Source organism: Leptodactylus fuscus, chromosome 6 (assembly GCF_031893055.1).
Source record: "Leptodactylus fuscus isolate aLepFus1 chromosome 6, aLepFus1.hap2, whole genome shotgun sequence".
In the NCBI taxonomy this organism is placed as follows: Eukaryota; Metazoa; Chordata; class Amphibia; order Anura; family Leptodactylidae; genus Leptodactylus; species Leptodactylus fuscus.
Genome location: NC_134270.1, coordinates 124,981,286 through 125,053,374, shown reverse-complemented (window position 1 = coordinate 125,053,374; position 72,089 = coordinate 124,981,286). Strand labels below are relative to the sequence as shown.

The 72,089-nt window shown below is 43.1% G+C and overlaps 1 protein-coding gene across 1 annotated transcript; it reads left to right on the top strand.

The window, feature by feature from the left end:
• Positions 1 to 20,855: 20,855 nt before the first annotated feature.
• Positions 20,856 to 71,280, top strand: RAPGEFL1 (Rap guanine nucleotide exchange factor like 1). Its single transcript, XM_075278285.1, has 15 exons — positions 20,856 to 22,965; positions 33,731 to 33,809; positions 36,605 to 36,755; positions 38,803 to 38,900; positions 42,512 to 42,627; positions 44,087 to 44,254; positions 47,230 to 47,327; positions 48,799 to 48,921; positions 61,541 to 61,719; positions 62,724 to 62,814; positions 64,384 to 64,434; positions 66,311 to 66,398; positions 66,706 to 66,770; positions 67,059 to 67,113; positions 69,033 to 71,280. Exons 1-15 carry the CDS (start codon positions 22,575 to 22,577, stop codon positions 69,155 to 69,157), a joined length of 1,878 nt encoding a protein of 625 aa, XP_075134386.1. The 5' UTR covers positions 20,856 to 22,574; the 3' UTR covers positions 69,158 to 71,280.
• The last annotated feature ends 809 nt before the right edge of the window (positions 71,281 to 72,089 follow it).

Here is a 72,089-nt window from a genome sequence, read left to right as displayed (position 1 = left end):
AATTGTGAGGAAGCATGAGCAATCTCAAGGATACAAGTCCATCTCCAAAGACCAGAATGTTCCTGTGTCTACCGTGCGCAGTGTCATCAAGAAGTTTAAATCCCATGGCACTGTGGCTAACCTCCCTAGATGTGGAAGGAAAATAAAAATTAACGAGAGATTTCAACGCAAGATTGTGCGGATGGTGGATAAAGAACCTCAACTAACATCCAAACAAGTTCAAGCTGCCCTGCAGTCCAAGGGTACAACAGTGTCACCCTGTACTATCCGTCGGCACCTGAATGAAAAGGGACTGTATGGTAGGATACCCAGGAAGACCCCACTTCTTACCCAGAGACATAAAAAAGCCAGGCTGGAGTTTGCCAAAACTTACCTAAGAAAGCCAAAAATGTTTTGGAAGAATGTTCTCTGGTCAGATGAGACAAACGTAGAGCTTTTTGGGAAAAGGCATCAACATAGAGTTTACAGGGGAAAAAAGAGGCCTTCAAAGAAAAGAACACTGTCCCTACAGTCAAACATGGCGGAGGTTCCCTGATGTTTTGGGGTTGCTTTGCTGCCTCTGGCACTGGACTGCTTGACCGTCTGCATGGCATTATGAAATCTGAAGACTACCAACAAATTTTGCAGCATGATGTAGGGCCCAGTGTGAGGAAGCTGGGTCTCCCTCAGAGGTCATGGGTCTTCCAGCAGGACAATGACCCAAAACACACTTCAAAAAGCACTAGAAAATGGTTTGAGAGAAAGCACTGGAGATTTGTAAAGTGGCCAGCAATGAGTCCAGCCCTGAATCCCATAGAACACCTGTGGGGAGATCTCTTGATGGCAGTTTGGAGAAGGCCCCCTTCACATCTCAGGGACCTGGAGCAGTTTGCCAAAGAAGAATGGTCTAAAATTCCAGCAGAGCATTGTAAGAAACTCATTGATGGTTACCGGAAGTCGTTCTTCACAGTTATTTTGTCTAAAGGTTGTGCTACCAAGTATTAGGCTGAGGGGGCCAATACTTTTGTCCAGCCCATTTTTGGAGTTTTGTGTAAAATGATCAATGATTTGACTTTTTTTTTCATTCTCTTTTGTGTTTTTTCATTGCAAGCAAAATAAATGAAGATATTAAAGGGGTTGTTTGTATAATTGAAAGCTCTGTAAACCCCTATTCACACAATCATATTCTGTGGTCCGCAATTGTAGAGCTGCACAGTATTAAAGGGGTTGTCCCATCACAAGGATCCTATTAACTGCTTGTTAATGTGAATGTAAGACTTTTCCTAAATACACTGCTTCAGCAAAACTGCTTTGTTTGTCCACTATCTTACTTTATTCATTTTCTTTTTTTTTGACACATCCCTTGACTTATCTGGTCATAAGTCAAGTGATGTATCTGCTGCTCTCAGGGAGGAGGGGCTAAGTGCACGGGAGCGAGCCTGGAGGGGGGGGTAGTTTACCCTTTGGGGGGAAGGGGCCGCCAATACAGACTCGGCATCCACTGTAATAGAGAGGCGGATGCCGGGGACGGTTAGACACCAGCACAGATGCCTGCAACATCGCTATTTCCCCCACGTCCAAACCGCAGCACAACAGATGGGGTATTCCAGCCCCTGTGTGCGGTTTAGGACAGGTGGAATTTTAATTAGTCAAAATTAAATGCAGCCGTACCCCCTCTATAAGAGGGTAAGAGAACCTCCTCCCCTTGTGTTTTTTTCTGTCCTGTGCAGGACAGGTGGAAGGAGGTTCTGTTACCTCCTTACAGATTGATTTTTCCTTCCCCTGGCCTGGAGCTCCTGAGTCCGCCGGCCGGTCCACGCTTGCTGGCTCCCAGTGTGTTTCTGCACTTACGGGAGCTGGCTGTTGCTGTGCGGGCCGGCGCGCGTCTCTCCTGCGTCTTCTCCCGGCCGGAGTCGGATGCCGGCTCTCAGCAGGACGGGGGAGGAGAGACGGGTCATGCGTCTCTACTGTCCCTCCCCCTATCAACTTGTATTAGGGGCACTATAGCCCTCGTTTTTTGGAATCAGGGGAAGGGGGGGGTTCCTGGGTAGGTCCAGGCTCCCCCTAATGACGTTCAGTATATTTAAAAAAAAAAAAAAAAGAGAAAAAGTTTCTGTGTATGGGGCATGGGAGGAGCTAAGGTCTTCTCCCTCCCCTTGGAGTTCTTAAGCTCCCCTGAGCAGAGCCTCAGTGCTTTCTCTGTAGCTGGATCAAGCTCCACACATTGAGTGCATTGCTAAATCCTTGCTGCTTGACGTGTGATTGTGGTCATCCACGGTACTGGGTTTAACCTAGCTAGGCTATGGTTTCCATGTCTTTAAATACTGATTTGTTGTCTCTGTTTTCAACAGATGTCTTCCTCTCCTAAGGACGTTGAACCGCCGAGACGGAAAGGGATGGCCAAGCGTAGGCATCTCGCTTGCAAAGGATGCGATATTCCTCTTCCCGACGGCTATGAATTTAATAGGTGCCGTCAGTGCCGGGCTCCTCCCCCGGAAGAACCCGCTATGCGCGACATGATCGCCTGGGTCAAGGAACTTGTCTCGGATACCGTCCATGAGATGAATGAGTCTTTTTCACAGACCGCTAAAAGACCTCGTACACATTCGCGGCCTTCAGTATATCCCTCGGAAGAAGGATCTTATAATATGGATGTCTCCTCCTCTGATGAGGATCCGGAGTCTGCTGGGTCCGCATTTCCAGTTGAAAGAATGCAGAAATTGATTAAGTCCATCCGTCCAGGCGGGAGTGATGTTGACGAGGGGGAAGCCTCGGATTCCACCTATAGAAGGTCTAGGGCCTTCCAAGTGGATCCAGCCCTGGCCAAGGCTATGGAAGCGGAATGGAAACGCCCTGAGAAGGCTTTTTTCCAATCCAAAAAATTTAACTGATGTTCCCCTTGGAAGGGGGTAAACGAATTGGCTGGATGACTCCTCCAAAAGTGGATATTGCTGTGGCCAAACTTTCAAGGCGTATTGTCGTGCCATCAGAGGATGGTTCTAATTTATCTGACCCTATGGATAGGCGTACAGAGTGCGTCCTTAGATGTATTCATTCGGCTGCTGCATCTCAAGCCTCCATCGGAGTGGCCTCCTCCGAAGTCTCCAACAAGCTACAGTCAGACCTGGCGAGACTTCAGCATGACATAGATGATGGGGTTCCTCGTGATGACCTTCTGGCATCCTTCTCATCTCTCCTCTTGGCAACAGATTTCCTAACGGAAGCCTCTACATACCAAGTAAAAGCGGCCGCCAAGGGTATGGCCTTATCTGCTGCTGCCAGAAGACCCCTCTGGCTTAAGCCATGGAAGGCAGACAACGCCTCCAAATATAATATTTGTGCCCTGCCTTTTGAGCCTGACCGGTTGTTTGGCAAGCGTCTGGATGAGATTATGGAGGGACTTGGGGAAGGGGAAGGGGACTAAGGGGAAATCCCTTCCACAGCCATACAAGAATAGACCCGGGACTTCGTCTCGTGGTAGAGGGTCATACCGCCAGTCTTCATCTAGAGGGCAGTATTCCAGAAGATCTGAGGGTCAGGCCAGAGGATCTGGCCGTCGCTTTTCTAAAGAAGAGCCCAAAAAGTCTTTTTGACAACTACTGCAGCCCGTCGGTGGACAGCCCGCTACCTGTCGGAGGTCGCTTAACGAAATATCTTCCAGCTTGGCAACAAAACATCCAGGACCCCTGGGTCCTCCAACTAATTCAACACGGATACCGCATGGATTTCGTGTCTCCGCCTCGCGACAAATATATCGCAACCCGCTCTTTCAATCAAAAGCAGGTGTAGCTGGAAAGAATAATCCGAGAATATCTGGAAAAAGCGGCCTTAGAGCCTGTGCCACCGGCCGAAGAGGCCTTGGGCGTATACTCTCCAGTCTTCCTGGTGCCCAAAGTATCAGGAGGCTGGAGGATGATAATCGATCTCCGTTACTTAAACCAGTTCATCCGCAAACTACATTTCCGGATGGAAAACATCAAGTCGGTGGTCGCCTTCCTGCAACCTGGCGACGCTCTCGCACTCTGGACCTCAGAGATGCTTATCTTCACATCCCGATTTGTCCAGCTCACAGGAAATACCTGAGGATAGCCGTTCTTTTGGACGGCCGGTTACGCCATCTACAGTTTGCAGCTCTGCCTTTCGGCATCACCTCAGCACCTTACGTATTCACGAAGGTCATAGCTCCCATTGCTGCTTATCTCAGGTTACAAGGCATATTGTGGTGCCCTACCTAGACGACTGGCTGCTGAAAGCACGCTCAGAAGAGCTACTGGTAAGCCAGATGCGGTTGACCACTTCCTTCCTCCAGAAACTCGGATGGATCATCAACTGGGACAAGTCAGACATTGTACCCTCCACAAGGAAAACCTTTCTGGGTTGCATCCTGGATTCCATCCAAATGACGGTCTCTCTTCCTTCCCAGAGGAAGAAGAAAATCAGAGCAGCGGTCAACCAGCAACGCCAGAACAGCCGAGTGTCTGTCCGAACTGCCATGAAAGTCCTTGGTCTCATGTCAGCAGCTGCGGACGCAGTCCCTTGGGCCCTTTGGCACATGCGCCCGCTCCAGAGCGAGGTCCTTCAGAAGTGGAACCGCAGCCCTCTAAGTTTGGATGCACCAATCCGCCTGTCCCTCAATACCCGTCTGTCACTAAGGTGGTGGTCCCATCTAAAGGACGGGAAGTCCACGGTCCAGCCAGTCTGGACCCTGTTGACTACGGATGCATCTCTCACCGGTTGGGGAGCCCATCTAGAAGAGATGCACGCAATTGGGACATGGAGCTACTTGGAGAAAGCCAAGTCATCCAATTGGCGTGAGATCAGAGCCATCTACCTGGCGCTTCTATATTTTGCCCCCTTCCTTCAGAGGAAGGCAGTCAAGGTACGTTCGGACAACCTCACCGCAGTCCTCTACCTGAACAAACAGGGAGGCACCCGGTCACCTGCCCTCCTGAGGGAAACAAATCTAATTTTCTCCTGGGCAGAGAGGAACCTTACCCACATCATGGCAGTCCACATCATGGGGTCCCTGAATGTATTGGCAGATCGACTAAGCCGGGGTCTGACGGTGTCAGGCGAATGGTCACTGAACAAGCAAATCTTTGTCCAAATTTCCGAGATGTGGGGAGTTCCAGAGGTGGACCTGATGGCCACCAAATACAATGCCAAGGTGGAAAAATTCTGCTCTCTCTACCTGGAGGACGAGCCCTTGGCAGTAGACGCCCTGTCGATTCTATGGAGGTTCAGGCTGGCCTACATCTTCCCTCCACTTTCCATGATACCGAGGGTATTGATGAAAGTCAGACAGGAACAGGCGTCCGTGATAGCAATCATACCATTCTGGCCAAAGAGGGCTTGGTTTACCCAGCTCATTCAGATGAGTCGAGGGATGTTTTGGAGGCTCCCCCCCAGTGCACAACCTGGTCACTCAGGGTGCCAGAGTATGCCAAGATCTCAAGAGGTTCAACTTGACAGCCTGGAAGTTGACTGGTCCTTACCAGGACTAGAAGAATTGTCCTTAGCCGTCCGCAACACCATAGCCCATTCAAGGGCTCCAGCTACCAACCAGGCTTATCTCAGGGTCTACAACACCTTTAAAACCTGGTGTATGGATAAGCAGAGATCACATGTTGATCCATCCACGCAAAGCCTACTGGAATTCTTGCAGGACGGTCTGGACAAGGGCCTTACTCCTGCTACACTTAAAGTGCAGGTGTCCGCCTTGTCGGCTTGTTTAAACAAGCGCTTGTCACAGGACGTATTTATATCCAGGTTCCTTAAAGGTGCAACCAGGCTAAGGCCTGCTACAAGACCTCCGGTTCCGCAGTGGGACCTCTCAACGGTTTTGATAGGGCTGTGCAGCCCTCCATTTGAACCTATGCAGGAGGCAAGCCTTAAACTAATGTCAGTTAAACTGGCTTTTCTCTTGGCGATTACATCAGCCAAACGCGTGGGGGAACTGCAGGCTCTATCAGCACATGAGCCTTATACAACCTTCTTCCCTGATCGGGTGCAGTTAAGGTTTTTGCCAGGTTTTTTACCTAAGGTTCCCTCCTATAGTAACCTGAATCAGGTTATTTCATTACCTGTGTTTTTTCCCTCTCCCTCCTCTCCTGAGGAGGAAAGATGGCACTTGCTGGATTTGGTAAGGTGCTTACGCATCTATTTAGAATGCACCAGTGAGTTTAGAAAGGAGGAAAACTTATTTGTTTCCTTTTCTGGGCAGTCCAAGGGGTCTAAAATTTCAAAACCTACACTATCCAAATGGATTAAGGAGGCTATAAGATTGTCTTTTGTGTCTCAGGGGCTTACTCCCCCAGATTTTGTAAGGGCCCATTCCACTAGGGCAATGTCCACTTCCTGGGCAGAGAGGCACTCTGTCTCCTTAAGATAAGATAAGATAAGATAAGATAAGATAAGATATTCCTTTAATAGTCCCACAATGGGGAAATTTCAGTGATACAGTTTCATAGATGGTACAGTAGTATATAACAAGAGAGAAACACATAGAAGCTCATGGCAGATAGAGAAATCCTAGGAATCATAGCAACTAAAAAAGAAAGAAACACAGACATACTGCAGGATCATTTAGTTCTCTGTGCAGATTGATGTTAATAATAATAATTATAATAATAATAATACAGCCGACTTGGTTGTAGGACACGAGGAGGGGGGTCACAGCATGTGGATATAACAAGCAGAAATTTTTGCAGAGGTGGGGGACATAAGCAGCTATCATGATAACATGTGGCAGTTCCTTTGGTAGGTGGTGAGATCTCCTGCTCACAGCTGATAGTTCGGTATCTTGCATCAGCACTATTGTCCTTTTAACCACAAAAAATGCCCCAAATGTCCTTCATCACAAGCCCTCCTCCTCCTCCTTACCACAGTGTTCTACTGCCCCAAGGAAGTCAGAGACCATCCAGGTATACATGGTGCTGCTCTCTTGCCAAGCTTCCATAACTCCTGGGGTAGGTGGGTGATGGTAGGTTCCCAGGTTGTAACAGTGTCCCACGTGTCCACAGTAATAGAAAGAAATACCAGTCAGCTGTAGCATCTTCACACATCAGCAATTGACGCCAGAAATCATCTCCTTGAACGAAGAAGTCCGCATTTCCATGTAGGTTTCTCTTCCATGCCGCATGTTGAGCCATGCTGTCCTAGCTGGGGGGGATGGTAACAGGCACATGTGGAAACCAGCTGAACCAGGTCTTGAGTCCATGCTTAACAATGGAAACAAAAGGAACAAAAAACTCCACAGGGTCTTCCATTCGATTTATAGTTGCTAAATTCATAGTGCTAGATTGCTTGGTTACCGGATTCTTGAAGATATAGAGAAAAAGAGTGAAAAAGGAAAGAAAAAGTTTGCTCCCAGCTTGGAGCACTGCATCAAAGGCAGCCAGCCTCTCAGGGGGTGGCGCCAAAAAAAAAAAAAAAAAAAAAAAAAAAGCATATATGTATGGCTGCCACCTGGCAGTCTCCTTTAACCTTTGTTAAGCATTACCGTCTGGACCTGCAAAGGTCAGAGGCTACCACCTTTGGTCATAATGTGTTGTCATCTGTATGCCGAGGGGGCCCTCCCTAGGGGTAATCTCGCTACATCCCCATCTGTTGTGCTGCGGTTTGGACGTGGGGGAATCGAGGGTTATGAATGATAACCTGTTTCCCTTAGTCCAAACAGCAGCACAAGTTTTTTCCCTCCCTATATATTGCTGATATTTTTACTTTATAATTAACACAAGGGGAGGAGGTTCTCTTACCCTCTTATAGAGGGGGTACAGCTGCATTTAATTTTGACTAATTAAAATTCCACCTGTCCTAAACCGCACACAGGGGCAGGAATACCCCATCTGTTGTGCTGCTGTTTGGACTAAGGGAAACAGGTTATCATTCATAACCCTCGATTCTCCTGCCCTGCATGAAGCCAGCAGCGGCAGGAGTGATGCTGCTATTCCGGGGGGGAGGAGCGGAATAACAGCATCGCTTCTGCCGCTGCTGGCTTCATGCAGGGCAGGAGCATAGCGATGTTGCAGGTATCTGTGCCGGCGTCTAACCCTCCTCGGCATCCACCTCTCTATTACAGCGGATGCCAGGTCTGTATTCACATATGCAAAGCCAGCGGCGAGATGCCGCTGGCCCTGCGTGCTCGCTCATAGACCAGTCTACCCTTCACAATGCGAATACAGACCCGGAATCCGTTGTAATAGAGAGAGGCGGATGCCGAGTCTGTATTCGCATTGTGAAGGCTAGACTGATCTATGAGCGTGCACGCATATGTAACCCCGCCCATCAATGACGCAACAAAGCCGGAAGAAAGAAGAATTTACAGCAATGAAGACTGGTGAGTATGCGACGTGGGAATACCCCTTTAATACCAAAGAGTTTGTGCTTGCAATCATTTTCTGGAAGAACATGAGTATTATCTAACAGAATTCCAGGGGTGCCAATACTTTTGGTCAACACTTTATATAATTGGCTGTCATTAGAATGGAGGTTATGCTGAAAGTTACATCTGTTGATAGTTTCTCCAAAAGAGTCTTTATAAAGTGGAGAAGAAAAGGCCTAGGACTGAACCCTGGGTAGCCCAACGGTGAGGCTACATTCATTTAATGGATGTCACCCGGCAGCATTAATTTCACTGTCAGTGAATGGAAACTGTTATTTTGATGGTCCGTGGTGACAGACTGCCAATAGGTCAAGTCCTATTTTCTGCCGTTTTCACAGATCTCTCCATCCCTTCAATACATATACAAAAGAGTTCTTTGATGGACCAGCTGTGCGGCTGCACCTTCTTTTTATTGTGGTTGCCAACACAGCACCACCATCTAACATAAAGGTCTCAATATGTGGAGACCATAGGAGAAACCACCCCATGTGCCTATTCATTTGCCTATAGATTAAAAGCAAGTAAAGCCAACTGTTGGTAGTCTATAGAATCAATCCAGAATAGTGGCCATTAGGATGAATTCACATGCTCTTTGTATATGGTGTTAATTCTGCACTGCACATCTGCCACAAACTACAATTTAATAGCGCCATCTAAATGTAGCAGAAGTATCAACACAGAGTCTAGCATGAAGTTGAGGCCACATGTTTTACAGAAAAGCTGCATTTTATTTTTGTTGTAGATTTTGTTATAGTTTTTTGAGCCAAAAGCCAAGAATGGCTTCAAAAGTAATGTAAAACTCAAAGAAAGTGTGTATATGTCTCGCATCTGCTAAAGTCACTTTTACTTGGGTTAAAAAAAAATTATGCAATGTATGGTCTCAGCTTGAGATGGATTTTCAAATCTGCAGCATGTCAATTGTCAGAGATTTGGGTTGTAGATAACATCTCATGAAGGGTTAAGAAATTTTTATTTTTCTAAGATAATAGGTTGGGCAGAGGAGGGATAGAAACCTTAAAGTATTTTAGCCAGACAGCAAGGGGGAGAGACTTGATAAAATGTGTAGGAATCAGCTACCTAATTCAGGGTGTAGGGTAAGAAAAATAGAGGCTCCCGGATACTTCATCTTTAATTTGGCCAAATGATGAAAGTGACCAGGAGGGGTTTTATACTACTGATGACTGGGAGATCATTTCGATTACATCTGAAGCGGCCAGAACTTCAGCCTTGACATCTGATAGGAAATGAAATGACGCTTTAAAGATAAGAACCCACACTGTGGAAAAGCAGTATTTTCTGTTGCAGAGGTTGCAGCGGGTTTTTGATCCGTAGCTAAGAGTGGCTTCCAATGGAATCGGAAATATTGAGGATACACTTAGCATAACAAAAAAAGCTGTAAAATCTGCAACAGAAAAGAAGCTTTTCTACAACGTGGGTGGTCCCTAAAGAGGGTTCTTCATTTCCTCTAACACAAGACATGTTGTATAGTGACTCTGTGGGTAATGGCATTGTACACCTACAACACTAGGGAGAAGATGGCATCACATGGAGGGTGACCGTATTATTTACACGTGAGACATTAGAATGCACTATATATTTAAGGAGAACCTTGTTATATGGTACCTATCACGTAGATACACACAAGGGTTATGTGCTTAATGACGGCCCTGACAGGTGTATGGCAGGTACATCATGAATGGTTGGCCGCTGCTCCGATGTCCCAGTCTGTTTCATGTCACCCATCATCAGCGTCTGCTGGGCTAATAGGGAGACTGGCTTCCAGGAAGTCTGCCACCTACACACTCACCCACTCTCCCAAATGCTAGTTTTCTGAGTGCATTGCCATGGTAACTGGTTCTTCTGTGCCTGAACCTAGCAGAAGGGAAGCTTAGCTTAATAAGTACAATATGAGAGTGTACTATTCACAATATAAAATAATAATGAAAAGTTCTGCTAGTCCTGCAATTGTGGATTGACGCAAATTTAAGTTAATGTGCACGGACCGGGTTACATGTATCATCAATCACGTTTCATTAAGTTTTTTATTTTATATTTAGTTTCTTTAAAAGTATAAACAGGCTACGAGAGCCCATACATTTGGCTGACCTTGTTTTCTGCTAATTTGTCAGCTTTTCTGTATAGACTGGGATAGGATGAATAGTGTTGTTTCATTATTATCAGAGGTTAAGGCTGGGTTCACATCTGTACTAGAGTCTCTGTCACAGAGACTGCCAGAAATCAGCAGAGAAAAAAAAGTCCAGCATGGAGGCCATTTTTCTCTGCCACTTCTAGTTTCAAAACAGTAGAAACCCACTGGACTATATTATAGTCAATGGGGTCTGCCGGGCTCCGTATGTTTTAGCAGTCTGCCTCTTCATGGTTTGGGTCATCTCCATTTTACTCCTAGAGACCTAGATACGACATTATACTAATACTATATCAACAAATAACGTGATATATTATCATCTACCGTATTTTTCGGACTATAAGACGCACTTTTTTTCCCCAAAATTTTTGGGGAAAAGAAGGGTGCGTCTTATAGTCTGAAGGTGGCGCCTGGCATCCGCTGTAAGAGAGGCGGAAGCCGGTAAGTGATAGACGCCATTACAGGTGCCGGGGCCTGCGACATCGCTGCGCTCCTCTGCCCCGCATGAAGCCAGCAGCGGCAGGGGCTCCTCCGTCCCCCCGCCGCTGGCTTCATGCAGGGGAGAGGATCGTAGCGATGTCTCAGGCCCCGGCGTCTATCCCTCCCCGGCATCCGCCTCTCTAGTACAGCGGATGCCGGGTCAGTATCGGTGGCCCCTTCTCCCCCGGGGCCGGTCCCCACCGCCCCCGTACCTGTGAAGTTGCAGGCCGGCTCCTGCGCGGCGATATCGCAGGAGCCGACCTGTTCGGGTGACAGCCGGGAGCCTAATGAGGCTCCCGGGCCTGTCACTGCTGTATTAGTATTGCGGCTGGTCTCTATGACCAGCCGTAATACTAATACACAGAATGTCCCATAGACGGCAATACAGTTGTATTGCCGTCTATGGGACTTGCGATCAAGTGACCGCAGGTTCAAGCCCGGGGGGGGAATAAAATAGTAGGAAAAAAAAAAAAAAAAAAAAGCTTTAAAAATATGAAATAAATAAAAGTTCTAAATCACCTTCTCTTTTTTTTTCAATACAAGGTGATCTAAGCAATAGATATCCCCCAAAATGGTATAACTAAAAAGTACAGCTGGCCCCGCAAAAAAAACGCTCTATGCATCCCCGTACAGCTGCAGGGTCACCTGTCAATGTGGCCTTGCAGCTGTTGCAAAACTACAACTCCCATATATTAAATATTTTACCAGTTTTTGCTTCAAATTTTTTTTTCCCTACTTTCCTCCTCTAAAACCTAGGTGCATCTTATAGTCCGAAAAATACGGTACCTTATCTCTTCCTGGAGTTTCCAAGGCTGGGTTCACTGTTTTTTTCTTGTGCTTTGAAAACACGGTTTTTAATAAAGAGCTTATGTTTTGTATTATCCTTAATATTAATCCTTATTGCTTAAAAATGCAAAACAGGCAATACAAGAAAAAAATTTAATTTTTGCACAAAAACTTGTATTTTAAAAGTTATTGCTACATGAATTTTAAACGTAAACATGAACGCGGCTATAGCTACTGAAATTATATATAACATAATTATATGATAAACAAAAATTCACATTGAAGTCTAATATCTGTAAGATAAGTGCAAAAATTTGTTAAACATGTTCATGGTTTCAATTTCTTGTCTGGTTTCAATTTCTTTCTTCCGCTTATACTGATAGGTTGACAAATCACGCTGAAGCATCCAACAGTAGTCTGCCAACAATACAAGAAAGAAATGTTTATCTCCAATATGGCTCTCCCTATGGAAGTTTTTACTTCATAGCTACAAGATTTACGAACACACTGGGGAAGATTTATTCAGACTGGCCTTTCCTACACCAGTCTTAATAAAGGCCCGTACTGGCACAAGGCGCAGTTATATTATCAAGAGGTTCTAGCTGAGACATGCCCATGCATCATAACAGAAGTCTACGTTAGTCAGGAACTGGCATAGAGTCCTGTATAACTCATGAAATCAAACTGATCTAGCTAAAATTTGCTCACCGAAATTTGCATTTCCAGGAGTCCAGAGGTAGCACATCATTGGGATATTGTTCCTCTGAGGTACAATTAGAAGGGACAAGTTAACAAACAATAACACTAAACAACAAAAATAAACTTTCCGTGGATATCTTGGTATACAATAATCGATCTTAGTCAATTTGAGCATGCTGATTTCGAATATCCAAACTGTTTTTCTCTATCACCCACCATTTTTGAAATATCCATGTTCTTAATATTTCAATTAATTACTTCAAAACATAAGAAATGTGTGAGGAGTCTGTCTGCATTCCCGTTAGAATAGCTAGTACTTTTAAGTCACCGCAAATACTCCAGTTGTACTCGTGATAACGTATTTTTTTTCCAGAAGTAGCGACATGTTTTCATACGTCACTTTCATGTGGGCAGAATATTTCATGTGGGCGCAATTCATTACGCAACTGCCAACTAAACTTGCGTCATAAAATCTTACATCATCTCTTAATAAATAATTATAATGGAATATTTATATATATATATATATATATATATATATATATATATATATATATGAACACATATTGAGAATATATATGTATTATATAATTTTGTATACTTTCAGAAGCTTGTAGTCCTATTTAAAGAGGACCTTTCACCATTTTGCCCACAGGCAGTTCTATATACTGCCGGAAAGCTGACAGTGCGCTGAATTCAGCACACTGTCGGCTTTCCCGATCTGGGCCCGGTGTGAAGAGCTTACGGTCCGGTACCGTAGCTCTTCTATGGTCAGAAGGGCGTTTCTGACAGTTAGCCAGAGACGTCCTTCTTCACAGCACAGCCAATCGCGCTTTACTGTGAGAGCCGGGAGGAATGCCCCCCCCCTCCCTCCCTGATAATGCTCGTCTATGGATGAGTACTGCGAGCAGATGGAGGGGGCGTTCCTCCCGGCTCTCACAGCACAGCGCGATTGGCTGTGCTGTGAAGAAGGACGTCTCTGGCAAACAGTCAGAAACGCCCTTCTGACCATAGAAGAGCTACGGTACCGGACCGTAAGCTCTTCACACCGGGCACAGATCGGGAAAGCCGACAGTGCACTGAACTCAGCGCACTGTTAGCTTTCCGGCAGTATATAGAACTGCCTGTGGGCAAAATGGTGAAAGGTCCTCTTTAAGCAAAATAAAAACATTTATTCCACAATATCTTAACAATTTGACCTGATAGAGCAAAACGGTTTTCAGATTTGAAATCAGCATAAAAAAACTACTAAAGGGAGCCTTCACACTGAGTAATCGCACGTGTATTTTGGAAAACTACACATGTAAAAAACACGTGTAAAATGTCATTGAAGTTAATGGGAGTCTTATTTTTACACATATATTTTTTACATGTGTATTTTGCCAAAATGAGCGAGCGTTTACTCCGTGTGAAGGCTCCCAAAGAAACACTAAGGAAGCCTTCACACGAGTATACGCTCCGCTCATTCTGAATGTAAAAGTCGTTCAGAATGAGCGCATAAAAACCAGCTCCCGTTGACTTGAATGAGTCCCGGCATACGAGCGCTACCCATTGAAATCAATGGGAGGCTTTTTTCCCTATTGCTTTCAATATGATGCGTGCTGACAGCAGTGCTTTGCTTTAAAAACCCATTGAAATGAATGGGTTTTTAAAGTGCCCACCAGCAGGCCGCCACTAAGCAGTTTTTCCTGGGATTTAGGCGGAAACACGGCGGACAGGTCAAAGCGCAAGTGTGAATGCTACCTAAATAAGACAATATGGCTCTTCTTACATGTAATGTATGTATGACTTTTTGTTGTTTGTTTTCAGGATCAGGCCAGAACATGAGTAGAGTTATTTCTTGATTAATATTGGAAAAAAGTGGAGGAAACTTTTGGAACAAATTCAGGTACGTTCCCCATAGCCATGCAGTCCTCGTGGATTTGTAGATATGGATCTCTTTGCAAGATGGCTTGTACTGTAAGTCACTAAACCTCTGGGCTGACATAATTACAACTAGAAAGCAGGTTTTTATGGATATGTGTTTGAAGCTTGCTTGAAGAATGGGTTCACAGGGGGGACCCATGAAAACTTTCACAACCAATGGTAAATCCCATTTGGTTCTGGATAATGTACCACTGGATTCATATTAGTTATTGCCTTAAAGGATCTCCAAAGAAGAGAATGACTGGAAAAAAAATGACTGTAGTTGTGCGTTAATGGCTCTATTGGATCTTTAGTGTGTTCTATTTTAGACCTTTATTAAAGCCGTCATGAAGAAATTGGAGGATAAATTGATTGACGTTTTGGTCTTGAAGGAGCACTAGGACTTATAGATGTTAAGAATTCTTTAAGGCTTCCATAACAGTCTTTAGACTGCCAATAGTAAACTGGGATTGTGGAAGCATAGTCTTCCCCACCATGAGTCTGTAAGGGCTTAGCCACCATTTCAAATCTAGTTCGCATAGAGAAGACAGAGAGAAACTCTTATCCAGGTGAGCCAGATTCTTGTCCCAGATTGATAGGTTGTTTGCAAGCATCTTATATGGGATTTTGCCCAGAGACTGTTTCTAGTGATGTGTTCAATAGACCTAACACTCTCATGGCATTTTTGATAGAGATTTTGCGAGTATTTATAAAGTGTGACACTTCACTTATCTTTTGCTTTCTTTCTGGAGAGAGCCTCACCATTATGGAGTGTGATTTGGCCAGGGACCCCAAAAATTTGATTTCTGTACTGGACAGAGTTTGGATTTTCTTGTTCACAATAAATCCATGCTCCTCTAGAATGTTCGGAGTGATCTGAAGATGAGTAAGACACGATTCCTTTGAAGGAAATATAAAGTAGCCATGTGTCTAGGTATGGTCAGGCTGTGATTCTCTAAAGATATAGGGCTGCTGTTAGGACTATGACAACCTTTGTAAACACTTGAGGGGCTAACATCTGAACTGGTAATGCAGGATCCCTGTTCCCGTCTGGATGGCAATTCTCAGAAATCTGCGATAGATGGGAACATGCAGGTATGCATCTGAAAGGCCAATTGAGGCCAAAAAGCTTTCTTTTTGGATAACTGTTAGCACTGACTGTGGTTTTTATTCAGAATTTTTTCTTTAACAAGAACCAGTTGAGATATGTTAGATCTATGACTAGATGCCATTTATTGTCGGGTTTTGCTACCAGAAAAACCCTGGAATACACTTCTTTTCCTTGCTGACTGCATGTAACTGGTTCTAATGCTGCTTTTTCCATAAATCTATATACCAGTTGAAGGAGGACTGAATTTGCCTGACTGGTAAGAAGTCTGTATGCTGGAAAAGAATGGAACTCTAGTGAGTAGCCTCTTCTTAGGGTGCATTCACACGGAGGAAAATGGTGCTGAATTTGGTGTGGAATCTGCCTCAGATTCAGCGCTGAAAGTGGTGGAGAAATTAGTCTTAGATCAGCCCAGCTTTTATTTTGTACTCTCCTCCTGAGATTGCTGTACTGAGATTGGTTGCTATGACAGTTTCGCTTTTAGACCAGTTGTTCACACAGAATTTTTTGTAAGCTGATAAAAATCTGTTTCAGGACTCGTGCACACGGAGTTAACGCAAAGGTATTTTAGCATAATACACGTGTATAGAATACACGTGTAAAAATAACATTCCCGTTGACTTCAATGAAATCTTTTACACATGTAAAAAATGCGTTGTGTTGCGTTAACTCAGGCCCTCAGGCTGGGGCCCCACGGGACGGAAACACCGCACCTTGCCCATGGGAAAATTTGCGAAATTGTACAGAAATGACAAAGTGGATGGCATTCTAGCGAATCCCATGCCCACTCTGCAGTAAAAACCGCGGTGCGGACACCCCTTGATTTCCAAAACCATTGCGATTTTGGAAATCATAGCATGTCAATTATATCTATGGAAACACCGGTGGCTTCCGCGTAGCAATAATTGTAACAGAAAGTCCGCGGAGGAAACTCTGAAAACTTTCTGTCTAAAGTTTCTGCGAGAAGAACTGCGATGCGTTGCCGCCGTGGTTTTTCCTGCAGTTCTTTATTTCTGTGGGACGTCTTGTGGGCCCTTAGCCTCAGGAATTAGGAAACGTTTTTTTAAATGATGCATTTTTTTGTATGGACTTGGAAACTTCCCTTTGAAAACACTAGTGGTTTTTGCAAAAACCATGTCAATAACTGCGTCAAGAAACTCTAGCGGTTTTTCCGCCTCCCATTGATTTTGGAATCCACATGAAGATAGGTCATGTCGTTTCTTTTTCCTCCTAGCGAGAATATTTAGCTAGAGGACAAAAACTGCTACTGACTCCCATTGAACTGAATGGGAGGCGTTTTTTTTCAGGTGGTGGATTCTGCCTCAAAGTCCGCCTGCAAAAAATTCTGTGTGAGCAGTCCCTTAGTAAATCTGCCCCAGTAACTCCTCTCTAGCTCATGGGGGTTGTCCTGTGTTGTGGACCACTTTGCATGATATCCATATGTCCTCATAAGGACATTTAATGATTATAGTTTTGCAAACAAAGTATATTTAAATGTCTTCATTGCTGCAGGGAGCCACCATAGTCCTTATAGTTTAGTACCACAGATACCAGGCGCTCCAAGTGACACTATACAGTTCTATAGTGTATATATACTAATATATACTCTTTTACTACTTAATGGGGTAAAGAGGTCATGGTTTTTTCAGACAGTACACTCTATGGAAGACAGAATGTATCGCTTACAATAGAATAGAACATAATGTCACATTTGCCAATTAGGATACAAAATTGCTTTTTACTTTCAGGACTTGTCGTCATGTTCTCATTTGTACCTTTTCTGAAACACTAGAGGGCGGCAGATGTTAGGTGGTTCTTACTGAGCTACGTCTTACAACATATTGGAGCTGTCCTCATGGCTGCTACCAGTAGTAACATGATATAACAGCCGCTGATCAAAGAACAGACAGCAATACATAATTTCCCTTTGGGGCTGTTAACTTAATAATTAGGAAATTCCATCATGGAGTTTCTGTCACGTCTCCTGACATGTCTGTTTTAGTAAATACTTGTAATCCTCATGGGATAACAATTTCTTAGAGCGCTGAATTCCTCTGTTATTCCTCCTGGAAATACATTAGAGGAGGTTTTCCATTTCCTTGTTTCATCAACTTTGCCTGCAGTGTCTCTTCTTCTCACCTCCTGTATGTGTCACTTTTTGGAAAGCAGCCTTATTTTTGCTTTACTTCTCATTACCACCATTATGCTGCCCTTTCTAAGATAAGCTGACTTCAACATTATTTCTCTTCTGTCCGCCTGCTGTGCAGTTTTTTTTGGGGGGGTTTCTGTTTACATCTTATAAGTTGTATTGGCCCATCTCTGTCCTCTAGCTGATTGACAGCCTTCACCCTATTACTGTGCATAGGGAGGAAGATGTCAACCAATAGCTGGAGGGTGGGGTTAGCCTGCAGCTCATAAATATCAAGGACTCAGGAGTGCGTGCACATCATTGAGAAGATTGCTTGGGCTTTAATGTGATTCAAGTGCTGCACCTAATAAAGTAAATACAAAGCAGGCAGCAATAAGAGACACCATGCTGCTCATTTCAGTATAAAGGTGGTGATGGATTCCCTTTGTGAACATGGTGCATCACATAAATGCCTATTTAAAAAAAAAAAAAAAAAACTAACAAAAAACCCCCAACAACATAAAAAAAAAAGTTATAGATGTTCCAAAAATGAATTAAGAAAATAACAGGAAATCATTAAACATTGTATTTTAAATATGTTACTTTTACCCCAGGATGTGAACTGTGACATACACATAACCCTGATCACTTTATCACTATCATGTGCTCTGTAATATGGTGGTGGAAGCTAAATATGCTTGGTAGAGCCCAAGGGTATGACAATACTTTGCTCCGATATTTATAGAGCAGGTCCTATAAAATATCAGTATGGAGCTGGCATCACATTTGGTCAACACAGAGCCATGATAAAATTGTCTACTTGAATCTCATATGGTTGGGATAAGTGGCTACCATACATTACATGAGACACTTATTTAGCAATGAATGGGTTAATATTCATTGTGTTCAATCTTTCTTTTCAGCTTTAGATATATGGAGGTCTTCCAGTGTCTTTGGGCGCATGCCAACATATAAAATTTGGATGCTGAATCTATAACATTATACTCTAAGGAACGTTCTAGAAGACAGTGGTCTTCCATGCTGTAGTGCAGCTGCCAGGAGGAGATAAGAGTTGCTTTACGCCAGTCTCCATCTTGAGGAGCACAAGGTGTGTTACACAGCTGGAGCAGGTTGAGGCCTGCATTTCCTGATGTGCTGTTACAACACAACATGTTTACCTGGAGTTTGAACCTCTCCTTGTGCGGGCGTTGGCCTATCTGTGAATAGTTATTATAGTGGCGGGAAAGGGAGGGAGTGGTAACATGGTTAGTATATGCAGAGGATCTGGGTGCGTAGGTGCAGGCAGGGTTAACCCAAAATGCACTGGTCCATTTTGTGCCACCAGTCTGTAAGGATACGAAGAGTACTGTGACACGCCTGGCTTATGAAGGGTTAACCATCTGTTTTTCCCTCCCAACTCAAGAACTAAGTGCTTGTTTCAGCTTGTAGGGTGTCTATACAAAATGAATACACAATATATAAGTACAGAATGCAAGCACCGCTCTCTACAGCACTGAACCTTCACTGACTATAGCAGACATCTGTGTGTACACAAAGAAACAACCCGGAAAGCAAGCGCTACGCTAAGATTTCCAGTGTTTCCTCATATCCTGTAAACAGACGCTTCAATTCCCTCTTATAGTCTTAATAAATTCTATTTGTCAGGTGCTTTTGTTTAGCTTTTTTTTTTTGTTTGTTGAAGAGCCGGATAATAGTTGCAAAAAAAGCCACATTTTACAGCACCAGCAATGAGATTTTATTAATATCATTCACACATTGTGGAAAAAAGAGCTGCAGAAACGTTGCAAAAATGCAGCATGTCAATTTTACTCTAGGTTCACATCTGTGTTTGGGTTCGCTTTCGGGGGTTCCGCTTGTGGACCCCCCGAACGGAAACCTAATCCGCTTAAAAAAGTGGATACCCTAGGAAACCTGCGAACCCCATAGACTATAATGAAGTCTGTTGGACTTATCTATTCACATTTTTAAAGCAGAATGGGGAACAGAATCCCCAGACGAAAACAGTCCACAGGTGTGAACCTAGCCTTAGCTGCGGAATCTCAAGCGGTTTCCCTATAAATTTAATAAAATATCATAAAAAAGAAAAAAATCTAAATAAAAAATGCTTGTTTTTGCTGCATTTTTTCTGCATTGGAGCATTTGGGACTCCGCCACAGAAATTGCTGAAAGGACTCCACAAGTTTCAGTATAAAAACAGTGGAAAACAGACAGACATTGTAGTCTATGAGGTCCGCAGGTAACCACTGTTTTAGCGGTTTGGTTCTCCGTCAACGGAACTCTCTGCTACCTGGTATCACCAGGTATCATCCCCCCCCTATCAAATAATGACCAGGACGGGCCTAAAAAAGCCTGGAAAATCCTTTGAATAAGTCTTCTTATTGCTCCATATATATCTCCGATTACTCCATATAACCTATATCTCCCCCTATTACTCCATATGCCGTTCCCCTATTTCTTCTTCTATTACTACATATACCATACCCCTAATATCTCCTCCTATTAGTCCATATACGGTTCCCCTATATCTCCCTTATTACTCCATATAACCTCTACCGATGTCTCCTCCTATTACTTCATATACCGTTCCCCTATATCTCCTCCTATTACTCCATATAATCTCTCCTGATATCTCCTCCTATTACTTCATATACCGTTTCCCTATATCTCCTCCTATTACTCCATACATCATCCCCTATATCTCCTCCTATTACTTCATACACCGTTCCCTTGTATCTCCTCCTATTACTTCATAACCATCCCCTATATCTCCTCCTATTACTTCATATACTGTTCCCCTGTATCTCCTCCTATTACTCCATAACCATCCTCTATATCTCCTCCTATTACTCCATATACCGTTCCCCTATAGCTCATCCTATTAATCCATATAGCCTCTCCCTATATCTCCTCCTATTACTCCATATACCGTTCCCCTAAATCTCCTCCTATTACTCCATAACCATCTCCCTATATCTCCTCCTATTCCCCTATACGTCCCCCAATATTTCTTCCTATTACTTCATATATCGTCCCCTATATCTCTCCCTATTACTCCATATACCGGTCCCCTATATCTCTTTCTATTACTCCATATACGGTTCCCCTATATCTCCTCCTATTACCATTATGAGGTGGCGGCTGGGCGTGCAGCACATAGGTGACTCACACCCAGTACCTGGACTTAGGATAGGGGGAGGGGAGGCAGTCATTTCAGAGAAGAAGGAAGCCCGGATCACAGCGATGTATGGAGGTGACCTGGGGGAACATTTTGACTAGACACACTGGGGTAGCTTACAGAACTGACAAATGGGAAGGGGACATCAAGTTTAGGGAAAAGCTACAGGCAGTAACATATCCGTCATCAATGGAATGACATAGAATAACATGAAATAAACTATAGTACCCAGGAGGTGATAGGTGTCACTGCGAGGGTGCACTATTTATGGGGGCCACTGGGGGACAGGTATAGACGTGAGGTCAGGGGGATACCTCAGTGGAGGAGTATATTTAGATAGGTTGAGGGTCTTATTTTTTTAGGGAGGGTGTACTGTAGGGTTAGTCCTTCTCTCTAGTAGTTCTGCTGCGGGAAGGGTGTGAAGTTGAGGGGCATCTGTCTCTATAGGGGAAGGCTTGTATTTAGGGGTTTCTGTGTTACTGTATAGGAGGCGGTGTCGGGCAGCAGATCCAGCTGCCTCTATAGAGGGAGGGAGCAATGTGTGAAGTACATGAGAAGAGCACGTTGAGGAAGCAGGGAGAGACAGGTAAATATTGAGGGAGGGGAGAGATGAGGGCAGCAGGGAGGGGAGGGACACACGCATGCACACAGTGACTGTCCCTGCCTCCCCCCACACATCCAGGGACCTCTCATCATTGTGGGACCCTCCTCCCCTATACAGGGAGACCCTCCTCATAAGCTAGGGTGCAGCACACGCCCCCCCCCACATTGCACACTGACTACACATAGATGTGGCAGTGACTCTTGCACATCACGCAGCACATGCCTCCTCACACACCAGGCTTCTCTGCTGTCAGGATCACAGCTTTTAATTAAGCATCCCCCCTAACACCCCTCCCTCTGCTTCTCTCCCCCTCCCTCCTCTGGGAAGCCAGGGAAGAAGCAAAGAAAAGCAGAGGGGGAACAAAGGAGGAGGGGGGCAAGAAAAGAGGGGAGACAGTCTGAGGAAGAGGAGAGGGGCACTGGGCACAAGGCTGCAGAAAAGCCGCCAGGTGAAAGACTGGCCATCCTCCTTGCTGAGACTACAGAGAACATTGTGCATGGACCCTGCAAGCTGAGACAGCTGGAGACCAGAGCAGAGACAGCAGCAGAGACAGGTGCTGTCTATCTTCCAGTGCGGAGAGCGTCTGGCACCTGCTGACTGCAGACATGGGCAGTGGGTGAGACAGAGAGGGCACCAATCTCCTGCCTTCAACCCTCCGGGGACTAACACTTGTACCGCATCACATCCCCATTTTATTTGTTATCCATCTCATTGCACTCACTTTATATTACTGGCCCTTGCATGCTTCGTACCATTACATATGGGGCCCATGCTTTCACCATTGCTGGGTCCTGACCTTGCTCTGTTTTTGGAGGGTATCTAAGTCTTGATTCTATATCCTCCCATCCACTTGAGATTTTTTGTGTATTTTTAACCATCTGATTATTTTTGGGTAATAGTCTTTTATTTTATCAGCTGGATATTCCATAAATGTGCTTTGAGTTAACCGAGTGGACATTTTCCCTACATGCGGGATCTTGTTTTTGAGCAGCTCATCTTATGCAGAAAAAAACCTCATTTTTGTTTGTAGTATTTTAGACACATTTGTGTTTTGTTTCGTTCTGCTCCATAAACCTTCTGCTCCATCTACTAGTGCCTTACATGTTTGGGGGGGCTCTGCCCCCTATCTTTCCACTTTCATCCATTTGCACCCTCAAACCATGAAGCCTTTGGAGAAATTCTTAAAGAAGCAGAGCTCCCATCTGTCAGGTCCCAGACATCTACACCGTAGGCAAAGCGTGTCCAAGATTTTGCCCTCATTTCTACGGGATACCCCAGGAGATTCCTCTAGTGGGGAAAAAGTTGAAGAGGACCCATCTGGAGCTCCACAACCTTCTCATGACTGCTTGGAGCTACCTGATGGACTACGCTCACCACTCTCCTTCTCGTCAGATGAACTGTCACCTTCAGAACCTCTGACACCACCACCAGGGTCTGTTGGATGGTCCCTTACCCCTCCTGGACCTCTCCTTGCCCCGGATACACCAGAGGCCCTCTTGGGCAGGGTTCTGGACCAGTTACTGACTGCACCTAGACTGAGTGATGCAGCTGGTAAGTAAAGGGTTGAGGCTGGGAATCCGTGTTTTATGTGTGTAGATAAATAAATGTATAAATGACGGTTCTTGTGGTATTGGTGATGCCAAGGAAACACGAGCTGGTATTACTCTGGGTAGTACAAATAATGCATCATATCTGGAACATGAATAATAGAGTTTATAGAACTATGGACCTAAACTTTATTGACACCTCGAAGATTAGTGTCTTGTTTTTATGAGGTCAGTGATTCATGTTTGTGACACAAACAGGTATGTGACGTGTTCCATAGAAAATAGCAACCTGTTTTGTAGCCTGTGTGTGTATGCCACATTACGCCATTTGCATAGGAAGCCAATTGTCCTATTAATATGATTTTGAAGGGTGGGAGGAAACAAAAGCTTCCCGTAAAAATACATGGACAACATGCAAAGTCCATGCACATGTTGCTGTGGTCATATCTATAGTAGCATAGGTGGTGGTAGTATTAGTCACTATGACCTAACCAGTACATCACTGCAGACTGTACCAACGTTTTACATATAGAGCTAAAGGTCCTAGGCTTTTCTTCTTTGCCACAGTAGTACTCAGACCAGTTGGACCTCTCCTGTCACTGCAATATAAGTGAAATTGCTCTCTCATAGGGTCTGCAATGTTACAGCCCAAAACATGTGTCACCCATCCACTGCCTCACAGACTTTCACTGGAGCAGGAGCAACGCACATGTTCAGACACCACTACTCATTGCTGTGGTCATGTGGATGGGGTGACAGGGTCCCCAATTCTAGTGATTGGTTGACGTCCCAGTGGTGACATATCTACTACATGTCCAATCTCCACTGTTTGGTTTGGTCATGTGAATCAGGGTGACAGTGGTGAGTGTATATGTAGTAGAGATGTCACCACTGGGACTACAACCAATCACTAGAATTGGGGACCCTGTCATCCAATCCATATGACCACTGCAAGTACTGGCGATTGAACATGTAGTTGTGATATGACTGCTAGGATGCCAATTGATCATTATAAGAGGGGATTCTGTCATGCCCCATCCACATGACAACAAGGAGTAGTGTTGATTGAACAAGTAGTGAAGATGTGATCACTGAGAGCCCAAATGATGCTTAGAACTGGGGATCCTTCCACCCCCATCCACATGACCAGAACAAGTAGTGGTGATTGAACATGTAGTGGGGATGTGACCACTGGGACTACTAATCAGTTGTGGTCCCAGTGGTCGTATCCCCACCAACTAACATTTCTTCCCTATCCTATGAATAGGTAATAAGTGGTTTCCTGTGGTCAGATAGAAGTGCACTGGGTCAGCTCAGGAAGCCATTAAACATTTAAAGGAGTATTCCAGCTGTAGGAAATAACAGCATACCAGTAAACTATGTTGTCATATGTTGATCCTGGGGATTCCTGGTGTTCTGTGCAGTGGCCAGCAAAAGAAATTTGCTGGACACACGCATTAGATAGTGGCAGACTGAACAAGTTAACACTCCTGAGCCATTTTTACAAGTGGACACTCTGCTCAGCTAAGTGTGCATGTGGAGAAAGCCACTGGCAGACACCTCTGGTGTCGGTTTATCTCTCCTAATAACATAAGGATCCTTATTTCCCTTGACATTTTCCAGACCTTCTAAACTCTGCCTAGATCAAACTAATAGAAGCCCCGGACATAATGCATTTATACAGCATCCCATACTCTCCTCCTTGCTGCTTTCCCATTTGGTTTTGGGATCTGCATATATGTAGTCATGTGACCTTAATCTGTTCAGGCCTTTCAATGGTGACATTACCTGCATATATATGGTCATGTGACCTTATGTATGCACGCTCTTCTGCAAGTCCTGCATAGGTTTGCACAGAGCAGGTTTGCTGCAATTCAAGGAAAAAACTGGCATAAACCCACATGTCTTTTTCAGCTGTATGACCAGAGTAATTCTTGGGTAAAACGATGATTATGCTTTTCATTTATCATGTAATTATTAGCCATTGTGAATGGTGTGAATGACATCATCCTGTTGTAGATATGACATCATTAATGAGACTTCCAGAAACCTTCCAGAAAGTAGAATAATAGAGTTTCAAAAATATTGAACCAATTATAGGGGATTTAGTCTCTGTTCACACTTGTGTTGTACATAGAACACTATTCTTGGTGTTCTTAATGGCAGAAGACAAACAGACGCCATTAGTGAGGTCCATCGATAACCCCTTGGCTTCACTAAATGATGAATATGTCCTACCGTACTATGATGACTACCATTATAAATGGAAGCCATGGCACTTCAACAAAGCTGTAGTGATAGTGGTCAGAGTATGGATTAACACAGATGCCAATGATTGCTCTTCCATTGGAGTCCATTTGCCTATTTGTATGTATTTTTCTGGAGAAAACTAGGAATTGTGTTCCCGGTGAGCTTGTGTTTATATGCAGCGGACAATCTGAACAGGCAGAGCTACGGATTATAGTATGATGGAAGGACAGCTTACTACTACTGTGAAGGCAACGATATACAGTAAGTGACTACCAGACACTTCTGGTGCGGCTTACTGAGACCTGTTAGGGTGTCTCAATAGAAATTACTTGTTGATGGATTATTAAGAAACTATGGCCAGCTTTATGGCTTCTTTCTAATTTTATCTGTTCTCAAATTTGTTGCAAAAACAGACTAGGATGAGAATGTCATGAGAATTCAGTGTGAACATAACCATGCTTACATTTGTACACAGATTTTCTCTAACCATCTTGGTGGTGACAGTTTTTTTCTTTCATCGGTTGCCAGTAGACATGACCATGAATGCAGGAACTTTCTATGGTCTGGTACTTGTTAGAAACCCAGCCATGATTTCCTTCTTGTGGCCGGGTTATCTTCTCATTCCTATACTGTCCCTGCCTGATAACCGGTCCACGATAAGGAAATCGTGGCTGGGTTTCTGACATGTTCCAGACTATAGAAAGTCCCTGCATTTGTGATCATATCCATTGACAACTGATCAAGGCAACAGATTGTCACCATTAAGATGGTCAGAGAAAATCTGTAAAAGTCTGCAAAGTTTGTAATGACTTATGTTTGCATAAATTTTAACTATTAATTTAATACAAACCTGAATATGGTTATGTTTATGGGAAAACCTATTTCATCCCTTAAAAGGATTGAGTCATCAAGACAACCCCTGCCCATGTAGGCATCATAAAAGGGTTTCCATTACATGAGACCAGTGTCCAGAACTCAGAGCTGCTCCACCATGTAATACAACTTGTCCACTGCATTGGCCATGTGTAACTGATCATGGCTTCCTCCTGGCAAAATTGGTTGTTAGCTATGGGTGCCAGTCCAGTAGTTTCTACCAAAATAGAATTTTTTATTACCTTCACCACTTCTTCTTACCCTAATTTATTAGGCTAGGGCCCCACGGGCCAGAAATGCCGCAGGAATAATCTTGGCATTATAGGGTAACAGCAAAGTGGATGGGATTCATGCAAATCCCATGCCCACTTTGCCTTAAAATCTGCAATGCGAATACGCTGGTGTGGCGCGGTTTTGGAAATCGCAGCATGTTAATTATATCTACGGAAATGCCAGCGGTTTTCCCATAAATATAATGGTAGCCGAAAGTCCGTGGAGGAAAACTCTATGAACTTTCTGTTCAAAGTGCTGTGGGAAGAACCTCCATGCGTTCCTGCCGCGGTTGTTCCCACAGCGCTTTAGCACGGCGTTTCCAGCCTGTGGGGCCTTACCATTCATAAGCACTCTGTGTGCTGTTGTATGGGCTGTCTCCATGAGGCACGAGTCATTACATCTCAGGTAAGTGTGTAATACTCTAGGCAGTAGAACAGCTAGCAAATTCTTAAAGTGGCTATTGACCTTATCCATGTGTTACTCTTGATGTTGTGGTGTATAAGTGATACCTTAACTGGACATGCAGTTCTAGATTATGGACGGCTAACAGTGATATTTTTAGGCCTGATTAAAAGAGAGATGCTAAGCCTGGTAACTAGACCTGGATAAGTAAGAAATGATAGGATTGATGTCGGCCTTAGAGAGCTGTGGGTTGCGTAACTCTGCTTTTACATTATTTCACCTGCTCTAGACGCTGGTCTGATGTGACCACTGCTCAGTCTCATTCTTGATTTGCTTGTAGGTACATGTGGATGTAGGATGAGGCATGGGAAGAGATTTCTGAGAATATAATATTTCTTGTTCTTCAAAGATATAGATGTTTAAAGGAACATTTCCAGTAAAGTTGAGATTGGCCTGGACTACTTTCTGCCTCTAAACTCCCACAGACGTACTTCCCCTGGTGTTATTGGAGGATTTAGGAAGGCTTTCCACTCCATGCTACCCGATCTGTCACCTCTTCCATGGTGCAGGCCTGAGGGGAATGTGTGATGATGAGCCAACAGTGAACCTACACTAACACATTTAGGAAATTGCATAACTAGGGATTCCCCCGTATAGTTTTATTTTTGTAGTGGTGAAATTTTTGTGCCTCATGAGCTTCATGATTCACTCTTCATATACAGTTTACAAATATATTAGATTAAGATGATCACAACTACGACACAACAGAGAACAGAAATCCAAACCTATGGGATTTCTGGAGCCTGCTGCGTTGTGTGAATGCTGTGTTGTTTGGCGTGGCTAAAGTTAGGCTGGGTTCAGACGGGGTTTTTTGATCTGGAATTTGACGCGGAGGCCGCCTCAGATTCTGGACCAAAAAACGGCTTTGGATAAGGCCCAAATGAATGGGCTTAGTCGGGAGGGAAATCTCGCGAAGTGGATGTCCGTGGCTAAATGAGCTGCGGAATCCGCCTGAAGAAAGAGCATGTCGCTTCTTTTTTAAGCAAGTAGGAACATACCGCTGCGGAAAAAGGAAATGACCGATTCCCAATGATTTCAATGGGAGGTGTTTTTTTGAGCGGGATTTTGACGTGAATTCCGTGTCAAAAACCTGACCAATAAACCCTGTCTGAACCTGCCTTTACTGTATAGTCCTGACCCAAGACTAGGTTTATACCACATCTATGCATTGCATTTGGATGGATTGTTGGAAACATTGGTTGACTGTCTTAGGTTACAGGTATAACTCAAACCAGTTTACTGGTGTAAGTTATAGTAAATCTGTCAGGTCGAAGCGATCCCTTCATGGCCTGCCTTGATCCCTGTCCTGCTTTGCCCACTTCTCTAAAGTGACGAGCAGGTCACAAGATGAACATAGAGGCATATTCTTGGCACATTTTTTGGTGCAAAGGGATGTGTACCAGAAATGCAAGGCTATGGAGTCCACAACTTGTCAGTATCAATCTTGGTTGGAATCAGAAAAAGTTACCGATTTCAGCTTCAAAATAAACTGATTATTTTTAGTTCTATTATACAATTATTACAGTTGTATAATAATTAGATGTATAGTTTGTTACATATTTACTTTCATAGGAATTCAATCACTTTTTAATGACATAAAGGAGCTTTACTGCTTCTGACTGACCATGGCTGACAGCCATTTATGAGGAAGCCAGAGTCATAGACAGGCTGTGTAGAGTCAGAGTTGGTGGTTTAGCCTGCTGACTACAGCCATGCAAAAATGTGCTATTTTTTAATAGAAAGCTGTCCTGTTGAGATTAGTAAGTACCCCCTGTGCTCAAACCCTTTAGGGTGCACTCACACGGACGAAAATGGCACTGAATTTGGTGTGGAATCTGCGTCAGATTCAGCACTGAAAAAAAGCCTCTCATTGACTTCAATGGGTTCCTTGCAGAAAAAGGAACCTATTGAAGTCAATGGGAGGCTTTTTTTTCTCCAGTGCTGAATCTGACGCGGATTCCACACCAAATTCAGCACCATTTTCTTCTGTGTGAATGCACCCTTACCTAGACACCTTTCAACATGTGAATCAAGGTGCAATAGCTCTTCTTGGAGCAAATCAACCATTCATTTGTCTAAACTGATCTGCGCCAAAAAGAAGATGAAGTTTATGCCAGAATTCTGGCGCAAAGGCCTTTTTGGACTATTTACCAGGCATATATTATTAATGTAAATCCCAAATATGGTTTCAATGTAGCCTGATACAGGTGAATGAGGCCACTAGGTCAAAGACAGCCGTGACGCTGAGTCTGCCGTGTGGCGGTGCATGCTACCAGTGTTTTTATTATGTAAAGCGAAACTTTCATTGATTTACGGCTTATGGCCTATTTGTTCTGCTTTTAATGGTTGCTTAATTTTGCACGTCTACAAACAAAACCGCTGTAAACAAATAAAAGGCCATAAGCAATAAATGTTTAACAATGTTAAATAGGAAAGCACGTACGACTGCGTCACACACCAAAATGTATCAGGGCTGATAATTGATATATTTGTGTCTATACGGGTTCTACTATACTATTCAATGATAGTTGGTGGGTTGCAGCCTGACTTGAGGTTCTCACCTGTGCTTGGGTTTCTGTTCTTCTGGTCTTCTTGGGGACCCGAAAAATGGAAACTCAATCCACTTACAAAATGGTTAACCATGGAATCCCACAAACCTCATAGACTATTATGGGGTCCACCAGATTTCCACCTGAAAAATTTTCTTTCCGCATTTTTCAAGCGGAGTGGGGAACGGAATCACCGCAGAGGTGAATCCAGCCTGGTTTGGACTTGTAACCTGGTCAATGACATGACTCGATGCTATCTAACAATTACAGACAAATCGCAAACATTAGTGGCAGCCAGTAATGCTTATGTAGTGGCATCCTAAGGTGTATAGAGGTACATTTGTCGTGCACCTATTACCAGGATGTACCTGTACCTGTACTCTCCCATTTGAAGCAATAGCAAGTAGCGCAGTGTAGTGTCACAATTATGTATAAGTGTATTTGGCCACTAGTTGCAGGGCTGCACCTGTATGACGTCTCTTAATGCATGACATATGCACCTTAGACACACCATCTAGGGTCACCCTAATAGGATTTGACCTACTTAAAATGAGTCATCATTGGTACCATTGTGTAATACCATAAGACGACTTATTTTCCATGAGAAATGCCAAATTGCTGTGACATGAACAATAATTCTGGTCACTGCCATATATCTGTGCAAGTCCCATATCTCCTTATGAGATGAACACTTAATATTGAAAAAAATAAATGGGAAATGTCTAAATGGGAATAATTTGTACAGACATCTTCACATATATACAGTGTTTCTCAGAACAGATTGCATAGCAGGTTGAAATAAGACTTGAAGTTCCCATGAACATCCCCTCCCCCCTCATTCCCACCCCCATCACTTCAATCAGCAAATCAACCGAACTGACTATTCCTATGAAAACTGAACCATGCTATACGGAGAAATGGCTGCATGTCAATACATGGCGCTGAAATACAGGGCTCCATAACAAGCGACCCCCTTCCCCCATTAATACCCGCATGAATAAGTTATAGAACTGACATATTTAGACTGGTCTGTTTACTAGAATAGAAGTGGCATTTATTCTACAGGTTAAATTATATGGTTTAATCCCATTTTCATGTTGCCACTTGTAATGTCGAGCTATTATTAAGGTCTTTAGTGGTGCAGAATGTGAGGCAGAGTACTGTGGGCCTGTCCTAGTCTTACTAAGGAGGTGCGTGGGCAGTAAGGACTGTCACTGTGTTTGCTCTCTCTGGAATAAATGGAGAAAGAGAGATTTAACCTTTTGCAGTCAATACATCTATATATCTGCAACGTTTTATTTTGTGCGGGTGGCAATGGATTTCTCTCTATGTAATAAAAATTGGTGGATTTCTAGGCTTTATATCTGTACACAGGATCACGGTGCTTGGTTTCTATATGATATATAGTGATCTACTGACAGTAGATTATCAAAACAGGATCACACCGTTTTGGGTTTCTATATAATATATGGTGATCTTCTGAGTGTAGATTATCAGGACAGGATCACACAGTGCTTGGTTTCTATATAATGTACACTGATCTTCTGAGTGTAGATTATCAGGACAGGATCACACAGTGCTTGGTTTCTATATAATGTACACTGATCTTCTGAGTGTAGATTATCAGGACAGGATCTCACAGTGCTGGGTATCTATATAATGTACAGGGATCTCCTGACTGTACATTATCAGGACAGGATCACACAGTGCTGGGTATCTATATAATGTACAGGGATCTCCTGACTGTACATTATCAGGACAGGATCTCACAGTGCTGGGTATCTATATAATGTACAGGGATCTCCTGACTGTACATTATCAGGACAGGATCACACAGTGCTGAGTATCTATATAATGTACAGTGATCTCCTTACTGTAGATTATCAGGACAGGATCACACAGTGCTGGGTATCTATATAATGTACAGGGATCTCCTGACTGTACATTATCAGGACAGGATCACACAGTGCTGGGTATCTATATAATGTACAGTGATATCCTGACTGTAGATTATCAGGACAGGATCACACAGTGTTGCGTATCTATATAATGTACAGTGATCTCCTGACTGTAGATTATCAGGACAGGATCACACAGTGCTTGGTTTCTATATAATGTACACTGATCTCCTGACTGTAGATTATCAGGACAGGATCACACAGTGCTGGGTATCTATATAATGTACAGTGATCTCCTGACTGTAGATTATCAGGACAGGATCACACAGTGTTGGGTATCTATATAATGTACACTGATCTCCTGACTGTAGATTATCAGGACAGGATCACACAGTGCTGAGTATCTATATAATGTACAGTGATCTCCTTACTGTAGATTATCAGGACAGGATCACACAGTGCTGGGTATCTATATAATGTACAGTGATCTCCTGACTGTAGATTATCAGGACAGGATCACACAGTGTTGGGTATCTATATACTGTACAGTGATCTCCTGACTGTATATTATCAGGACAGGATCACACAGTGCTGGGTATCTATATAATGTACAGTGATCTCCTGACTGTACATTATCAGGACAGGATCACACAGTGCTGGGGATCTATATAATGTACAGTGATCTCCTGACTGTACATTATCAGGACAGGATCACACAGTGCTGGGTATCTATATAATGTACAGTGATCTCCTGACTGCAGATTATCAGGACAGGATCACACAGTGCTGGGTATCTACATAATGTACAGTGATATCCTGACTGTAGATTATCAGGACAGGATCACACAGTGTTGCGTATCTATATAATGTACAGTGATCTCCTGACTGTAGATTATCAGGTCAGGATCACACAGTGCTGGGTTTCTATATAATGTACACTGATCTTCTGAGTGTAGATTATCAGGACAGGATCTCACAGTGCTGGGTATCTATATAATGTACAGTGATCTCCTGACTGTACATTATCAGGACAGGATCACACAGTGCTGGGTATCTATATAATGTACAGTGATCTCCTGACTGTGGATTATCAGGACAGGATCACACAGTGCTGGGTGTCTATATAATGTACAGTGATCCCCTGACTGTAGATTATCAGGACAGGATCACACAGTGCTGGGTATCTATATAATGTACAGTGATCTCCTGACTGTAGATTATCAGGACAGGATCACACAGTGCTGGATATCTATATAATGTACAGTGATCTCCTTACTGTACATTATCAGGACAGGATCACACAGTGCTGGGTATCTATATAATGTACAGTGATCTCCTGACTGTGGATTATCAGGACATGATCACACAGTGCTGGGTATCTATATAATGTACAGTGATCTCCTGACTGTAGATTATCAGGACAGGATCACACAGTGCTGGGTGTCTATATAATGTACAGTGATCCCCTGACTGTAGATTATCAGGACAGGATCACACAGTGCTGGGTATCTATATAATGTACAGTGATCTCCTGACTGTAGATTATCAGGACAGGATCACACAGTGCTGGGTATCTATATAATGTACAGTGATCTCCTGACTGTGGATTATCAAGACAGGATCACACAGTGCTGGGTATCTATATAATGTACAGTGATCTCCTGACTGTGGATTATCAGGCAGGATCACACAGTGCTGGGTATCTATATAATGTACAGTGATCTCCTGACTGTCTGTATTACGATAGGTTCACACCTGCATTCTGGTCTCCGTTCTGTGGTTTCCGTCTTCTGCACGCAAGAAGACGGAAACCACAGACCGGGTCCGGCCGTGAGCGGTGGTGAGCGTTTTATGCTCTCCGCCGCAAAACCGTTTTTTTTAAATCCGGACACAGAGTACTGCATGTGCGACTGTGTCCGGATTAAAAAACCCAGCTTTCTCACCCATTCAAATGAATGGGTGAGAGAGACTCTTGCAGGTTTCCGTATCCAGCTCTGTTTTATGCAGGAAACGGAAACCTGCAGAACGGAGACCGGGCGCAGATGTGAATGAGCCCTTACCAGGAAAGGATCACACACTGCTGGGTATCTATATATTTAATGTTCAGGGATCTCCTGACTGTGGATTATCAGCACAGGACCACACAGTGCTGGGTATCTATATATTTAATGTACAGTTATCTTCTGGTTGCTATATAATGTAGCAATATAATATCTGCTGTTTATGTGCATGGCTATAGTATTTATAATGATATATCAGGTAGTACATTTCTGTGCATGTTATCATTGGGTGTGCCGAATTGTACAGATTACGACATGCCAGGGCATACACTGCAGGTACATATTTGTGTTTCATAACTAGTGATCAGACATTGTGATAAATTAGGGTATTAGGACAATGTGTTGTGAGACTGCGTGGGGACTGTTCACTGATGCAAGTTCATATGTTCCTTCTTTTCCATTAGAATTAGCCCTGGATGATTTTATACTGACACACACCTTATTTATACCGACAGAAGAGCTCCTGGTCCAGTTACAACAGTAATATCCTTTCAGTGTTGTACTATTGTACTGTAATTCTAAGGGACTGTCTGTGTATATTATGTTCATGGGATCTAGGCAGATATCAGGACTGGGGGTTATTTCCCAGGACCCAAGTGGGTAAAGTACATGAAAATGTATGTACATTTTGATTGTTTCCTTCCTTGCACCTTGTCTTTGAGGCTGAAGCCATACGTTGCAAAAAAATCTGTTTTGTTGCAGATTTTCCTTAATATTTTTGAGTCAAAGTCATGAGTGACTTCAAAAGGACTGGGAAATATAAAGGAAAAACGTATATGTCTCCCTTCTGATAAATACACTACTGGTTTTGGCTCAAAGCAAAAACACTAACCAAAAACATCAGATTTTCTGCAACGTGTTTCTCTAGCCTAAAGGGGTTTTCAAAGATTGGACAAAATTGGCTCAAAGGCAAGCAATGGTATAGGATACAAAAAAATTGCCTATCTTAGCTATTGAATCCTGTGCTTCTCCAGCCCCAGTGCTCTGGTGTTTAATAGGCTGCAGTGGTGCTTTTATGTCAACAGCAGGTGATGATTTTGTCAGATTTTGGACAACTCCTATCAGATATAAGAAAAATCTCCTGTAATGCTTAGTTCACACTTGCGCCCGGTGTCCGGGTTTCCATCTTCAGCCCCAGCGAAACTGGACATAGGACGGAAACCCGGCAGTTAGCTTTAAAACCCATTCACCTAAGGGCTCGTTCACATCTGTGCCCAGGTGTCCGTTCTGCAGGTTTCCGTTTCCTGCAACAGAGCAGGATACGGAAACCTGCAGGACTCTTTCTCACCCATTCATTTGAATGGGTTTGAAAGCTGTCCGGCCGTGAGCGGTGGTGAGCGTTTTATGCTCTCCGCCGCGAAACCGTTTTTTTAATCCGGACACAGAGTCGGACATGCAGTACTCTGTGTCCGGTTTTAAAAAAAACAGTTTTGCGGTGGAGAGCATAAAACGCTCACCGCCGCTCACGGCCGGACCCAGTCTGTGGTTTCCGTCTTCTTGCATGCAAAAGACGGAAACCACAGAACAGAGACCTGAACGCAGGTGTGAACCTAGCGTCAATGGGTTTGTAAAGGTGACTGCCCATGTCCGCCTGTGACCTGTCCGAAGGGAAACCGTTTTTTTAGCCAAACACAAAGTCAGACATGCAGGAAATGGTTTTCCAGCAGACAGGCCATAGGCGGAAACAGGTGGTCACCTGTACAAACCTATTCAAATGCACACACCGGACACCGAGCGCAAGTGTGAATGAAGCATAAGACTAAGGCCCCACATTGAGGAAACTCAGTAGCCAAAGCCAAGAGTAGCTACAAAAGGAATGGGAAATATATAGGAAATACTTATACTACCTTTTTCTCAATTCACTCCTGGTTTTGGAACAAAACGCAACAAAATTTGCAATAAAAAAGCATCTTTTCTGCAACGTGGGGCCTCAGCCTAAATATGGATTATTATGTTGTGTTTTCTGGTAAAGACAATTAATACGGTCAGCGATATGTTATGTAACTTTCTTACATTGCAAAGCTATGGCAGCCTATAGACAGCCTTTAGGCTGCGGCCCCACGTTGCGGAAAAGCAGCTTCTTTTTTTTGCAGATTTTGTTGATATTTTTTTTTGAGCCAAAACCAGGAATGGATTGAGCAGAAGGTAGAAGTATAAGAGATTCTTTTATATTTTTCTTTCCTTTTGTAGACATTGTTGGCTTTAACTCAAAAAACCGCAACAAATTCTGCAACAAAAAAAGCTGTGTTTCCGCAATGTGGGGCCTTAGCCTTAGCGTGCATTCACACTAAGTATACGCTGAGCTGATTCTGAACGTAAAACACGTTCAGAATCAGCGCATACAAAGCAGATCCCATTCATTTCAATGGGAGCCGGCATACGCGCATATCACATTGAAACCAATAGGGAAAAAAGCAGCCCATTCATTTCAATGGGGAGCACTCGTATGCCGGCTCCCATTGAAATGAATGGGATCTGCTTTGTACGCGCTGATTCTGAACGTGTTTTACGTTCAGAATCAGCTCAGCGTATACTTAGTGTGAATGCACCCTTAGGAAGCTTTAATAGTCGCCATATTGGTTCTTATCTAGCTTTCACAGAATTTATGGACTTAGTCACAGGTAAATTTCTAATTGTGATGGTGGATGACATTATTGTCCAGATATGGAAAAAAGGGTCCTCTTTTTCTGTAGAAACGGCACCACCTTTGCTCATAGGTTATGTTTGGTACTGCAAGGCCCATGGACAACGGTGGTGCTGCTTATAGAATGAAAGGCAGACACTTGCGCCTACTGTCAGATAACCCTCTTTAACTTTGAAAGAACCATCTTCTCCCAAGGCTGAAGAAATAAAGTCATCTTTATCACATTTACTCTGCAGTACAAGCAAAGAAGGATAATTGTCTGTAGTTTAGAGAACAAAGATCCCCAGTATAAAATAACTAATATTAAAGGTATTTAAGGGGTATCAAAGCTATGCCGCCAAGTGTTTGACAATGGCGGAGCAGGCAGAAGACAAAATCTCCTGCCTGGACTGTGGATAGCTATCATATACTATACTGTCATTACAGGGCTACAGCAGACTTCATGCTGCAATATACAGTACAGACCACTGTAATTCGGCCTCAGTCATCCTACAGACCATGCAAGTATTCGTGACAATTTTATTTTAAACCTACATACAAGTGTTGCAGATACTAAGTCATATGTATGAAAGCATGAAAGTATCTCCTTTAGGTTTCCTCTTATATGTAGCATAGTTTTCCTTAATATGAACACTTTCTGCGGCTGTAGTCGACATACCTCTCCGACATGGGAAGGCAGTGATGCTGTACAAAAGAAGCAAGGCGTTCTCTGTGCTCTTCTTCATCTACTGGACACATACAAGGACTCTCTACAAGAGGAGGAGAAGACCTTTCAGCTTATCAAGGTTAGAGGGTTAAATGGTGGCACGCCATGATACTGCTATGGTCTGTAATGGGCAGAGTGAATGAGAGAAGTGGTGGCGGCTGCATACAGTCAGAATTTTATTATTAAATATTGTAAATAATGTATCTGAAATAATAAAGCATACATACAAGTCAAGCAACATACCACATGCATATGCACATAGTATGCAATTTTAATTGCTATAGCGCTTTTTTTCTCTATGGGTTTAGATGCATTCTGGAGTTTACTTTGGTGTTCTATGACTTCAATGTATGCCTCTAGACACAGGCTAAATCTGCAAAACATATACATAGTCTTTGCTACATTATGCTGGCAAAACTGTATATGAAGGCCTATGTCAGCTGCAGCCGCTACCTGAATGTCTGCCATTACTTTTTAGCTGATACAAGATGTGATCTCTGGGGCCCCACTGATATGGAGAATAAATCTGCACTGATCTCTTTTTATTCTCAGGATTGGTTGGGATCAGACTCCCACCAGTCGTAAAGTCTTACCACATTTTATGTTTACGAGATTTGACTACCCTTATAGGTCCTCATGCACACTCAATACACTCACAGTACTGAAGAGAAAATATTGGTGTGTGTGGGGGGGGGTCCCTTCAACCACTTGTATATGAGACATTGTAAAACATAGAAATGTGCTTCTGGTGCCGTTTGAGAGGAGAATAGCTGTATATGAATATTCTTATCCTGACCGTGTTTTCAACCAGTGACAGTGGCGTAACTAGGAATGGCGGGGTCTCGTGACGAACTTTTGACATGGCCCCCCCCCAACTAACACCAAACACTCCGACTAACTGACTGACAATCCCCCCCAGAACGATTATGCCCCATAGGTGCCCCTGCACACAGTATTATGCCCCATAATGGGCCCTGTACATACAGTAGGATGTTGGCCCCTGCACACACTATTATGTTCATTTGTGGACACCCATGAACAATTATTATGCTCTGGGGTCTTTTCAGACCCCAGAGTATAATAATCGGAGACCCAAGAGGTATACAAACATAGAAAACACTTACCTATCCTCGGCTCCGCTGCACTCCCTGCTGATGTCGGCCATCTTCAATGACATATGGGATGACACATGACTTGGACTTGGGCCTGCATCACGACACATATGGATGCAGGCCCCGGTCATGTGACGTCAGGAATGTCACACTAGTAGGCCCAAAGCCTGCCTGGAGAGGTCAGTAAATGAGGCCTGTTCAGCCGGTAACAGCCTATTAAAAAAAACAAAAAAAACGCACTGATAGCGGCTGTTGCTGCGCCCCTTAATGTCCCAGGCCTTGTGGCAGCCACTACTACTGCTACCCTGGTAATTACGCCACTGACTGGTGATATCTTGGAAATAATATGGATGAAACTACAAACTTAATCTCATATGAAAGTTGAGAATTTATTCTTTAATAAGACACAAGAAGCAAGTTTCTATGTTTTATAATGCCCGAGATATAATTGTGACCCTCCCCCATCCATTTTCTCTTCATTAAGGCTAATTTCCTGTGAATATTTAATCAGATACCGCAGGGATCTTTGTACATAATATTCATTACTGTATATATGATGTCTTGTGTGTCTGTGTAAAAATTCATTAAGATATACATTACTTTATGGGTATTTATGGAAACATTGAACTGATTTTGACAGTTTTCAACCCACGTTCTAAGCAAAACCTTCAGAAATGAAAATTAGGAGCCAGACTGTAAAATAATCCATGCATGTTGTAACGGGGCTACACACCCGTTCAGAACAATGGGGTCTGTATGGAGTTCAGAGTCATCCAAGTTGCAGGCGGGTGTATACAACTGACAAGACATCAGTTTGACAGAACTAGGCTAAAGGGTCAATCATTTGTGTAATTGAGGGCTTATGGTCAAACACACCTGATAAATACATATATACACATGGGACTGGAGGTCAGGAACTCACATGGAGAACTTCTTGCTCTAGAATGAATGAAGAATTAGAAATATGAGTAATATTTCTCCTGTTGTCCTCAATAAATCTTTGGTTCCCCTCAGGATTTCTATGTCCTGGTGATGCGGGATGCTCCAAACATTCCTCAGCTGGAGGGGAATGTCATCAGGCTGCATCGACTGGTGGAGACGGCAGAACTCAGGTAGAATAAATCACCTTATTCCTGTTTTACTGTATAATCGGTGATTACACTATGTAACACATTTTTATTTTTGTTTTGTCTTTGTTTCAGTAATGTTATTTTCTGATTATTTAGATCTCATTTCAGCTCATAAACTTTGCTTTTGGCACCAGGACATTGTATATTTTAATTAGCAAGCCTATTATATGTCTAGATGTTGGTGAAATATTCTAGACTGTTCTGAAAACTTCTAACGTCTACATCATTCTAGCCATAGAATATTCTAGAGGTCTTCCTGTTTACTATGTAAGCACGTCTGCTGGACAGTAATTCTTATTGTAATTGCAGTTATAGTGTGATAGTGGATAGCCATATAGTGTGACAGCAAGTGCAACAACTGAATAGGACTGAGAATATAGTGTGTAGTTAGATGCAGAGATGGCATCAAGAGGCTGTATGCATTCTGCTGATTCGTTTTGCTACATACATGGCGAATTCATCAAGACGCGAGCCAAGAAATATTCAATGAGAACATCGGTCAGGATGTATGAAGCCTATAAGGTATACTTCGGAGTACAGGTTGGGGACCAGGACAAACCCTGGGCACCTCACTACAGTAGTGAAAACTGCAAAAGAACGCTTGAGGGGAAAGAAGAGCCATGAAGTTTGCTATTCCAAGAATATGGCGAGAGCCTACGACCACTCAACCAACTGCTACGTTTGCATGGTCAATTGTTTCAAACGTCGAAGTGGCAAGAATGCTCCTCCAGTGGCATATCGCGATATCCCATCATCAATTGCTCCAGTACCACATTGCCCTGGAGCTTCCCATACCTGCACCTCCTGAAAGAAATCAGCCATCACCAGAAGAAAGGGGCACATCAGATTTTGAACAAGAAGATGTAACTGATCCAGTCTATAGTGTCAGTAGGGGAGAAACGGAGAGATACTACCCCAATCAAAAGGAGCTCAATGACTTGATACGAGATATGGGACTAACAAAGTCCAATGCTGAGCTACTGACATCTAGACTGAAGTATTGGAACCTTCTGGACGAAACTGGCACAGTTTTCTTGAAGTGGTGTGAGGTTTCCTTGGTAAGCACAAGGCAGGAAATTATGCAGCGCCGGTCCAAACTCTTGTGCACAAGTACCATGAAATGGGCTGCAGGATGTCTCCTAAAGTTCATATTCTTGATGCCCACCTTGACAAGTTTAAAGAGAAAATGGGGGCATTCTCTGAGGAGCCATGAGAACGCTTTCATCAAGATATACTGGATTTTGAACGTCGCTACCAAGGACAGTACAACGAAAACATGATGGGAGATTACATTTGGGGACTTGTTCGAGAAAGTGACTTACGGTATAACCGTAAATGTAGAAAGCAAACACACTTTTAAGTTTATCTCGACTCTTACAGTACTGTATAATGACATTATTTTTTTATGACATTTTGTTATTGTATATGAAGTGTGGGATAAATACTAATAAAAACTCTGTTACATAGTGTTATGGGCCCTTAGTGATAATATATGAAGTCATTCCCCGACTTCACACTTCTACTGCCTTCAACTTTAAGTCACAATAGCTCACTAAAGGTTGTCATTTGTACTGCCATAATATCGCATTGTAGGTCTTTAGTTACTATAGAGAAGTCATGTTTAGGCCCTGTTCACATGGACTGCTAGGCTCTGTGCACAAGAATTTGTGCTTTTTAGTGTTTTAGTCATGTTTTGCACAGCCAGCACACTGGTCCATGATATAGCAATAGCCCCATATACATAAGCATATTATCATGGTTCCGTTTATGGGTCCGTAAGCCTGAGCCAAAACTTAGGACAGATCTTATACGTGTCCATTTTGCAGCCTGGGCTCACTGAAGCAAATAATGGGTGGCACACATATATCATCCATGAGCCATCTGTGCCATTTTAGGCTAAGTTCTAAGTGGCAGGTTCTTCCTGTAGTACTTTGCACAGAAAGATCACAGAGGTTTCTTTTGCGGACTCTCTGCTATAGGGAATCCGCCATAGGTATATTGACATGCTATAATTTCCAATACTGTGACAGTTTTGGAAATCCAAGTGTGTCCGCTGCGTGTATTTTACTACAAAGTGAGGATGGGGATTGTTAGAATCCCATCAACTTTGCTGTCATTGTAAAACACTGTGTTTTATTCCTTGGCATTACCGTCACAGGCAAACTGCGACATTTATGCCATGTGGGGCCCCGGGCCTTACCTAGCTTGAGCTAGTGATGATAGTTCATGTGTTTTTACCACTTTATGTCTTGGAGGATGTACACATGTCATCCACTAGTGTTTAAAGAGGACCTTTCATCAGATTTGGGCACAGGCAGTTCTATATACTGCTGGAAAGCTGACAGTGTGCTGAATTCAGCGCACTGTTGGCTTTCCCGATCTGTGCCCCGGGTAAAGAGCTATCGGTCCCGGTACCGTAGCGCTTTACAGTCAGAAGGGCGTTTCTGACAGCCAGGGATGCCCTTCTGCCCAGCAGCGCCTATCGCGCTGTACTGTGTGAGCGAGGAGGAACACCCCCTCCCTCTGCTCACACAGCTCCTCCATAGACGAGTATTATCAGGAGAGGGAGGGGTGAGTTCCTCCCTGCTCCACAGTACAGCGCCATAGGCGCTGCTGAACAGAAGGGCGTCCCTGGATAACGCCCTTCTGACTATAAAGCACTACGTTACCGGGACCGATAGCGCTTTACCCGGGGCACAGATCGGGAAAGCCAACAGTGCGCTGAATTCCAGCAGTATATAGAACTGCTTGTGCCCAATCTGATGAAAGGTCCTCTTTAAGTATGATGTGGTACTACAATGTGCACAATTATTATTCTCTTATTTTTTTCATTTTTATTGTATTTTCATATGTTTTTATACAAATGCAACATGTTTATCTTTGCATAGAATATTAGTACCACCAAATTATATGAGATTGATATATAAATATGTATAAAGTTTTAGCAAAAATTTGTAAAGTGCTGTAAATCCCTAGTGCTGCTATTAAAGGGGTTCACCAGCATTCAGCAATGTGCAACTGGGTCCAAGTTTACGCTACCGTATTTTAGTCCATTGTTCTGATCCGCCATTGGACTTTCTCTCCGGTTGAAAAATAAAAAAACAAGATGGAAGAAAGCTTTGTCCTGTTTGTAACATTAGAGTGAAGGGTGACAGATGCAAATAGAGGGTGCTTCGGCTGGATATATCATTTGATTAGCTTTTGAGTCCATATTCTGATCCTATGACCAATCAGTAGAAAGGACTGAAATACGGTAGTGTGAATCTAGACTTTGCAAAATCTTATCCTTTTCTTGGAGGGGTCATTGATTCACTTACGTGTTGTCCTATACATCAGATACATGCATAGTAAGCAATATATATGTCCCTTGCAGAGAGTCGCCTTATGGATGTGACATAGTGAATGCTGCCATCCCTTCTGCAGTCACTTCTCTGAGATTAGTACCCTGCACCAAATATAGTAATATAGTGTTTTATTATTTTAGCCTTAGTTATACTGTGTATTCCCACATTACAGTAGTGATTGATATAGATCTATAGTTGTAAAATTAGGAGAGATTCATACTATTGTCTAACCATCTCTTCTGCATTCAGGCTCACAGATGGCAGTGCCGCTCCTTGCTCTAAACAAGTAAAGCCTCTTTTCAGGCATTTCCGCCGGATTGACTCCTGCTTGCAGCCTCGGGTGGCATTTAGGGGCTCGGATGAGAGTAAGTTTCTTATTTTCACACTCATAGAAAATTATAGCTAGAACCGTGCCTATAAAGCTGGCCATAGCTTTAATAGCTGCTGAGAACTCAGTCTCCTCCATTAGGAAGGATGTCTTGCTTGGGCGCACGCATATGTTATTTGAAAGGGCAGAGAATAAGCAGCTGGCAGACACCTCTGGGGAAGCATTGGGTCTAAGAGGTAAAATGCAACCTGTTGGATTCTTGTATTGTCTAGAGACCTCCATAGAATGTTAAACAGATCATTGATATCAGCGGGATCTGCCATGTGTAATTGAATGTCTGTATCTGTCTGTCTGCTATATTAGCCTATGCAGTATAGTTTTCCAGACTTCTTCCCATAAAACCGGGAGTTATGACCACTTAGTCTTTACGTCATTTCAGGAAAGGAAGAGCAGACTGGCTTTATAGTCCTATTAATTCTATGTTCCATACATTGGCTACAGTGCCACCCTATGGCAGATAGCCAGGCTCTACTGCAATGGTCATTTATGATCCACAGAAGACATTTTTATAGTACATTTGCATAATGTGTATAATATCCTGGGTTGAGAATAGACTTTGCAGGTCTGGATGGTGGTATATGTAAGTATTCAGGGTTTGGGTATGTTGAGGGTGACAAGTGCAGACTAGAAGAATCACATTTTCTCTTTGTACTTCAGAGTATAAAGGCATTTTTCAATTTGCAGGGTGGGATTGTATGAGATATAAAAGGATATTGAGGGCACATTTATAAGGGTGTGTCCTGCTTTATTGTAGCATTTTCCTCTATGTGAAAAGACTAGTCTTCATCTCCACTAAATGTTGGCTATTGTAGTGTCTTTACTACTTGGGGATGTAACTTTACAAGGTATCCACAAATTTGACATGGGTCACAAATTCAGGGAATAATGGATATGTTGACCATGTAACACTGGTCAGTCTGGAGAGATAAACTCCATTTTATTTTTTGTATAGGAGATGGGCACCCAAAGATAAAATAGAGAGGGTACTGGATCTGACGGCAGGGTGCTAACAAGCCACTCTACCTCGGCCATGCCGTTTAGACATTGGCCCCCTTACTATGGTATTACGATTTGTCTACCGCCCAAGAGATGGTCTGGAGATTGTCTTTTAGGACCTGGTCTGGTTCATAGTGATCTTATAACTAATCCCATGTTTTATTCCATGGTAGACTGGTAAATTAAAAATGTCCACACAACATGTAAAGAACCACCGTGGCTGCACAAATCAGAGGCAGACTATGAGTTAAGATGGTGGCAGGCTATTATTCTTGTGCTGACAAATAGGAATACCATAGTAGTTCCCTCTAACTGACATGAAATTGATTATATTCTAAGGAGATGACTACTTGTCTGATGCCACCTTAGTATGTATCTGTCATTTGTACCCAAATCTTTCCATGCTGTTCTGTAATAATCTATTTTTGTTCTTCTTCCAGTCTTCTGCAGGGTCTACATGCCTGACCATTCCTATGTTACCATTCGGAGTCGTCTTTCTGCTTCGGTTTCTGACATCCTCAGCTCTGTTTCAGAGAAACTGCAGTATTCAGAAGAACAAGGACAGAGAGAAGAGCCTCTTATCTTGGTTGCCGTCACCAGTGCTGGTGGTGAGTTGTACTGTACTGGCTTTGGGTTGAAAGGACTGCTGTCATCAGGGCTGGTGCTGAGTTGTGATGTCCTGACTTTGGGTTAGTAGGATTGCTGTCACCAGGTCTGGTGGTGAATTGTGTTGTGCTGACTTTGGTGCTGAGTTGTCGTGTTCTGGCTTTGGGTTGAAAGGACTGGTGTCACCAGTGCTGGTGGTGGTGAGTTGTGATGTTCTGACTTTGGATTGGCAGGATTGCTGTCACCAGGGCTGGTGGTGAGTTGTTGTGCAGTGCTGCCTTTGGGGTTGGTAGGATTGCTGTCACCAGTGGTGGTGGAATTAGAGATGAGCGAACACTGTTTGGATCAGCCGATCCGAACAGCACGCACCCATAGAAATGAATGGAAGCACCTGTGACGCTGACTTTGCCGGTGGCCGGCCGGCGTCACAGGTGCTTCCATTCATTTCTATGGGTGCGTGCTGTTTGGATCGGCTGATCCGAACAGTGTTTGCTCATCTCTAGGGTGGTGAGTCGTGATGTGCTGACTTTGGGTTGGAAGGATTGCTGTCACCAGGGCTGGTGGTGAGTTCTGCTGTGCTGCCTTTTCGGTTTGTAGGATTGTTGTCACCAGTGGTGGTGGTGAGTTGTGATGTTCTGGCTTTGGGTTGGCAGGATTGCTGTCACCAGGGCTGGTGGTGAGTTGTGCTGTGCTGGCTTTAGGGTTTGTAGGATTGTTGTCACCAGTGGTGGTGGTGGTGAGCTGTGATGTTCTGGCTTTGGGATTGGCAGGATTCCTGTATGTGAAAGGTAAACTTTCAATGTTCTTTAATTCTATCTTTTTAGCCACCAAGAGTGGCGTGTAGGTGGCACACATGATAATATGTATTGGCTCTTGGGATGCCAGGGTAGCATTTTGGGTAAATGTTGGAGACTTAAAGATTCTTTACAATAAACTGCATATACTATAGTCTCATCTTTTTAGATTTAAATGTATTTCTAATGGCAATTTTAATAAGTAAAATGTAGTATGAGTAAGTAAGCGGAGGGATAATAATGGGGGTTGGGATCATCTCTGGAGTAGGAGTCTGTCGCTTCTAGTGAGATCTTGTCACTATACATGCACGTGATTGAATGTGTGTGTGGAGTGATAGGAGGGAGGGGTTGTCACAGCGTGATCATGCATGTTTGGAGCTCGGCGCTGCCTGGGTATATGCGTGTGTGTGTGTGTGTGTGTGTGTGTGTGTGCGTGCTGTGGAGGCGGAGGGAGGGAGTGCTGCTAGAGCCTCAGTATCTAAGGGGAAACCTGTCAATGCTTGTGAACGTCAATGTGTCACAGAGAGTTGAAGGGGCTGCCAGAGTATGTCTTTGTGCTCTTCTTTTGTAGAATAAGGGGAGGGTAACTCTTTTTGTATATAAGGGAGAGGTAACTGCTATAACATTTATTAAATAACCTGTACTTAGCAGGTCACGTGTAATCCCAACACCTACATGCTAAAATTATGGTATGCTTAGCTGTTAACCATAGCCTATCTCCATCCTCCCTCTGTCAAAGTGACAAGCAGAGCAGTTAAATCTCTACCTGTAGACACTGCCCAAATTGTATCCTCAAACTGCAAGTCAACCCTAAGGGTGCATTCACACAGGACATTATTGCTATATTTTATTACAGCTGAACTACATGCATTGATAATTACAAGAATGCCATGTCGAGATATACCGTGCACTCTACAATTAAATATATGGCTATACCACCATGAAGTAAAACAGTATTAACAAGCTGCACTGCGGAGCTTCTTGGCGTTCTCCATTACCATGCTATTACGAATTATAGAGCGAATCCTCTGTCCAGTATTGTACCTTGATTGCCACATTGTTCCTCCTGTCAGATGTGATGGATGTGCTTTTGGAAGGTTTGAACAAGGAGTCCTTCGGTCTCCATAAGGGCTTGTACCTTTAGAGTCGTCACCTACTGCTACATGTTATAGTAAGGACCAACTATATTCTGGCTGCTGCCTAGGAAACAGCACGGCTATAAAATTATTCTCACGGGAGTCTGCAAGACTGAAAGACTCCCTGGTGAATAATTACAATGGGCAAAGCTGTTTTGCACTGGAGTTTCTCTATATTAAGCATAGATAAAATCAATGTGTATTGTGTATTGGTGGAGGGGAGTTAGAGTTTTCTGTAGATCTCTTTACAATTACCTGCTCCAATTGTGGTGTTTTATGATGTGTTTGCCCATTGGCTACACTAGGCAAATATGTCAAATCCAAATGTGGACTTTTTATATGTGGAAATGTAAGCATAGTTTCCAAGTAGGAACCTTTATATAAGTAAAATAAGATTTGTTCCCACAGTCAAAGCAAAAACCACATGAGCCTGTGCAAATTCACGCTGAATGGTGTACGCCATAGGTTGCTTCAGGTCATATTGTATGACTGCTATTTTTTTAACACTACCTCCCGAAACTGCATTGCTTATAACCTCCTTTCCCCTCCTTGTACAATGGAAGGAGCTCAGTTTGTTGCAAAACATCTTGGTTCCACATAAGCCACTACCTAAAAACGTAGAGATGTCCTGTCTCTTGCTGTAAGAAACTATTCATGGACCCCATAATGTACAGGTCTTCAACCTGTGATCCTTCAGTGGTGGAAAAACTACTATTCTCAACAGGGAGTTGGTGGGAGTTGTAGATTCACAACAGTAGGAGAGCCACAAGTTAGAGACGACTGCCATCATGGGTGCTCTACTTGATGTATGGATTCTCTCCTTGGTATATCTTCTTCAGAAATATTTCTGTAGATTTCCAATAGCTCAGAGAAACATGTCCCCAGAAAACAGATCATTTTAAGATAAGAAGTTTACACAACTTTCAGAATGAGAAGTAATCGAAATGTGTACAATTGGTAATGTGCGTATTGTGTCGTCCACCATTGAACTGAAGAACTGGTGTCTGTGGCTCACCCTCTGCTTAGTCCTTTACTCTCTCTTCTCAGACAAGGTTCTCCTGAAGCCGGATGATGGTTGCATCTTTACTACTCTGGGTATAAACAGCCACTTATTTGCCTGCAATCGAGAGGAGTTGCGATCTTTGGTAAGAACAATTTTCACTACTCCACACGTTGCGTTATTTGGCATTGGCCCAGTTACTGTAGATTTGTCACATAATAAAGATTGGGCGTATACTGACATAAGTTATGATAATTTGGCTTGGTAGCATGTCTTGGAACATGTTATGTAATATACTAATGTACTAAATGATTTCATCTTTATATTCTTTACAAGTGACAGAAAGGCAAAGATGACCTGAAAGATCCAAGACCTTAGAAATCTTTAAGTCTTTCAAATCTGCAAAAGTTTTTTGATTAAAAGAGGAAACCAAATCATATCAATATTTGGTGTGACCACTAGAGTTGAGCGAGTACTATTCAAAACGGCCGTTTCGAATAGCACGCACCCATAGGAATGAATGGAAGTGGCCGGCACGCAGACTTTGCCGGCGACTTAACCCTATGCGTGCCGGCTACGTCCATTCATTCCTATGGGCGCGTGCTATTCGAAACTGGAGTTTCGAATAGTACTCGCTCATCTCTAGTGACCACCCTTTGGCTTTAAAACATCAGTTTCTCTCGGTACACTTGCAGATAGTTTTTGAAGGAATTTGATCTGGAGGTTGTTCCAGACATCTTGGAGAACCAAGCACAGATCCTTCTGTCACTTCAAGTAACCCAAGACAGACTGGATGATGTTGAGCATAGGGCTCTGTGAGGGCCATATCATCACTTCTAGGACTCTTCGTACAAAGGACGCTCATACCAAATGCTGATTTGATTTAGATTTCTCTGTTGTTAATTCACTTCATTTTTTTTTAAAGCATTCTTAGTTTACAGCATTTTTTCCCACACCTGCTTAAAACTTGTGCACGGTATAGTATATACAATATAGGCTTGAACATAAATTGATGCTGCAAATCTTATACGGCATCTGAACAAGAATCGGTCAAGTGATTCTGTTGTTAAGACAAAACAAAGTAGGTATGGAAGAATCATCCAGCAACGAAACCAAGAAATGAAATCTATTCCTTCTTTATTTCATGTTCGCATTAAAATATAACAAAAATAAATAAAACACGCAGTCTACAAGGAAAAGAAAGCTTGCGTCAGACTGACGCGTTTCGGATATCTCTATCCTTTCTCAAAGTCAGACTTTGAGAAAGGATAGAGATATCCGAAACGCGTCAGTCTGACGCAAGCTTTCTTTTCCTTGTAGACTGCGTGTTTTATTTATTTTTGTTATATTTTAATGCGAACATGAAATAAAGAAGGAATAGATTTCATTTCTTGGTTTCGTTGCTGGATGATTCTTCCATACCTACTTTGTTATCCAACTCCGCACCGAGGGAGTTTTTCATCCGGGCAAGTTCGCAGATGTGTGGTGGACATTGGACTCAAAGGAATCACTGAAAGGCTACTGCAGGAGGGCTGAGTATAATTTTCCCATTTTTCCCTTTTTCCTATTTATGATATAGTTAAGACAAAACATGTTAAAATTCCTTCCTCCTTAAGGTTCCTTTACCAGAAGAGGTTCAGTTGCCACCCGAGGATTCTCATATTCATCGGATTGAGGCAGAAGATCTTGCCAATCACCTTAGTGCTTTTCACTGGGAGCTCTTTAGCTGTGTACATGAGGTGAGCCATTTTCCCTTATGTAATTCATGTAATTACGGGCCAACTCTGTGACCCAATGGGTGTTACAACATCTCCAAAAGAATGTGCAGAAGCAGCATTGTCACCCATGGGCTGTGTCTTTAGTCACTAACCCAAGCATACTCTGCTTACTGCTTAGCTAATTCCTAGGGCGGTATTCATTAAAGCTTCTGAAAGATGATGCCAAGTATATAGCCATTGTTTCTCCAGAATGTTATTTCAGTTATGGCTTCTGAAGTTTACGTTATTAGTGGTGAACGAGTAGCATTCGATTGAATACCTCGCCGGCATAGGTATGCGTGTAATCGGCTGAACACCAAGGGGTTAAACGCATTGAATATTCGAAGCGTTTAACCCCTTGGTGTTTGGCCAATTACATGCATACCTATGCCGGCAAGGTATTCGATCGAATACTACTCGCTCATCACTATACGTTATCTTTTTTCCTACCTACTTTGTGCCATTTAGAATAGTGGTATATTTTATGTGGCAGAGGGATTTTGGGGCCTTTTCAGATCCCCCTATAGATACGCCCATGGTTTTCGTGTCTTTCACTATTTCTCTTGTCTTTTCTTCTTACCCGAGTGATTTTGGTCTCTTTTCCAGACACAAGCAGTGTCAGTTTACAATGAAGTCTATGGAGAGGGAATGGGGAGGAGGGATAGAAGAGAGACAGGGATATGAGGCCACCTTCAGTATTAAATAAAGAGTCACTTCTGTAACGAGAAATAATTCCTGGTAACCCAGCTGTGTTGTCAAAGGAAACTGTCTCTCTGCTTTGAAGAGCTCTCCATTTCTTCCGCTCTTTCTCTAGACTTCTATTGTACAGATTTGATCAGTAGTGGGAGTGAAGAAACAGACACTTATATTTAATATATTACAAAGATTGCCATCTTCACCTGCTTTATGGCTTCATTGAAAAAAAAAAAGTTTGGCTATGCTTTAAGTTCCTTAATGGAGTGTCTTCAATTACTTTGCTACTGTTGCTGGTGGTCAAAGTATTTTTTAGTATCAAAATAGTACAGAGAGTTTAGAAGCTCTGAGACACCCTCATTGCACCTGAACCTCTTTTCTATTTTTATTAAAACAGCTTTTTCAAGAAAAAAGGTTTACCTGTAGGACTATGTAAAGCTCAGCATAATGTCCCCTGCAGTGCACTGTGGCCGGTTTGATATTGACTTTCCTGGTGACAGAATTCCTATAAGGATCAATATCAGATGGATCTGACTCAGCATCCCCGCTGATTAGCTATTTCAGGAGTTGCGCTGCTCAGCCCTGCACTGTAGCCTCCTCATTGCTTACCCTGGCCTGTCTACCTGCACAAAGTCAAAAAAGAAGCAGCGGTGCAACTTCATCCAATCCTCTGAACAGGACAAAGCTGCGATACCCTGCAATGCCAATACCATATAGATGGTGTGCAGGTAAATGGACCAGTGTGAACAATGAAGAGGCCATAGCATTTGGCAGAACACCACATTCAATAGAAGACACAGTCTAAGACCAGGATCATGCCATTTTTGGAAGAAGGCAGCCATGTTTTGGTGAAGTCATACAATCTCTTTAAAGAGCTACTGGACAAGATAATACATGTAGAGGAATACTGATATATGATATTTTCAATACTCTAAAAATCATTCCCATGGTTTCAGATATCTCAGGTCCTACAAAGGCAAGCATTCCAATATGGAAAGTAAACCAGGCTGAATTAGGGGACATGCTCCCATCTATGGCCAGCCGTTATACCAGAGAATATAGCGGTATCATTCATATATGGATTATATAAGCAGTTGAGGAGTACGTAGACCATTAGATCTTAATGTTATATTCACTTGATATACCCTAATTTCTCATAGACCCCACCTCTGGGACCTGCATCTTTCTACAGAATCTATCTCTTGGTGAAATGGCCAGAGATGGAACCCATTTCTATCATTTCTGGATTTAAGATCAGATTACCTCTTTAACGTAACAGCTAGCAAAAGTGCAGGTCACATGAAGGTAAGGCAGTGGGTTTCCTCCCAATGTGAATCTGTCTAAAAAAAAACAATGGATAAGTAAAAAAAATGGACACAACTGGTTACTAGAGATGAGCGAGTACTGTTCGGATCAGCCGATCCGAACAGCACGCTCCATAGAAATGAATGGATGCACCTGGTACTTCCGCTTTGACGGCGGCCGGCCGCTTAACCCCCCGCGTGCCGGCTATGTCCATTCATTTCTATGCGAGCGTGCTGTTCGGATCGGCTGATCCGAACAGTACTCGCTCATCTCTACTGGTTACCCAACGCATACCATAATCCATCATTTTTGACAAATCCGGCAACGGTTATCCATCAAATACATGTCCGTTTGTGTCCAATTTTGGTGGATCCGTTTTTTTTTTAACCCCTCGTCTTTGTTTTTCATTTTGACCGTGCGCAAAGAAGAATGAAGATGGAAAAACAAATTGAAAAATGGACATAGATTAGCAACAGCCTTCCATAGACTTCAGTGTTAAAAAAGACGGATTCATTGCTGTCCATCATGTATCCTTATTTTTTGGACAGAGCAAAAGTGCTGCAAGTCCGACTTTTTCTCTCTGTTCAAGAGCAGATACGTGGCAGAATTGGTATAAAGGGACCCTGCGGAACGTTCTAAAAAACCATTGAGATCGAACAACCCGTTCTAATCAGTTTTTATGTTCTTTTCAATGCATTACAGAAACTTATTAGGTGCGGAGACACCAACACAGATGTGAACCCAGTCTGAGTTTGACAATGAGGCAGGTGAACCTCAGACATGGGGAGTTATGTGCAAAACAGGCCCATGGGCAGGGGGGAATCCAGGGAACAACACACTTATGACATAGGGAGTGGCTGTGCTAATACGGTAATCTGGCTGCAAGTTGAAAAAGGAATGACTGGTTTGCGGTTGATATATTCTCGTGACAAGTCAAGTCTATTATTGCCTCAGGAACCATATCTTTACCTGTCAAATCCTGTGCAGAACTGAATACAGTGCCGGGTTATTTTAGGGTGAGCGTTTGTCTGACAAAACACACAGTACAATCTATAAATCTTTCACAACACAAACAAATTGCTACAGCGGCCTACAGTAGATATAAGGTATGTCTGACCTCACACACTATCTGTATACAGAGGTCAAAGAAGCACTTAATCATTTACAGGGGGTACCTTATTCCTCATTATACACACTTCAGTGGGGAGAGTCCACTCGCTCAGTGGATAGCATTAACCATTTCTTCCAAATGATGTTCTGCAGCAGCTGAAGAATGCATTACATGAAATAATGCACACCCTTAAAATAAATTATGAAGAGAATTAGAAGTCATCTCGGATTTCCCTGACCTGATTAAAATGTTTCTGCCTCATAGGTCAGAACTAGAGATGAGCAAGTAGTATTCGATTGAGTAGGTATTCGATAGAATATTATGGTATTCGAAATACTTGTACTTGTTCGAATACTACTGGCTAGTCACAGTAAAGATTCGATTCAGAACCAGGGTTGATTGGCCAAATCTCCACTGTGGTCCGATCTTAGACTCCGCCTCATCACAGACGAGCCTCCAACAGAACCAGCGTTGATTGGCCGAATGCTGTATACTGTATAGCATTTGGCCAATCAACACTGGTCAATGCATTCCTATGAGAAAAAGTCAACTCCCGCATAACCGCAAGCTGCCAGCTCTCCCGACTAGCAAGGACGAGCCTGCTGCAGAACCAGCGTTGATTTGCTGAATGCTATAGAGCAGGTTAGACCTGGTTCACATCTGCGTTCAGTATTCCATTCGGGGAGTACGCTTGGGGTTCCTACAAACAGAATACTGAACACATTGACAAGCGGTGAGCAATGAAAGCACATGGATCCCATAGACTATAATGGGGTCAATGTGTTTTCCGTGCGGTGTCCACTTGGAACATGTGGAGAGAAAAGTGTGGAGTTATTTCATGAACTACTTTCCTGTCTGCATGACTTGTGCAGACACCGCGTGGAAAACACATGGACCCCATTATAGTCTATTATAGGGTCCATGTGCTGTCATTGCTCACCACTTGTTAATGCGTTCGGTATTCCGTTTGCAGGGTCCCCAAGCGTACTCCGCGAATGGAATACCGAACGCAGATGTGAACCATGTCTTAGCCAGAGGTGCAACTTAAAGTTCCTGGCCCCAATACAAAATCTGTGAACATGCCCCTATCAACCTTGTGTTACTTAAAGCAAAGGAATATTTTATGTGGCAGAGAGACAAGTGCACTTCTATATAATGCAGATACAATGGGGAAAATTTATTAAGACTGTTTTTTCATACGTCATTCTTAATTTATTCCCTAACAGGCGCAAGACATGACAGAATCGCTAACAGGGTGCGCCTGAACTCAAATCTATGCCAGTCAGAGACTGGCATAGATTTGTCCTATAACGCAAGTCAGTTTTCTAATCAGTTCTAGTAAATTTTACAGACCAGAGTGTCCCAGCCCAACTCCATCTTCTAAAAAAAAGTGAGCAAGGAACAATTACTGAGAGATGACTATGCACCAAAAATGGGCCAAGTTGAAGCATTTTTGGCCACTTTCTAAGAGCAACAGAGCTAGTAAATCTGGGTGAATGTATCCCCCTATATCTATACCTGCATTCAACTTTGGTGGTCAAAAGCCATATTTATCTAAAGGGGAGAATTGGACCAGTCCGGATGAATCACTGCGCTCGATCACCATTAAAACTTTTCTTTTATTTCAGAATAGGTAAACACAACGCGTTTCGGGCTTGCGCCCTTTTTCAAGTGTATGTACTGGGGAGTTTTTGGCTGCGCGGTGTCTGGGGTGACCTCCTGGCGCTGCAGGGTTGTCCTGTCGTGGGTATTGGTGCACACCTTCTGACTTGCACATGCGCACCAATACCCACGACAGGACAACCCTGCAGCGCCAGGATGCCACCCCAGACACCGCGCAGCCAAAAACTCCCCAGTACATACACTTGAAAAAGGGCGCAAGCCCGAAACGCGTTGTGTTTACCTATTCTGAAATAAAAGAAAAGTTTTAATGGTGATCGAGCGCAGTGATTCATCCGGACTGGTCCAATTCTCCCATTTTTGCTGACACCTAGAGTGTACGTGAATCCTGCCGGCTCATCATCTGAGGCGAAACACCTCCCCTTACCGATGAGTGGTTCAAGAGCCTGCTAAACAGTTGTATATACAACCCCCCGAAGGTGAGAAGCTCTCTTACCAATCTAATCCACTTGTCCTACGGTACTTACCTATGCAGCTCGGTGCTGTTTTTCATTATTTTATCTGCATATTTATCTAAAGGGATTCCATCATTAGAATCCATTTTTCAGTTAATATCACGTTAGAATAGCTTTAAGAAAGGCTATTCGACCCCTACCTTTATATTTCTGCTCCGGTCCACCATTCTGTTGTTATACTGGTTTTTCCCAATATGCAAATGGTTCTCCAGGTAGTGTCCTCTGTGCTGCCTGAAGACTGTCCAGTGACGCCTCCGCCTTCTACAGCCTGGCCTCTCCGCCGCATCCTTCGTGTAGTCTTCCTCCAACGAGCCTGCGTTCGAAATCTAAATTACACACATACGCAGTCAACTCTGCCATCGGGCTTCAGGCAGAGCCGACTGCACAGGTCTATTCAGCCACTTTACTGTGGCTGCTTACCGAAACAGCACGCTCGTATAAGCAGTCACAGTAAAATGGCTGAACAGACACGCAATCCGCTCTGCTTGAAGCCCGATGGCAGGGCCAACTGCGCAAGTATGGAATTTAGATTCCGAATGCAGGCTTTCCGGAAGAAGATTTCACAAAGCACGCGGCGGAGAGGCACAGCTGTAGAAGATGGAGGTGTCGCTGGAGAGTCTTCAGGCAGCACAGATGACGCCCCCTGTGCTTTCTGGAGACTCATTTGCATACCGGGAGAAAACAGTATATCAACGGAACGGCGGTGCGGAGCAGAAATATATAGGTAGGGGACGAATAGCTTTTCTTAAGGCTATTCCAACGTGATATTACCTGAAAAAGGGATTCTAATGTACCGTAATCATCAAACCACAAACGTGCAGATATTTTCCTGTAGTTATACTAATGGTATTTTATTATACCATCTACATTGGCATTTGTCTGGATATAATATTACCAGTATTTATGGCCATAACTGACGGCTAAAATGACGAGCCACACAGGGTGATGAGCCAGATTTTGATCCCAAGCTACTGACTGGGGACCACAGACTTATAGTATAGTTCACAAGGCTTTCCCGTACAATACACCTGCCTTTCCAACCAGATGGCACCCAGTGTCAGCCATAACCCCCTAGTTGTAATTAATACCCACAACCCACAGGTTCCCTTGGTGCTCTATGGTTTCTGATGTCAAAACAAGGTGATTCTACATTATTTATAGGCACATTAGTGTGATATATATACATGCTGCTGGTATTCTTGGTGCAGGGCTATAGGACTTTGGAGAAGCTGGATGGCAACTATTGTAGGAGCTGCAAATTCATCCATGTTGGTTGTCGCCTATTTTCTCCAGAAAAAAATGACATAAATAACAGCAGGAAAACAGCCTGAGCTACTAATAAAAGCTTCTTGTGTCCCCAGGTCTCACTCACTGATAATATATTAGTATAAGGGGATTGTGGAGATGGAATGAAGAGAACAGGAGCAGACTTGTATGAAATATAATAAGCCTGCATGTAATGTGGCAAGGTGTCTCTTCTGTGTTGGTGCAGTGAGATGTGTATATGCCCTGATAATGTCACAAAAGGTTCACCCAGCGCTGTTATGGTGCCGTGGTCGCTGGCATTGTATTAAATGGAAGAGATCTTACAAACGCTGCGAAAGAGCAAAGATGGGACACGTTCACACACGGCATTTAGCTTTCCTTATTAAATAAGCCTGGTCGTGTGGTTATTGAGTCTTCATGGCCTCAAGGAGGATGGTTTATTGAAGTCATCTTGCACGCTGATCTATCTTCCCATGAAAACGCCAATACTCATGGACATTTGCTGCTGTAACCACACAAAGCTCTGATCACTGGTCCATTTTACTATCCCATTCTCTGTATACTGTATATTCCATATATACTGGGCACATGCAGATAATGGGGCTTGGTGACAGTTTTGCAGATTATAGAGCTTGTGTCTATGTAAAGCAGTAGCCCAACAAAGGGGCTATTAGAAATGAAAGAGATCGTTCAGTAAGTGGCTCCATTAAGACCTGATTTAGAAATTGCTATAAAATAGCAATTCTATTCAATATTTTCCAAGGTTCTGTTCACATTTACAGCAAGTTACAGCTATTGACTGATCCTTTTTATTTGGGGGGGGGCAACCAAGCAGCCTTTTTGTTTTTTGTAACATGCAGCACTTCCTTCCTACAAAAACGGCGAATGGTAATGCAGAGTTTCCAGGAGAAATGACAGAGGGATGATACAATGCAGTACCTGTACTTTGCTGACTGTTGTTAGGGTATGTTCACACTGAGTTTTTTGCAGACGGATTTTGACGCAGAATCCACCTCAAAATCCGCCTGCTAAAACGTCTCCCATTCATTTCAATGGGAGCCCCTCGCTTTTTTTTCCCGCAAGCGATTTTTTTTCAGCTAGAGGGACAAAAAAGTGGCACACCCTATCTTCCCACGGATTCTGTGGCTGAGTCAGCCACAGCGTCCGCAGCTCAGGACTCGTAGAGAACACTCTTATACCATATGTAAAGTCAAATGGTCTAATGGTATTTTATTGGGAATTGATATCTAGGTAACTCTTTAATAGAGATGAGCGAACAGTAAAATGTTCGAGGTTCGATATTCGTTTCATGTAGCCCTCAATATTCGACTACTCGAATCGAATATCGAACCCTATTATAGTCTATGGGGGGAAAATGCTCGTTTCAGGGGTAGGCAACATTCGATCAAATTACACTTACCAAGTCCACGAGTGAGGGTCGGGCTGGATCCTCCGAGAAGTCTTCTCCTTGCAGCGTCACCGCGGCATCTTCCGGCTCTGAATTCACTCTGCCAGGCATCGGGCCTGGGCAGAGTCGACTGCGCATGCCCGCACTACAAGCAGACATGCGCAGTCGGCTCTGCCTAGGCCCGATGCCTGGGAGAGTGAATTCAGAGCCGGAAGACGCCGCGGGGAAGCTGCACGGAGAAGACTTCTAAAGGTAGGAGAAGAACCAGCGTTGATTGGCCGACTGTATAGCATTCGGCCAATCAATGCTGGTTCTGCATCGAACTTTTCCATTTGAATAGCGAGTGGTACTCGATCGAGTACGAGTATTTCGAATACCGTAGTAGTCGATCGAATACCTACTCAATCGAGTACTACTCGCTCATCTCTACTCTTTAACATAATATGTAAAGTGGCTACAAAAGAAAAGTTCACTTTTATTGGAATCAAATAAAAAAAAAGTCTAGATTCTGATATTCCTATAAGACGCCTTCAATAGCTGATGAAAGTGTAGTGTTACAATGTGATAGAAAGTTGTGACTTTCACATTGCAGTGGTAAAATGTGTTATCGCAGCTAAACCCCATTTTCACACTGTCTGATAATATATTCACAATATATCACAGTTCTCCAAGACTTCAAAGATTTGTAGGGGAGGGCAATGCTTTTCAGGTGTGGGAACCTTATACTTACGCTGTGGTGGTTTTTCAGCTGTGTTAGACCTCGTAAACATGGGCATAACACAGCTTTGCAATGGGTTTGACAAAATTGTAATATAACACCCATAACAGTACAGTATATGGGGTCTTACAAATACCTCTGTATGGCTCCAGTTTCATACAGAGGTCCTCTTTATATCTCCATACAGCCTCTAACATGTGGTTCTGGATCCGATCAAATTTATTTTGGCTAAAACTAATGGTTCACCTTTTAGGTTCTGCTAACCTTTACTAAATATAGCTAAACTTTTGGGCACCTTTTGATTTTCTAGCAGTTTTTGTGTCATTAATATATATTGTCATATATTTTATTAATAAAATTTGTCTCCTTTCTGTGAAATCCTTTATTTTTTTTTTTAACTCTTTCCCTTGTTTCTCTATTGAGAGGTGTCACCTGCTTCTCACTGTGTACTGACTTGGTGTGAGATGTGATCTCTGGGAACCTAATGATATAGAGAATAAATCCACGCTGTTCTCTTTGTATTCTCGGGCTTGGTGGGGCTCTGACCCCTACCAGTACTAATGTCGTCCCACATTCCAGTGATATACCATCAGCGTACGAGATGTGACTACCCCTATAGATCCTTAAAGGGATTTTCCAGGAAAAAAAATGTAAAAAGGTCTGCTAGTGCTATCAATTCGATAATAAGTGCACCCAAATACCTTTAGCAGTGTTTTGAGGGATTTCTGGCTTTCTCTGGGAGCTCCTGGCATCTTCTGCATTTGTTTACATGGGTAGCTTCCTGCTGTCTTAGCCTACAACTACCATGATGCATTGCAGTTGACTCAGGTTCTCCCTCTCACTTCATCCCTCATAACCCCCCCCTCCCGTTTCCGTAGGTTACCTGCGGACTACTAGCTCTACCTACCTACCTAGCTTACTAACTCAGTCCCCCAACCCCCTCCCCACCCGATCATACTTACCTGTCTTCTCGTCCTGGAGATGACTTCGTTGGTGTCACTGTACCCTCTTCTGCCTGTGCCTGAGAGCTGGGGCTGCAGTCTGTGCAGAATTCTGCCAGAAGTGCAGAGAAGCAGTGGACCTCCCATGTAAGCGCAATAGAACGGCTCCATAGTGCATGCGTGGGAGGCTGCTGCTTCTCTTTGCTTTTGCCGGCTATTGCGCAGGTGCCAGCTTCAGTTCCCTTGTGAAGGAATTGACGCCCAGCAGAAGAAGAGGATGTGAACATTGGTGAGTATGATGCTGGGGGGGAGGAGTACTGGTGTCCTCCCATCTTGGGAAACAGCAAAATGGAACGCCACCAGGAAATCAGAAAATGTGCATGGGGAAGTCACATGATCGCCTCAGCCATATGGGTAAATATACATTTTTATTTTTAAAGGGAGTAAATTAAGTTAGGCAGGAGAAAGGGGTTTAGCTTAGTGTTAAAGTTTTAGTTGTATATGTGTATAGGCTTGTGTGTATATATAGGCTCTTGTATGTGATGAAGAGAAAATGGAGGTGGGGAATGTTGGTTCAAACAGTTATATCTCCGGTATTATAAAACATAGAAACTTGCTTTTGGTGCCATATGTCAGAGGAGATTCTCATTTTAGTAACCCTTATATGGGGCACACAGGGGTTAATGTGAGGGACATGATAGGGTTAATTGATAATAATGTGAGGCACATGGAGTTACTGAAACTAAATTAATCACCCCAAATGCCTGACATTAATAGGCATACAGTAGTAACCCCAGCATGTACCTGTCATTTTTTATTTTCACTTTGCTGACCTCTCCACTGCTCCTTCTGTTGTCTGCAGGCTGTAATGTCAGGATTTCGCAAGGTCCATCTTCTGTATAGGGATAAGCTCCGCCTCCTGGGCTCTCCTCACCCTCTCATTGGTGGGCAGCCAGAGAAGGGGGGGGGGGGTGTGAAGCCTCCTGAGAGCGCTGAGTGGAGCTTCCTGCTGTTAGCTGTTGCTGCAGCTACACACAGTGTCCTTCCATCATATACTTTACCTATATTAATAGGGAAAGTATTCCATCGCCAGGGGGCCCCTGCAATTGCCCAGTTTGCCCCCCTTCGATCACCGGCCCTGACTATATCCACCTTCCCTGAACACCTCTGTGATTTGTTCAGTTCCTGGACAACCCATTTAGTGATTGTTCAGCCATCACCCTACTTCTGTTTAATTTGTATGGTAACCTTTAGACGAGCTAGACCCTCTGGGATAAAATTAAGCTTTAAAGGGGCTCTATCAGCAAAATCATACTGATAGAGCCCCACATATGCGTGAATAGCCTTTAAAAAGGCTATTCAGGCACCGTAAATGTTATATTAAACTACCCCCAGTTTTAAAATAATAGCCTAAAAAAGAATGTGATCTACTTACGCATCGTGCACAATGGGTGGGCATTCAGGGTGCGCTGTCTTCTTCATCCACGCCTCCTCTTCCTCCGATGTCCTCAGGTCCCGTCCTCCTCCAGCGCTCGCGAACTGACATTGATAAAAAAAAATGGCCTTGGCGCATGTACAGTAGCCGTAGTAGAAGCCGCATGCTACTGCGCATGCGCCCAGGCCATTTTTTTAGCAAATGTCAGTTCGCGAGCGCCGGATGAGGTGGCACTTCTGCAGGCATACAAATTATGATATGGAAAGTCAGGAGTATATTCCATATACTTCACTGGTGGTGCTCACAGCAAGTAAAAAAGTCCATATACAGTCCAGAAAATAGAAAAAGCTGGGCACTCACCGTTGGAAGAGTATAAAAATATTCCAAACCTTTATTTCTAACATCCATGTAAATTACAATACGGGAGTAGGCACGCCTGGGGGAGGCGTGCTCTCCTACACCAGGTGTAGCTCCTCCCGTATTGTATTTTACATGGATGTTTGAAATAAAGGTTTGAAATATTTTTATACTCTTCCAACGGTGAGTGCCCAGCTTTTTCTATTTTCTGGACTAAAATGAAGCTTTGTTGTAAAGGTGCCCGTAAATCCAGAGTAGCGATCGGTCACCAGCTTTTCCTCCTGACTCAGCAGACACAATCCATTCAGCTGATTGTTTGTGTTCTCAGTGGAGAATATCGTAACCTGCTGCTAGGCAAATGGAAGAAACGAATGACCTTTAGTACTTTTTATGACAATTGCTAATACATTTGGCGGTTTTATTAGCTATGAGGTTACTGTTGAAGACGCTGGCATGGGGCAGAAGTGTTACTGAGTTACTTTGGCTCTTCACCCAACATTTTCTTTCTTTCATTGCTTAAGAAGTTAAGAAAACAACAAACATTCTCGACAATTAACTGTGCCTTATAATTTGTGGTTTAGCAGTGCATATAATTCTGAATTCCTGGAAGATGCTGGGAGGGGGCAACGGCAACTCAGCAGGTCAGAAAATGATTTAGTCAGACACCATATTGTTTCACAGCAGGGAGCGCCACAGTTATTTCAGTTTGTTGGATCTATAAAATAAAAAAATTTCTTACAAGTCACTAGTATGACCTTAAAAGATCCCGCTGCTACTGAGGTTACCTATTGCTGCCAAGAAGTAAAAGCCGTGACATTACCATGCGCCCAACTACTACTATGCTGTGTCCCTACATGTTCCTACCTAGAAAACTCTACTTCTGAACATCTCACAATGTAAATCAAAATTAAGGAAATTATCTTGTACTGATATTAATGTAAATTTCCTTCTGTGTTCACAATGAAAGCGAATTCTGGTTTCCTGTTGACTTTTGTCTTTCTGTATTCGGTTTTATGAACTATATTGTTATATTATGTTTTATTCTTTATACACATCCAAAGTTAAAGTTATTCAACCTTCCATTTTTAACCATGTCTATTTGTAAATTATCTTCATTTTCGTTTAAAAGCTGCTTTGACGCTATAAAAACCATTGTACATACCATATATATATACTGAATACCATGTAAGAGGTAGACGATTTTATCATGGAATGATCTTTTGTCTCCATAGCTGGAGTTTGTGGACTACGTGTTCCATGTGGAGCGAGGACGCAGGGAGACAGCAAATCTGGAGCTACTCTTACAAAGATGTAGTGAGGTTCAGCACTGGGTCAGTACTCAGACTCTGCTCTGTGAGGCGCCTGCAAGACGCACTCAACTTCTCAAGAAGTTCATCAAAACTGCAGCCATGTGAGTGTTTTGCCCTTTATCTTTTTGACTGAATACCTATCCATATTTACTAGAGATGAGCGAGTACTGTTCGGATCAGCCGATCCAAACAGCACGCTCGCATAGAAATGAATGGACATAGCCGGCACGCGGGGGGTTAAGCGGCCGGCCGCCGTCAAAGCGGAAGTAGCAGGTGCATCCATTCATTTCTATGGAGCGTACTGTTCGGATCGGCTGATCCGAACAGTACTCGCTTATCTCTAATATTTACCCTAAAGGGGTAACTTTCCCTGTTCTTCCTAGACATTATATCTGACTATTATCGTTAGAATTGCTGTCTGTAAGAATACTTGCAATTGTTGCTGGAAGCTCTTAAACTCCAGTGTACCAGGACCCACCACCTTACTACTGTTTTACCATATATGATAGCAGTATGGAAGTCATGAAGTATTCATGCATATAACCCCATATAAATACATTTTGCTTCTTGCTGTGGCACTTTATTCCACCTAAGGCCATATGGTAAGGGGCCACTCTAGAGCAGGCTGTGCCCCCACTCAGCGCCGCACCTCCCATGAGGCGACCTGAAGTGAGCACTTCAGGCGGCGCTATGGCAGGGCCCCAGGGAGGGCTGCATTTTTTCTTACCTAAGCCAGTCCAGGACAAGCTGTCCTGGACTGGCTTAGCACGGAGCGGTGGATTGGGGAGGCCACTGGAGCAGCGCTGCTCCGGCAGCCTCCCCTCACGCTCAGGCAGAGAGCAGGTATTCTCCGTGCCTGCTCTCTGCCTGCGAACGGCGCTAAGCCCCGCCCCTTCGCTAAGCCCTGCCCCCTCCGCTCCGCCATGCCCCCTCCTTCCGGGGAAGTGTGGGGGGGTGGCTTTCTGTCGTTCGCTTCGGGCGGCGAGAGGGGCAGGTTCACCCCTGCCCCCACTATCACTGTTCTATTAAAAGCTCTGTATTTTCTCATTCTCTGTATTTTATGACCTTCCCTTTTCATTATCTTTTTTACCTGGACTTTCCACAGTTGTAAACAGAACCAGGACCTCCTATCCTTTTTTGCTATAGTGATGGGCTTGGACAATGGTGCTGTGAGCCGCTTACGTGTTTCCTGGGAGGTAAGATGAGTTCCTTCGTCATATGATAGATACAATGCAATAAAAAATACTCCAAAAATCATAGTACAGGTCCCAAAGGCCCACCAAAAGCAGTATACATGACCTATGAAAAACATAATAGTGTAAAATCCATGCAGACTGCACTTGTGCTTGGACATTATAGGATTTTAAGACAGCGCTTGTGTGAATGCATTAGACTTGTATATGTAGCATGATGTTCTTTACACAAAACAGAGTAATGCTGGCCTAAAGGAGCTATCTGTCCCAACTATATAGGACTCTCATGATCAATGAGACTCTTCCTCTGCAGAGATAAAGGACATGGTGATCTGGCACTCAGATATTGATCCAGGCAACTGCCTCTCTCTATATCGCTTCAACGAAAGGGTCTGCTTACATTGGACTCTTGTTGTTTAGAAAAACTTTTTTTTTTTTTAACCCAGGAAAACCCTTTTGTGCTTCAAAGAGGACCTTTTATAACCTCCAAAAAACCCACTAATTTACATCAATTGATAGACACTGCTGCACTGATTCTGGCACAGTTGGGATTTTTTCTCTAGCCTACACTGTTCCCAAGCAGTTAGTTTTGGTGCCTGATATGCTGTTTAGGCTCTGCACTGTCAGGAGGACGGTGTCAGGCAGGAGCAGACATGGGGTGTGATTCTGAACTCTGACACTCGCTGCCTTTGATTGAAGCTCTGAATCATGCCATCTGGCTTAACACTGCCCTTCTGATATTACAAGGTCGGAATAGCCCATCAGGCACCAAAACTAACTGCATTTGTTGGTTGGGAATGATGGGGGCTAGTGAGAAAATTGCAACTGTGCTGGAATCAGTGGAGCAGTTCCTATTCACAAATGCTAAGAACTAGAATTGGTGGAGGTGGTGAAAGGTCCTCTTTAAACAGAAGAGAATGGCACCCTGCTGCTACTCTTGCTACTGAAGTAGGGTCGCAAGCTAGATAGCAATGAAGAAAGCAACTCAACATTCCAGATTTTTCAGAGCTCAATAATTTATTTTTATTCTCAATAGACAATCCAGAAGTTGATGTTTCAGTCTTATGACTTTCATGAGACACAATCGCTACTTAGAGAACATTGGAATCCTCATCGCCCGCTGCCAGTATTTTATGTAGTTTTGCCGCTTTACAATGTAGCACAGAAAATTCCACTGTCGCGTTGTATCTGATGAAGGTCATAAAGACCAAAATGTCATTTTGTGAATATGAATTATGAATAAATGAATTATTGAGCATTGAAAAATCTGGAGTGCAGAGTTTGTTACTTCATTGTCTTTTGGCTGTTAGATATGCTACCGAGCATAGGTTTCCATGAATGCAAGGGAAGAAATTACCTGTCCAGAAGAGAACAACATGCTCAGGAAATTATATGTAAGGCTCCTTAATAACACAGTGTATGTGATAGCACTAGACCTGAGAATATGTCCATCGTGATGATATGAGGTTCAATAAACACCAAAGTATATGAGTCTGTATACACAACATTGTACACAGTTGAAAGATTTTGTATGATAAATATGGATTAATAAATGTTATTTTTCTTTCCTAGAAATTACCTGGAAAGTTTAAGAATCTCTTTAGAAAGTTTGAAAATTTAACAGTAAGTTACAGCAAAGCTAAATATTATAAATGTGAAAGTTTGGATGTTTGTGTGTTTGGATGTTTGTTAGTCAATCATGCAAAAACGGATGAACGGATTTGAATAAAATTTGGCACATAGATAGATAGATTGTAACCTCGATTAAAACATAGGCTACTTTTTCTCCCAGTAAATGAAATGGCTTCACGACTGTTATGAATTTATATTCACACTATATTACACTGCTCTTGCAGCAGCTTTATCTCAGGTCCCAGGTCTGTTATCTCTCCGTGTAAACACACGCTAACCCTCAGTAGTTTCTCCTACATGCATTTGCATATTATCTGATCTGCTCCAGGCAGTGCTCACACATTGGATGGGAAAACACCTTTAATTCAAATTGGCAGTTTGCTACTTTTAAACATGCCGGGAAAAATAAAATCTAATTTGTAGCAAAATTCTAAAACAACGAGAGCTATGAAGGAAGCCAGAAGTCACAGAGTTCTCCTCAAGTGGAGCTGACGGGGATCATCAGCGTCAACAACACGCTCATTATATGGCGTCTCAGTGAGCTGCTGAGATGCCGGAACAATCAAGGGCACAGCGGGAGGAATGAGTTCAGTGGCAGGCCAGCTTGACAGCTGTGGAAACGCCGGAGCAGGCGGATCATCAACACCAACAACACACTCATTATATGGAGTCCCAGCGAGCTGCTGAGATGCCGGAGCAATCACAGGCACGGTGTGAGGAACAAGTTCAGCAGAAGGACAGCTTAAGAGCTGCCGAAAAGCAGGAGCAAGCAAGCCAACGACGGCAGCAATTTGCTGAATATAGGCGGATCATCAATGCCAACAACATGCAGATGAAGTCGCGGGCAGAGACACACACAAACGAAATACAAAATACACGAGTGCAAAACTGGGCAATTCTTATAGGGTCACTACACAAATAAAAAATAAATATACCTGTGCAAAGCCAGGACTTCTTGCATATATATATATATATATATATATATATATATATATATATATATATATATATTTAGCAAAAATATATGTGCATATTAACAAAAACAGTGGCACAAATTGACAAGGGGAAAATACCATCTTAAGTAAAACCTCTGACATTCATTTAGAATTCCTTTCTATGTTTTTTGTATTTGTTATATGTGGGGCTCGATTAAGATAAGACAATGCATCCAGATCTGTCCAAACTCCTGTCACCTGTATATTAATGGAGATGAGGGTTGGCATCCTAAGGCTAAGTTGACACGGGGTATTTTGGTCAGGATTTTGAGGAGGAATCCACCTCAAAATCCTGACCAAAAAAGCGTCTCTCATTGAAATCAATGGGAGACGGTCAGTTCTTTTTTCCAGGAGCCTTTTGTTCCGGCTCCCGGAAAAAAGAAGCAACAAGCTCATTCTTCAGGCCGATTCGCCTCACGACATCCACCTGAAGACACTCTTTCCTCCTGACTAGGCTCATTCATTTGGGCCTAATCCGGAGCGGAGTGCCATGACAGGATGCTGATGCACTGCGCCAGTATCCAGTCGCAGCTGCCAGTTTTTTGGACCGGAATCTGAGGCGGCCTCCGCGTCAAATTCCAGTCCAAAATACCCCATGTGAACTCAGCCTGAGTCTCCATTCACACGGAGGAAAATGGTGAAGAATTTGGTGTGGAATGACCCTTATTATACTGGAATACAGAAAAATAGCTAAGCAGGTGGTTTGGGCTTGTTACCCATTAACTTTAATAAAAAGCACCCGGCATAATGGATCCGTTATTTCCCATAAATTGCGCTAAATTCCTGAGAGTAAATGGAACATTTCTAAACTAATATTAATTTACTTGAATAATGATCTGTATTCCAATAATAGTCTTATGGCTTCTCCACAGGACCCCTGCAGGAATCATAAGTCATATCGTGAGATGGTATCTCGTATGCGACCCCCAGTAATCCCTTTTATCCCACTTATCTTGAAAGGTAAGTAGATAGGATCCGGGGTCCGTGTGTTTTTACTGCACCAGCTCTTGCAGTTGCGTTTGGTATTCTGTTTGGGGGGTCCTCATGCGGACTTCGCCAAACGTAATCCAAACGCTGATGTGAACCAGGGGTCAGTGTTGTAGTGAAGCTGACATTGCAGTTATCTATGTGACAGTAACGGATGAACAGATACATGGCGTTCTACCGTATTGCTGCATACCATATTGCTGTCTTATATTTGGACAAACACGGTAGCTGTCACTTCTGTCGTTCACTTTCCCTTTTTTTTTTCTTTTTTTTTTTACAGACCTTACATTTTTACACGAGGGAAGCAAAACATTCCTCGATGGACTTGTAAATGTGGAGAAAATGGTGAGCCCTTGCAAAGTAACTCGCTTTTGTTTGCTTTGATGTTACTACAAGAAATTCAATTATAGCACATATGGTTGAGATCTCTTCTATACGATCAATACATTCTGCAGCAGAATAATATTTGCTATCTAAATATCAGGACCCTCTGTGAGTCTTACCCTAAAAATATCCTAATGAAACAAGGTTTTCACTTGGAAAAATATTCACTAGAAGAAGTAACAGAACGTTTGTTTTAATGATACGGGGAGTTCGGGTTGTCATGGTGACTGTTCTCTCTTCACTTCACAGCACGCTATAGCAGAGAAAGTGAGGACTGTGCGGAAATACCGGAGCAGCCAAATGAGTAAGTGCATGAAGGGGCCTTGTTTAAGGTGTGAAATCATTTTGCACCTAAGTGTCTATAAGCTGTGTACACACCTAGTCCCAGTTTGCTGAGTATAGCAATTGGAATTGCAATGACTTTAGGCAGCTCTCCAGTCTCTGCTAGTGGACATCAGCTTGGCTCTGTACTAGGGTGAGGCGACTTTGCTTGAAAATGAAATCTCAATTTACTTATTTTCGTGAAAATATAAAAGAAATCGACTTGCATGAGGAGAATGAATTGGATATACTTTTAGGATGTGCCATACATGCTATATTAATTTTAAAAAAATGGGGTTCAATAAAGTAATAAAGTATACACATTCTGGGGCAACCGGGCATGTGGCTGTCAATATTATGGGCACAACTTGGCCAGCAAAAACCATGCCCTTATACAGCTATGTACTGCAGCTACTAGCAGTACATTTTCTCCCTGTCATCGTGTTGGAGCAAATTTGTTTTGCTGACTTTCAGCTTCTTTTCACCTCAGGCTCCGCTCTATCCCGTCACTATGAGGAGCCTTCTGCTGCCCAGGTCGGGGGCTCTGTTGACCTCTAACACTCAGAATGTTTGCAATGCTGCCAGGGAACGGATTAGCATTATGAAGCTCCAGAGCCCCATTACAAAATCTGTATAGTGGCCCCTACCTACAGTATCTTCTGCCATTTAGAATAGTTATTTTTTATGTTGCTTGAGGAACCATTGGGACCCCCTCGGTGCCCAGGGTCTGATAGTGACCGCTGCTCCAGCACGCCCTATAGCCGCACTGACTGGCACAGGTTACTAGGTTGACTGCCCCTGAAGTGTGGGTAGAGGGCCAGATCAGCTATGATCACTCCTGCCCACAGATGACAACATGGGAAACTTCTTCGCATTCCAGAAAAAAAGACATGTCTGCATCCATTTGTGTACATTTCTGCAGCAGAGAGGCTAGAATAGCAGCAGAATTTTGTCCTCTGAAGGTCCAGCTTACTCTGCCATCATCATGTACAGGAGCCAGCTCTGGGGACGGGGTTTTGGCAGCAGCACTTCTCTCTTGTACAGACAGAATCATGAGGCGTCCCAATGGCACCCAGCATTATCTTCTACTTAAAAGGGGTTTTTAGGCTAAAAAGAATTGATGATTTTTCCTAAACTCTAGGTTATCAACATCAGATCAGTGGGGGTCTGAAACCTGCACCCCCATTTATTAGTAGACGTCTCTTGTCTCCTTGACGTGGTTGAACGGAGTCACTGTAACTTAGCTCCCATTCTGATCTCCCCGACTCGGTGTCCACTTTCACATTTTGTGAATTTTGGTGCAGGGCTTGATAACTTTCCTCCATTGAGTGTCCCATGTTGACCCATATCCATCACCAATTATAATCTATTGGAGATCCAGAAATAGTATAATGTCCACTGCACTGGCCCCATTATCTGTATAACATAGCAGAGTGCATGTATGCAGAATATGTGGCTATGCATCAGAGTTCACGCATGAAGCTATGTATTGTACATTACACATAAGGACGTAAAAGGAAACAAAGAGCCACAATATGAACACCCAAGGACCCCCACTTGCCACCAATGCTATGGCCACATGAAAAAGTTACAAGTCACTATGATGACAATGTTGTTAGTGCTCAATTTTATTAGGTTAATTGAGAATGTAATTATATTGGCAACTGCTACATGTAATTGGTCATGGTGATCAAATCCATCAGATCTGGCTTCGTGTTACTTCTAGCCCTAGGAGAAGTATAATAGAAGCATAACTGTACTTTTGGCACCACCCTGTGGTAGACCCTGGGATTACACTGATGTTCAGTTTTCTGCAGATATCACATTTGTCAGTACTCATCACTTTAAGCATAGACCTAATTTTTATTCTTGTTTTTTCTCTTACCTCTTATTTCACCCTAGGGCTGGACACAGATGTCTCCCCGACTCACTTACAGAATAAAGCTTACGTGCGCCAGTTCCAAGTCATCGACAATCAGAACTTGCTGTTTGAGCTGTCCTACAAACTGGAACCCAATGCACAGTGACCGGAGCACTGTATGCCAATAATAAAGTGTATGGCACAGGGTGCTGTATGCTGGGTACTTGGAAAAGGAATACAGATATAGCTATATGAAGATGCATTGTGGGAAATGCAATGCTAATGAAGAAGTTATATAGGCTGTGCTACATAAGTCTGGTCAGTAATGGACATAAGTGTCCTCCCGTGCTGTAATGCACTAATAAGGGAGACTTCTGACACCCTAACAACCTGCTAGAACTGCAGAAGGAAGAATGGGTGTTATACGATAGGTTATAGACCGGGAGATATTTTTGTAAGAAGATGACATGTACAATCCATTTTGTGCTATTTTCTTATTGGGGGGGAAATAGAAGGGTAATAATTATATATAAATGCATATATATATATATATATATTGGGTTGCAGTCCTGCATTTGAAGTTCCGCAGGCTAAAAGTTTATGTACATAAGTATTGATGGGAACATACAAATCTTGCTGTATATAGTATGTGTTGTATTCTGGGAGGTGGGTGTATAGTGGGTATATTTAAATCATAGGGTTTGCTGTCCTGTGCAGCTAAAACACACGAATGTGTATTATCTAAATATATATGTTACAGTATACAAGGACATGAAGCCTGGAGAAAGCCAGAATGTGGACATGAGGATAGTATAGTTAAAGTTAAAGGATAACTCTACTGAAACATGGAAAATTCAGGGAATTCTTCATAAACTCATAACCCATGATAAAAGCAGAGCTCCCCTAACCTATTCTCTCTGCAGTAACCATATTTGCAGCCAGAAGTGAGAAGAAAGTGGGGTTTCGTGGTTTAAAGGGAATCTGTCACACTATACATGCCGTCCTACCTGAGGGCAGCATGATATAGAACAAAGGATGCTTAGCTATAGTTTTCTGCTCTTTTTGTGTATAGGAGTCCAGTGGGCGGTACTTAGTGATTGACAACCTTTCCTGTGTGATTGCGCATAAAGATTGATGTATACTGAATTATTTCCCACAAAACTATACATCAATCTGCTCAGATCCTCCAGCTGTATAACATATCAGATACTATGTTCAACTACACAGGTTCCCTGTTACTAAGGCAGGCTGTACAGTAGTGACAGGGAGTAAGACGGAGGTGATGACCCTTTACTTCCAGTCATCTTGTATGGTCAACACAGGAAATTTCCCAAAAACAAACATCCCTATTGCTGGAAGTGTATGTGGAGGTAGGGTATCACTTAAAGTGTATACATTAAAGTGTATGGTCATGAATAGACCAGCTGAATCCATGGCATAGGTCTCTAAATCACACCCCTCATGTCCACTGCAGATGCCATAAAGTGGATATCACACTTATTTGACATTACCATACACCTAATACCTGCATGAAATGTAGGCAGCCATGTTTATACCTTACCACCAATTGTCATCGACCAGTGGTTAACCTGTGGCTCTACAGCTGTTGGGGGTTGTAGTCTCTCGGCAGCTGCAGAGACTCAGCTTGAAAACCTCGGCATATGGGCCCCATTCTCCACAATGTTGTTTAAGCCTCCACAATGGCTGCCTGCATTACAGGTGAGGTTCAGCTGAGAATTTTGCTTGGCTTTGAACATTATAATCTCTCTTCTTATATTTTGACGTGATCCATGTCACAGGTAATATACATAATACACATCAAACAAGGTTAATCAATAAAAAGGTGCAATTAGTTGCTATGGAAAATGACACTGTAGGCATAGCAACATTTCATCAGATAAGCCGTGATGTGTGCATGCATATACCCATTGTTATACATATAGGCCTATATATCTATATAGGTGTAACGTGTGCAAGTATTCATGTTCATAGAGGTCTATGTAGACACCTGTGCACTTATGTAGCCCAAAGGTACGTCTGTACCTTTCAAGCTGTATAGCGTGATCAGGTTAGAGCTCGTCTGGACGGGTTCATGTACGATGTTGGAGTTTGTGTAAAGGTTTTTTGTACTGAGAGGATCTGTATAAATGTTTTATATCTGTTTATTTTAAGGTTATTATGGCAAGCCGCAGAAATTTAGCACTTAAATGGGCAAAGAGACCCAGGTTAGAAACACTGGAAAGGCAATATAGAGAAAGCACTCAGCCATTAAACTGCGTTTACAACATGTATTGTTCTTCATGTGGTTTTTATTCTTGGATCTATGTATGAACTTAGTGCATGCATTTTAGACCATTTCATCCCTGTAAGGGCTGAGTTCATGCTTAGTTTTTTGGTCAGGATTTTGAGACTGAATTCACCTGAAGGATGAGAATGTCGCTTCTTTTTTTCCGAGAGCCGGAACAATTGGCTCCCGGAAAAAAAAACTGACCGGCTCCCATTGATTTCGCCTCGCAAATCCGCCTGAAGATGCTCCCTCCTCCTGACTAGGCCCATTCATTGGGCCTAATCCGGAGCGGAGTGCGCGACTGTATGCACTGCATCCAGTCGCAGCTACCCACCTCAGTTTCCAGACCAAAAAACCCCGTGTGAACCCAGCCTAGGTGACATGTGGTGGTCAATACCCCAGGGAGTAGGAGGCAATGCAACTACAATGTATGTTGGATACTATATCATGAGCACCATACAAGCCACTGGAAAACGAATGGTCCCACCTAATCATATAAGCATCACATACCGTATATACTCGAGTATAAGCCGAATTTTTCAGCCCAGTTTTTGTGCTGAAAAAGCCCCCCTCGGCTTATACTCGAGTCAGCAAAAAAAAAAAAAATTTTTTTTTTTTTTTTTTTTTTTTTTTTTAGGAGGGAGGGTCTATGATCAGCCACAATATTAATGTATAGAATCTCCCATAAAATAGTGCAAAAGAAAAAAAAAAAGATTTTAAAAACATAAAAGTTCTAAAACACTCCTTTTCCTAGAATACATACAAAAGTAGAAAATGACTGTGAAACACAAACACATTAGGTATCCCTGTG

Excerpts from the sequence above, each read along its gene's own strand:
- RAPGEFL1 (XM_075278285.1), top strand. The coding sequence starts at position 22,575 with ATGAAGCCTTTGGAGAAATTCTTAAAGAAGCAGAGCTCCCATCTGTCA. Across the intron at positions 47,328-48,798 it reads GAGAGGAGTTGCGATCTTTG|GTTCCTTTACCAGAAGAGGT; the intron begins GTAAGAACAATT and ends TTCCTCCTTAAG. Across the intron at positions 66,771-67,058 it reads TTGTAAATGTGGAGAAAATG|CACGCTATAGCAGAGAAAGT; the intron begins GTGAGCCCTTGC and ends TTCACTTCACAG.